The sequence below is a fragment of the Gordionus sp. m RMFG-2023 genome, chromosome 5 (assembly GCF_954871325.1).
Source record: "Gordionus sp. m RMFG-2023 chromosome 5, tfGorSpeb1-WG-v2, whole genome shotgun sequence".
NCBI lineage: Eukaryota > Metazoa > Nematomorpha > Gordioida > Chordodea > Parachordodidae > Gordionus > Gordionus sp. m RMFG-2023.
Window position 1 is genome coordinate 5,491,583 of NC_088779.1, and position 72,089 is coordinate 5,563,671.

The window sequence follows — 72,089 nt, forward strand, 5'->3', positions numbered from 1 at the left end:
CAATAATATTTTATGTCTACCTCCACAAATGCCTACTTCCTAACTCTTAATAAAATTGGAAGCCCTACCCTTAGCTCCCCCCTATCAGCATCTATGGATGGGCTAATAGTTCTAATATGCTTCAACTTTCAATATGTTATTAAATATAATTATTAGTTCTAAAATAAATTTTATATGAATGTCTGATTCAATATTATGATATATTAATATTAATTGTTTAATTCGATCTATAAAAATTTTAAATTTCAAAATAATCTTTTTGCAAATTTCATTTAATATTTAGAACATATGTTTTTTTGGAAAATTTGATAAATAATGCCTTTTATTGGGAAAGATTGGAGATCTCCTGGTCATAAATGGATTAGATTAGAAGATGGTTGGGAAGAGATTAAATTGCTCGATAGTTCTGGTCGCATAAAGTAATTTTTACTTTTTTTATTATTTTAAAAATCTTTAGATAAATATATTTCTACACATAATTTTAATTTATTTAAAGTACTATTTTTATTAACTCTAAGAATAAGTGATGAAAATACCTAACGTGTGTAAAAACTTTTATAAAATCTTTTAATCTAAATATTCTTTATTTTTTTGTAAATAATCATATTATTACTAGAATTGTAGTTTAATATTACTCTGTTATTCTTCTAATTATTTTGATTAGAATTTTGAGCCTTTAAAATGATAAACATATCTGGTATAATAATATAGTTTGTAATCTAAATTATTAATATAAAATTTTACAATTCTGAAATCCTTATATTGTATGCAGCCTTAAAAACCCTATTATGCAAATAAATTATCAACAGATAATATACACAATTATAGTTATCAGTTTCTAATTTAATATGACATGAATATGTTAATGGCAATATGTTTTTTTAGTCAATATGTTGCTTTTCAAGGATAAATTAGTCTGTTTAAATTTTAAAAAATTTGATTTTACTAGAAATTTAATACAACATCTGTAGGAAACCTACTCTGTGATTTTTAGATAATTATGCCAAGAACTTTTAACATAGTATATATATATATATATATTAATTAATAGATTTTTTTAAAATGTAAATTATAAATGACTCAAGATTTAATAAGATTGTCTGAAATTCCCAGGATATGTATTCTAAACATGTTGGAATAAATTACCAGTAAAATCAAATTTTTTAGAATTTAAAAAAATACACTCTAAATGATTGATATGAAATTAAAATAACACTTTATTTGGGAAAAACACAATGATGCTAACATACACAAAAACATATACACTACTGTTTCTAAATCAAAGATATTTGTTATTCTAAAATAGGTTTATCAAAGATCTTGTAATTATGCATTTTCCCAGGGTATGTATTCTAAACATACTGGAATTTAAATAAACAAACTCATAAAGAATGATTTGAAATTAAAAAAATCACACATTGTTTGGGAAAACACATTGATGCTAATGAATGCAAACAAATATATACTACTGATTCTAAATCAAAGATATTTGTTATTTTAACATGATTTATCGAAAATATGTTTACTAAAGATCTTGTATAATTATATATTTTTCATTAATAACTTTTCCCAAATCTAATCCCCTTTCTGAATTCTCCAAAACTTTCTGATTGAAACCTTGACTTTATTTAACCTTAATACATAATTATATAATTTAATTACTTATTTTTTGTTTTACCCATAAAACCTTTATAAACTGAACCATGTAAGCAAATTTTAATTAACCTGGGATACATAGATAATCATGATTCACTAATTTTACTGAATATAAATAGCTGATATTATAAATAATAATTTACTTGCATAAATTCAAAAAAATTTTAAGCCTCTACATTAAGCTATGAATTTATAAAATATATATTAAAAAAATCATATACAAATTTCTAAACTGATAAGAAAGAAGAAGCAATATAATTTTTTTCCCCTATATCTTTTTAATTTTTACTTTTTATTTACATATATAAATTTCATAAATTAATTCTGAATGATAAATAAAATTGGTAATATTGAAGAATTATATCTGTTTTTTTCCTACAATAAATATTAGAGACCTGCAGAGGTACCATTTGCATGGCACTGCCAGGTTTTTTTTAAAAAAAATACTGAATATGTTTTATTTATTTTATAGATAAGGGCGATTTAAAATATTCAACCCAGCCCCGTTAATTTTTAAGAAATTTTTTTAGCCCCGGCCCGGTTATATTTAAAATAATTAAATTCGGCCTCTGTACCCGCACCGGGATTAGGGTCGAGCCTACAGGCCTCTGATAAATATATTTTTACTACATTCATTATTTTGATGACTGACTTTGTTAAACGGCTGGATTAAATTTTAGCCAGGATAATATATAAGCCAGGAGATTTTGTTTATAGATGGCAGTATGGTTTGGACATCATATTTGCCAAATCTCGAGGTGCTTGCATGATATTATTTAAGGCTAAAAATCTTAATCGTGGTTAGTTTTTTAAAAATCGACCCGAATCGGGCTTTTATACCAACCTAAATGTATACAACGAATCATGATTCGTCTAATCTTCCCTTATTTACAAATTAATGTATTTGTGTACGACATTGGTGTATTATTCATTTGGCATATATGTTCAATTTCATTGTCAAGATTGTCTCTTTTTTTTGAAAACAAGCCAATAAAAAAAAATATATCTAAATTACCTATTTTTAAAAAAAAATAAAATAAGTACAAAAATGAGAGAATAAAAGGAAAGAGCATAAATAAATAAATTTTATTTTACTGAATTTTATAGTATATTTATGTTATAAATAATTTATAAATTATCCCTCTCTTTATTTTTCAAAAAAAAAATAATATAACAAAGAACAAGCACAAAATGTAAGTAGGGTATAAAAAATATTTTTTTTTTAGTGGAGTACAAATTTTTAGATAAAATTAAAAAAAAAACAATAGGGGAAAAGGAAAACCCAGAGACCTGCAGAGATACCATTTGCTTTGGCCGAACCGGATTTTTTTAAAATATAATTTATTTATTTTTAATATATGTAGTTAATAATGATGTATTAGAATATACGGACAGGCCCGCCCAGGGTATTTGTTAAAAAACAATTTTAGGTCAGGCCCGGTCCGGGTACATTTAAAAAATTAAAATACTGCCGGGTTCTCGGGCCTGCAGGTCTCTGGTAAAAACTAAATATTTCAAATTTTTTAATAAGATTTCTGAATGATCATAATATAAATTTTTTTTTTTATTCCAGGAGGATGCACCGATTAAAGGTCGGTGAAAAGATTTTCGGGCAGGGCCAGACAAATTGCTTCAAATATTTTTATGGGGCCGATCTGGGCCGAGTTTTGAAATTGTTTTTACACAGATAATTAGGCGAGAGGCAGAAAACTCCCGATAACATTTTTACGAGCCTGGCTGCGTTGACTTGCATCAAGTGCAAACCAAAGTGGCATGTCACCAGCTGAATTTTATTCAATGACATTTTCAAGCGCATTTAAATAAATTATCATAATTGGGTAATTTGAGGATTACATATTTTTTTTTATCCAAATTTCCTCTAAATTTATTTGTATAAAACTTTCCAAAAACATCAAAAAATTTAATTCGAACATTTTCAAAACTTTATCGAAAAACATGAATTAAGCCTTTTTAGTAGAAAAATAATAAAAATGACCAAACATATTTATGACATTTTCAAGCTTAAAATCTTTTGGGAAGGTTTTGTAAGCACCCTAATAAAAAAACCCGGCATATTTCTTATTTTCATCATTTTTCGTAATTATACTTTTGGCTCTATTTGAAAACATCGAAAAATTAAATTCGCAAACTTTCAAACCTTTAATGAAAATAAAAATGAATAAGCTATTTTAAATATAAATATAAAAATATGTTCAAAACATAATTCTAGGAATTTTTTTTATAAATTTAAAAAAATTTAACATACGAATTTCATTAAAATTTTATAAATTTGCTGAAGTTTTGAAACTTTTCTTTCTTTCTTTCTTTCTTTCTTTCTTTCTTTCTTTCTTTCTTTCTTTCTTTCTTTCTTTTCTTTCTTTCTTTCTTTCTTTCTTTCTTTCTTTCTTTCTTAAAAGCGTTAAACTTAGTTTTGAATGTTTTTTTTGAAGTTATAAAAAATAAATACCTTTTAATCCATCTTATTAAATAAAGAACTATGTAACATGATATTTTATATTTAAACGAGTATTTCAAAAAATTACAATTTTATGAATTAACCGCCTCGTTTTCGCGTTACCTAATTTTTACGAGGAAACAATTTTTTTTTGAAAATAAATTGATTTTTCGCGACAAAATTAAATTTGATTACCCTCTTTATACTTATTTATGACTTGCGCACCTATTGTACCATTGTTTTAATGTTTTAATCGTTAAGTAAGGAATGGAATGAAAGAAAGAACGAAAGAAAAAGAAAGAAATAAGGAGAGAAATAAAATAAATTTTAATTATCGTAAATTCATATAATTTTATGACTTTGATAATAGCGGTGAATAATCGTTCAAGGTAAGAGATGAGATGGTAAAAGTTAATTAAATCATTCATATTAATTTAATTACCCCTCTATCTATTGCAGGGTTGCCAGATATTTTTTACTTCAAAATGTGAGTTTTTTTTTAAAATTTATAGCCCCTCAATTTTCAGGCCTTCGGCCGGGTTTATCTATATAGCATACTCGTCATACTTAATATGATATATTTAATTCAACCAAATATTTTTTTAATTGATTTAAAATTAACAATTATTGGTATATTTTATATTCGCCGGCTTTTTACATATATAGTATAATATTAATTATTATATTTTATGGATGATTTTAAAAGAAGCAATAATGCATCTGCGCTATGGAGATAGGCCGAAAACTCTTTGCATGAATAATTATAATTTTACTTAATCACCCTTCCAATGGGGATAAACGTAATCTGTCACCTTCTTTTCGCCAAGCAGTAGTCAATAAGCTGAATATTCTCTCTGATGATGCATTTGAATGTTAGATTGAAAATATAAAATTGCGCATTTTCTCTATTAAAGGAGAGCGAGAGTTATCATTTAAAAGGATATCTATCCATTTTTCTTTCGCATTCACATGATTGTTTTTGGATAATTTGTCTTTGTAATATGAATAAAAATGTAAATATTTCTCAAAGAGAATATCTGAATCTATATTTGGAATTTATAATTAGTACTAATTTTTTTTGAAATTCATCAAATATCTAGAATATCATAAGCGTATTTCTAAATATTCTATAATATTTTTTACAAAAATCTTTGACTCATTTTAAATTCAAAGCCTTTTCTTCATCATTATTACGTTGTAAAATGTTTTTGATAAGAGCCCTTATTCAGATTTTAGATGTAAATTTATGTTATTTAATAAATTGCTAACGTTAAGGACATACCTAAATATGCCTCTTAAATATTGTCCAATGAATATGATTGGTTGGTTGAACTATTAACAAATACTACAATATTTTTTAAAAATATTTGAATTAAAACTTTTGTGAAAAAAAGTATGAGTAATTTTAATTTGCTCAATGATTGTGTAAAAAAATTGATATGAAATCGTGAGAATCATGGCTAAATCGTGACATTTGTCAAACCTGTTCTATTGTATAGAAAAAAATATTTTTATTGTATTTTTAGCTATGACATATAATAATACTTAGACTGAAGATGCATTCATAATAACGCATTTGAAAGCTTCGTTGAATGCAAATCAGCTGGACACTCCATTTCGGTAATCCATATAGTAATTATTCTCATGTTAAAAAACTACTATTAAATTTATAACTTGCTTCCTTGTTATCTCGATGATCAGGCCATTCTTTAATAAAGTTTGCATCAGACATAGGAATAAATTTGGGTAATGTTGTTAAAAGGCTCGATTTGAGAAGATTTTTAAAAAGGGCTAACTCAATATTTTAGCTAGTATAATATTGCTTAAACCTTGAGATTTTGCTATTAAATGTTCAAACCTTTGTGCCATCCATAAACAAAATCTTCAAGCTTGCGAAGTATTTCATTGGATAAAATATTGAGTTAGCCATTTTTAAAAATCGGCTCGAATCGAGCCGTTTAAAAACACTTGATATGGATAACCAAAATGGCGTCCCCACCTGTTTTCATTGATATACACTTTTAATGAATGCATCGTCAGTGTAGGTATTATTATATGTCATTGATTTTTAGGGGGATTCGTTAATTTTTTTAAAAAAAATATATTATATTGACTCATAATTTTAATAAATTGAACTGGGGAGGGGATAGGGAAGAAATGAAATGAAATAAAAAAGGAATTTACAAAATTAAATTATATTTCTTCCCGGGTTAGAATAAAATAAGCAATTTACTTCTATAAATTATGCCTTCACTAGGATAATATCCTTATGGTAACTTATAAAGAAATCCCCCCCCCCCATACATCCGAAGGCCGAGTTTTTTTTTTGATTATTAACTCTCGTTAAATGTCAATATAATGCGCGTCAGGCGCGCGTTTTTTTAAATTATATTTTTACGAAAACAGAAACTCATCCGTGAAAAAAATATTATGTCAGCGATAGCTTTATAGGTATATACCTAGGCTGTGGCCCTAACAGCGCGCTGGCTAGACTCACGACGGGCTAAGTTTATTTTTTTCCCCAACCTTTTTGGACGAGGTTTAGGATAAGGGTAAAAGATTAGATAGATATAGGATTTTTTTTAAAAAAAAATGGTTTGATAAAAATTTGGTCTTTAGCAAATTTGTTCTTGCATTAATCTTCCTTCCTTCTTTCTTTCCTTCCTTCCTTCTTTCTTTCCTTCCTTCTTTCTTTCTTTCTTTCTTTCTTTCTTTCTTTCTTTCTTTCTTTCTTTCTTTCTTTCTTTCTTTCTTTCTTTCTTTCTTTCTTTCTTTCTTTCTTTCTTTCTTTCTTTCTTTCTTTCTTTCTTTCTTTCTTTCTTTCTTCCTTTCTTTCTTTCTTACTTCTATCATAAATTAAATGCGGTGGTGATACTCATATGTAAATGTAAGTCGTCTATTTTTTTTAAAAAAAAGAGAATTAAAAATCGATATCTATGTCTTCTCAACTCAAGTATAAATTTTGTTTAAAAAATATGACAAGTTCGTGATTCACCTTCTTTTTCCACATGATATCGGATGATCATGGTTGGTGATGCTAATTTAATTAATGTATAAAAATGATATTTATAATGTTATCACGTGAGTGAGAATTATATTAAAATCATTTTCGAAGGATTAAAATTTACATTTTGTGCACATGTTGATTTAATTTTAATTTTTTAAACATGTTACCACAATACAACATTATAATAAAACAAAATTTGTATAACCTAATTCGTATCTTCGCTCCTCTACGTTCTTGTTTTTTAAAAAAAAAACAGTTATTAGATATTTAGTCATTTTTCGCAATTCGATGTTATAGGGTATTGGAGGGGGGGGGGATATGCGTCATTTGTGTATATCATTTCTTTAAAGGATTTTTAATAGTTTTGTTCAAATGAGATTTTAATAAAAAGTTAATCATTTTTAAAACTGTCTCTGATCTGTCATGTGATTATAAATAGACAAATTTAAATAAATCAGGCGTTGTAACGGCAATTTCCTTGAATTATACCATAATGTCATGTCTAATCAGGAGCCAGGTCTACCACATTGACTAGTAGACTACCACAATTTTTTTTTTAAAAATTCAAAATCCACCACACTCAACTACTAATAAATTAAAAAAAAAATTTGAAAATATACCACAAAATCTTTTACACACTCAAAAAAAAAGAAATTTTTAAATAAAAAATTTTCAATTTATAACCTCTTTCTATTTTGATCCCCCCCTTTTCTTAAATTTGTTGTGTTTTATGTATCTGATATTCAAAAAGAGTGGGACTGTATTTTATATAATTAGCGGCCATATCATATTTAGTAGTATAAATTTTTAAATGGTATAACAAATCATCATTAAAAACTCTTTTTTTAGCCTATCATTTTTTTACAGAAAATTTATTTGTGGTTGATCGATGGATCTCAACCGGTCTCGGGCCGCCTAATCGTGCTGATTTTTACCCCCTACCCTATTTCGTAAATTTGATTAAAAATTGTCACTTGCGACATTGAATGTAAATCGATAAAACAAATTCCAGCGTGTTAATAAGCATGTTCTAGGTGATAACTATGGTTGCTTTTTTTATCACAACCTGGCACACGAATTGTATCTTACTTTTTAGAGATAAACGCCCCCCCCCCTTTTTTTGTTGCCTGTTTGCGAAATTACAAAACAGTTTCCCTCCCCTGCCATGCCCCTTTTCCTTTTTTATAAATAAGAGATAGATAGATTCTAATTGACCCTAAATCTAAACAATCACACATGTTAAATCTCCTAATCTTGGCTAACCCCCATAACTGCTTGGCCAAGTTTTTTTTATCATAAAAAATAGAGTGTGAACCTAATGAAGGGATACAGGAAATTTTGTTAACAGAAACAATCGGAACCAATTTCCTGAGAAGGGTCAGAACCTGACTCTGATCCATATTACCCCGGTCCTGATGGATTGTCCACACATCGGTCTAATGCCAACCAAACAATTTTTAAATTTCTGAACCCTACTTGAAATGCGCCTCAATCTTCGACCCTATGCTCAACTAAAAGCTTCACTAAGCCTTATTCTTGAATGACCAAAGTGAGGAGGTTCAACAACATTCTAATTCTTTTTTTCCCATCCCTTATCCCTTACATTTTATTGCTCCTTAGTGTATTTAAGATAATTTTATTATTCATTTAAAATTTATCTAGTGGTGATATTAAAAAGAGTTGAAAACATAAATATAATTAAAACTCAATCGTTATCGATAAATGAGACTTAACACAATCCCAAATCCATAGGAATTAATAAAACGCGCCGATAAATAGAATGCCCGCATTCCCTCCGCCCGCCCTTCCCCTAAGACAACCATTATTTGGTATCCGTATTTTATAAAAATAATTATAAAATAGAAAACAAACTAAAGATGGCTCCCAGCTCGATTCCGCCGAAGAAAATTGTATTAACCAAGAAACACTCATTCCGATAAATTACGATTCCGTTGGCCTTGCCAACCAATACAACTCTCGTGCGTAAACCCATATTTATTTATTTATTTTAAAAAAAAAACGTATAAAAACCGGAAAGGGAGAAATGAAGGGGACGGATGCAATTTTTGTCAAGGAAAATAAAGGGATTTTAGGAATATTTTATTGCAATATTTAATTTTTTTTAAAAAGAAGTAAATGTTTTAAATCGGCTTATCAACTCGCTCGCTCGCTCGATTAAGTAAAGAAAAAAAGGAAGATACTTAAGTTGTTTTTCTTTAAATTTCGCGATTTAAAAAAAAACGAAACATTAAACATTTTTTTTTTCTCCATAATTAGCGAGTAGTAACCTTGAGAAGATGGTTTAAAATCAATAAAGAGGAAAAAAAATATTTTTGGTTGTATTATTAATTTATATTTACTCTTTGTCCTACTATTCTTTTCTATTCTTTTGGTTTGTTTTGTATTTTTATGAATTTGATTTTGACAGGTTGGGTATTTATTTTTTTTACGGAAACTTTAAGATTTTGCTCATATGATGGCACAAAGTGTTTGGACTTGTATTGTCGACATCCTCGAGGCTTGCATGATATTTTTTTTTGGCAATAAAAAAACCGAGCCTTTTAAGCAACACTGCCCCAAACATTTTTTGTATGAAATTTGTTATCTCGAGGGGAAGTGAAAAGAGAAGAAAAGGGAGGGGGAGGAATGGGAAGAGGCGGAAAGGGTGTGTCATTGTTTTTAAAAAAATTATTTTGTTTCCAATCAAAATAAAAATTAACAAAACAACCCTAATCCATTATAAGCACCGATTCGGTTTAATTTTAGAGTCTCTAAATTCGCTTTTTATGAACGCGTTTCGGCAGAACCTCTTTTTTTTTAAAAAAAAACGTGGCGGACCTGGGCTCGAACCGAATTCGGCGGAAATTTTATCTGGTTCAGAAACTTGATATAGATTGATTAAAAATTGGTAGATTAATTAATTTTTTTAGTGAATGATATGATTAGCCACCGTAAGTTTAACCTCGAATTCTAATTCGTTGTTAATTGACCATTCATCAATATAATTTACACGACCACTTCCATCTAAAAATACGATTTCTTTATAGACCCTATATAATTAGACTCATAGTGCATGCAACCGATGTCGAAAAAATTATTTTAGGCCACCAGAGTTTTTAGAAGATATTTTTCACATGTATCTGGATACAGATTTATCTAGACAGTGTTACAATTTTCTTATGATAGATTATTATTATAATTATTTGAAGGAAATGCAGAGTGCATATACAATTCAAATTGATGGAGATACGACATTTTTATATCTAGATATTTTAACAACCCTCTAGGTCACATTATTTGCACTCCTTTTTAAAAAAACATAACCCTAGTTCTAACCCATATGTGTTTTTTTTGGTGAAATTAAGCAGAGGAGATAATTAAATCCATTTTTAAAAAACAATATTTTGCAATTTAAATCATACATTTTTAATAAAAATCCTACCTAACATCATCAGGAATTCGCTCACATTTAATATATATATGCTCCAAACTAGCCCACGCCAAGCCTTGGCCCAAACGTTAAAACCTTTTATTTCAAAAATATAAATAACTTTTTCAATAATAAGGCTTACCGACCTCTTCAAAAAAAATAATCATTTAGATCCTATCCCTATTATTTTCAAACCCTGCCTATTCAACGGAAACAAGCGTTATTCGTCCCCTCGTGGATTCACTAGTCTAAAGGAGGCGTTTAGGAAGCTGGACTTTTTGGATGGTATAGATGATATCAAGCGGTTTAATTACATTTCCAAAGTAAAATTCATGATAAATAAACTAAATTTGAGGGAGATTTTTTTTTAAAACTAAGAATTAACATATCCCAAAATTTTTATGGGAACATAGAAACTATTAGTACATAGCGTAACCCCTCAATCGCTGTTATCGCACATTCGCGGAATGTTGTATTTTTGTTAATCTTCGCCGCGGATTCGCGTTAATTGTGAATGAGGGGTTATCGGGCTAATTCATCAGAGTTAGGCTTTGTTTATAATAATCGCGAAATTCTGCGATATCGCTCAAAAGACACGTCATTCATTGCTAAACGATAGCATAGCTGCATAAGTTACCATTATGTAATTTATAGATTACTTCTTATCTTGAACTACATTACGGTATTTCGCGATTACTATGAATGAGGTCTTACTAAGAAGCTCTATAAAATATAAAATACTTTTCTATAACATATTTCGTCCCCCGAGAATTTGATTATTCTATCTCCACTTTTTGTAATTTTAAAAATTAAGTGTAGTTAATTAACCTTATATTGGCTATAATTTAACTTATTTTATAAATATTTTGGATTATTTTATTTAAATAGAATTATATAATTATAAAGAATTGTTTTTTTTAAAAAAATAAGTCATTTTTGACAAAAAGTGAATATGGAAAAATCTAATTCTCAATCGGCGATTTATAGATGTTATGAATAAATATATTATTACATATTAATATTATTTATTATTATAACAAGCTATTTTATGGTAATATTGGCAAGTTAATTATGGATTTTTTTTTCCCACTATTTATATATAATCTTTGTTTTAATATACCTATATTTGTCGAAAGGTTCTTAGCTTGCTGATACGCGAAAGACTCCACGAACTGAGTGGCAGCGCCCAAAAATGCATTTTTGCCTTAGCTGGAAGGGTCATCGAGCGCGGCGTAGCAGAATGTCGAAATTTCAGTCTTCTGCGAACTCTCGTGCGTGAATTGAGCAAGGCATTGACAATAGGGCCACCATCTTTTGGGCTTCGCGTCGGCTGCGAGTCGTTGTGGAATGGGCATGCCAGGGATATCCAGCGGTGGAAACGTGAACTTGAGGGCGCCATTATCCTTGGAGATGATAATGTTATTGAGAGAATGAATGAGAGCGAAGCAAAGGACTGGGAGAAATATGGGATCGTTGCCAATAAAGTGAGATTCTATATAAGTATTATATATAACGAAAAGGAGGGAAAAAAGGGATAACTACTAACAAGCTCATAAGAAAGAAAGAAAGATGGATAGATAGATAGATAGGGAAGAAAGAAAAATGAAGATGGATAGGAATGAAAGGAATCCTTATTTTCCTCAAATACCATTCTTAAATTATTCAAATAATAGGATTTAACTTTCGAGAACATTCCCTCGACAATCACTATTACGAAGAGTAACCTCGGGAAACCTGAACATGGCCTAAAGCCTAAATTCAGAATGTCCGAACGCATTCGTCGAATCATAGGAGAAAATTTCAACCATCTCGCTCCAGACGATGATTCTCACAAGCCTTCCTTATATGGTGATAATAAAAACGATAAACTTCTAGATCAAAATTGTGATAAAATGTACGATTTAGCCACCCGCAACTCTCCCCCGAAGGAGACAACAACCAACACTACCACAACTATATACGACAATGGAGGGAAAGGCGCTGTCGTTATCGATATTGCGAATAACCATAAAGTAGGGAGCCTAAAAAGGAATAAGCCGATCAAATTGAGTGGTAACAGCAACAAGGTTCTGAAAGAATTGCCCAAGGAATGCGTCTTTAAAATCGTGTCCTGCCTCTCGGATCACCAAGACCTAATCAACTTGTCCAAATGTTGTGATATAGAGCTAGACGAAAAAATGAAAAGGCTTACCAAAGTTTTTGCAATTTTTTAATATGTTTAGATTTTTGGGGAGGAGGTATATGTTTACAGGTGCTTGGTTTTATCATTTTTTTGGATATGCTAAGGAACAGCTATCACTATTCCACAACAAAAACATAATAAAGTTAATATTAAAAATCGAATTGTTTACCTTAGCTCGAACCGACCTTTAAAGAGTTTTGCCCATGCGCCCCCCCCCTCCCAATAGAGAAACATTTTATGATTTATATACAGTACTAGACTTTAAAACTTGTTTTCCCCCCTATTCACAAAAATAAAAAGCAGGTGAAAAACGACTCTATAAACATTCTGAAGATAGTCTACAATAGTGCAATACAGCCTGCCGTTGACAACATTAATCACGACTATTTCAACAGTCACCCAGATGGGTCTGTTTTAGCCTATTTTTCTGAATGTTCCCAGGAGGCTTATATTTGGAAAAAACTCTGCGCTTTCCATTTCACCGAACAGCAAATAACCAAAAGGATCGCCATGACTTACAAGGATGCTACTACCGCCTCCACGACATCTGACGATAAATTGGATAAGCACGATGACATCCAGGTTGATTGGCAAATGATGTACTTCAAGCTTAAAAGGTTAGTGTGTCTTGTTTTCTTCTTCTTCCATATAGGGATACAAAATGCCGAGCCATGCTAACGGGCTCTGACAGATTTTTAAAATGGTGGCCACGTGACATAATAAATTTTTTAATTAAAGGGCCCTGTTTATAACTACCAAATAACAATGCTCTCTAATAATAATATAACCAGTCTTGCACTTCGGTAAAATAAGTTTTTTTTAAAAAGAGGTAAGAAAATCACTGATTACATTTTTTTTGTGAACCTTTTATAAAATTGGGAGGAATCTGATAATAATTTTTTCACAAGTTAAACCTTTATCCAAAATTATAATAAAATTATTTCCCAAATGTTTTGATAAGAAAATTTTAAACTTAATTTTTAACTAAACATCTGAAATTATTGACTGATCAAAATGCAGAAAAGCAAACCTAAAAAGGCTCAAATATCAAGCTCATTTATTGCAAAAATAGCTTCAAAGTATTCCATCCTGAGTAAAGATTTGAATAGCTCTAACAATTTGGAGCAGGAATTTTTATATTTTACTTGGTCAACATATTCTACCAGAACAAAACGCATTACCTTTTGAGAGGTAAAAAAAATGAATTTTCGAAACTGGAAAATAATTTTTTCAATCGCTTGATTAATACTTAAAAAGAATATCTTTACCAATCTTGATAAAATCATATTCAAGACAATTATCGAACTAAATTTGATCTTTAATTTATTTATGTTTATTACCTTATTTTGTTTGCATTCGATTATCCTAATATTATTTGTTTTAATATTATACTAATGAGCCGGTAAAATATTATGTGACTGAGTAAAAATGAATTTTTTTAAATTTATCAGAAATCTATTTTTGCAGAATGAGAAGAAAATACTAGGGTTGGACACATCAAAGATTTAAGAACTCTAATAACAATGACGAAAATATAAGAATGCTTAAATAAATTATATAAAAATATACATTAGATTATAAATTAATTTCCATTTATTAAAACTTAAAATGGTTTAGGGGGCAGCTAATTCAGAGTGCCGACACCCACCGATACCATTTATATCACGGCCTATAGGTCTAATATTAACATATCTTTTTATTCCTTCTGTTAAAAAAATTTACAACTTAGTGTTGTTAAAAAAATCCTCTATTCCTTAATTAGCCATTTCTGCTAAATCTATTTTTTGAAATGACAATATTTTAATTTAAAAAAAAATATATGTCGAAATATATAGTCTCTCATTTTTAAAGGCAGACGTCCATATTTTAGCGAGTCCAAATTTGATTAAAAGTCATTTTAAATAGTAAACCTTTGCTATTCACAACTTGTCAAATATATTTTTTTAAACGAAGGTATTACGGGGTCAAGGAAATATATGCCAACATGCTCCATTTCTGCCTCGGTTGCAAATGCATATACTGGAAAGGCTTAGGCCACCCCTGCGATCATGATCCAGATGAAACCAAACCTCACCCTTCAATACGTATTTATCCTCACGAATTTATAGAGATAATACTTTACTGAATTATTTTTAAATAAATCTTAGTTTTATAAATTTGAAAGAAGCGAGAAAAAATTTCAAAAAAAAATACAAAAATTTTAAATGTTTTATTTAAAAAATTATATTTATCAATTAAAAATCATTTTTTTTAAAATGATATAATTAAACAATCGAAATATATATATTTTTTTAAAAATATAAAATAATTCTTGCAAAAAAAATTAAAGTAAACTCAATTATTATTAGCAGCAGAGTTCTTATAATTTTGTTTTATAAATCATATAAAGATTTTTATAAAACTCATTGGAATTTAACTGTAATATGTCACGGGAACGGGACTTATGGAAATTTAAGCAAATAAGTCTAAAAATAAATCTTGGTATAATTTTGATAAATATCATTTAATATTCTTGTTAAAGAAGTAATTGATAGCACTTAATTACTCTTGTTCTATGACATATTATAACTATTAATTTTTTGAATCAATATAACTAACAAGGAACAAACTTTAAATTATCATTCGTATTTTATATTATTCAAATTTAATTTTTTTTAAAAAGAATGCAATAATATTATTCAAATTTTTTTTTTTATAAAGAATTAATATAATTTATATTATTATTATTATATTCTGTGTCCACCTATTTAATTTTTTCAATCATGTTATATATATTATCGTTTTTTTTTGTAATTTTTTGATTATATCGTGATGCGTGCTATAATTTGGATTTTATATTATTTATTTTGGTAATTTATCCATTATTATTTGTAATATATATTTTTTAGAATAAAACAATCGATTATCCCGCGTATTTTTGGGGGGAAATTTATATTAATCACAGTTGTTCTTTTTGAAAGTAAAAAAATGGAAGAGAGAATGGATTTGTTTATGTCCAAGAAGTAAGAATGGGATTAGCATCATCAATATAACTATGTCTCATTTTTGGGAACCCAACTAAAAAATAGCTGGCCAAGATATTTTATTAAGATTTTTATGTTATTAAATGTTTGATCTTTGTTTTTAAAACCTTTTAACTAATGCAATGTATAATGTAATTAAGAATAATAAAAATGATAAATGAAATGCTACTTATTAATTGAAGGGGGACGGATTATATTGTTTAAACAAAAAATTAACTAAAGTAACATAAATAAGTGTTTTTTTATAAATAAATATAATAATGTCTTGAGCATATTACAAATTGTCCTAAAAATCTGATTTAAAATATTTTTCTAAGATATAAACGGCATTTTTAAAAACGTGAGAATTTCTTTTCAAAAAAAATATTCGCAATTATTCGATTGCTGCATAGTATAAAAGTGACTTAAGAACCGAATAAATTTCGTTATATTTTACAAATAACTGCAATTTATTCAAGAAAGTTTTATGATTTTCTTTAATCTTGATTGCTCTTAATGCCTTGAAGCAGAGAATCGCAAGTTTTCTTGGCGTCCCCTAATAGCATGCTAGTATTCGGAATGTAAAAGAGTGGATTTTCCACGGCCGCATAGCCCACACCTAAGCTTCTCTTCATAACTATCACCTTTAAAAAAAATTAATAGAAGAATGAAAAAAATATTTATGACAAAAGACAGGAGTGCGGATCTTCTCTAATAAATTTTAGTTTCCCAATACATTGAAGGGGTAGGGCAGGTTGGGTATTATTTTATTTATTTATATTTAAAATTTACTTGATTAGCCTTCCAGACTTTAAGAACGGGCATTCCGGCTATAGGAGAATTTGGATCTGTCTCTGCCCCTATATTAACCGTGTCATTGGCACCTTTATTTTTTTTAAAAATAATAATAATTAAGGTTACCAATTTTTGAACAAAAAAATCCATGTTTTACCCCTTGATTAAATTAAGTCATAATTTTGTTTTTATTAAATTTTTACGAAAGATATTTTTTTAGGAATTAAATGAGTAAGATAATTCAATTTTTTTATTATTAAGTTATAAGCGTCAAAAATAAGATTTTGAAAATTTAACGAAAAATTAATTTTTTGTGAGGATGGTTTAAAATAAATAAACATAGATTGAATACGAAAGATAGTTAAAAATGTAACGGTAATAAATTTAAGTAACGGTAACGTGTTTAATTTAAAAGTAATATTCACAGCACGGGTAAATATTAAAAAAAGGGACATGGGTGTACTACTACCTTGTTTTTTAAAAAAAGTAAAGATTAAGAGGATGTTGAGAAAAAGAAAGTTATATAAATATTTAGAATTAGGCTAACTAACCTATGACCAATACCAAATCAGTTTTCGTGAAATCATCATTGATTTCTTCCATTTCCAATACCTTATCATAAGGAACGCCCGCTTCGGCCAGAAGCACATTCAACTGACCAGGCATCCTACCTTTTGGGGGGAGAAAAAAAAATACCGAAATTTACTTTTTGATAAATAAATATTTTTATTTAAAAAAAATAATTGTTTACTAAATTTCTTCAAAATCATTAATAAAAATTAAGAAAATTAAATTTAGCATTCCGTTATTATCTGATAAATCCTTGAATAATTTTATTTTGTCCAACATTATGTGCCGATGTCATCGGATGGGTTTTGAAATTTGTGGATAAGCATAGCTTTAGAAATTAATTCAAAATTTCTTTTTTTACAAAACAAAAAGGATAAAATATATATACCAGCGACGGGGTGTATAGCGAATCGAACGTTTTTGCCCTTCTCTGTCAGAATTTTGACCATATCAGCTATGGGGTATTGGGCTTTGGCAACACACATGCCATAACCGGGGGTTATAACAATATTTTGAGCGGACTGAATCATATCTACCACGCTATCAACGCTGGCCTCCGTGTGCTTAAGACCAGATTTGGAGGCGTCTAAGGCGAGGTTAGAAGAACCCGTTTCGCCAAATCCACCCAATATAACGTTGGGTAATGAACGATTCATCGCCTTAGGAAAATACAAAAAAAAATGAAATTAATATAATAAAGTAAAGTAAAAATAGAAAATTAAAAACGCTAAAAGATTATATAACCCCGAAAGTTATAATTAGGAATAATGATAAGCCCAGCTTTCAAATGTATGTATTCGGCGTATTCAAATTATTAGTCATTTATTTAACTCATAAAAGATATATTTTTTTGTCAGCGCCTTATATTCTCCAAAATGTTGTTATTTCCTACTTTTGTAGGGTTAAGTTAAATATTGGATTAAATATAATTATTTACTGCAAAAAAATATCATACAAGACTAACCCTAGTAGAAATTAGGCCCTTAAGAGATCTAATTGAAATAAAGAATGGGAATAAACTAATAAAAATATGGTCATTTCCAGGTAGAAAGTTTTTGCAAAGCGGTTTTCTAGGCACGTTTATTGCTAATTTTTGATTTACTTACAAACAGGGTAGATTAAATTAATTTGTTTTTCATACTATAAATTTTCTATTTTATTATGCAAAAAAAATATATTTCTTTGTTTAGAAATAAATAAAAAAATTAGCTGGAAACACATCTTAAAAATTTCCTTGAAAAAACATTGTCTGGAAATTGTCTAAGGTATCTTTTTTTTAAACATTAGTTGACGCTACATTAAATAATATTCTAATTTATTACCTTGCACATAATGTAAGAGAGAATGGCACCGGAGGAGCCTATCAAAGCTCCTACCACAGTCATGAGGTTATTGTTAAGCATAAATCCTTCCGCGCACAGAGCCCAACCTGAGTAACTGTTTAAAACAGTAATGACTACCGGCATATCGGCTCCTAAAATATATGAAACAAATAAATAATAATTGTGTTCATAATATGATAAAAAGTAGCAATTTTTTAAATAAAAAAATAATGATAAAAGATTATAATAGATGGAAATCACAAATATTGGTCAAATTTATTACACATTTTCCATAAAACAGTATATTTTTATTAGCTACGATTTAAAATAACCTGGGAGGGGGGAGGGTGGAGTGGTGAGTGAGAGCAGACTCCTCTAAAATGGGGGTAAGATGCAATTACGCCATTGAAATTTTAAGGGGAGGGAGGGTACTCTCTTAGTCAAATAAAGCATACATAATCGGTACCCATATTTTAGTCTTCGTGTGAAGTGGGGCAACCTCCTGAGCATGGGGAGTGGGGCTAAAGGACTCTAAAGGAGAGGTAGGGGGTAAAGTGCTTAAATCTTTATCAAAAAACTAAAAAATTATCATATATCTTTCAAAATATTCTTATAAAATAATATATTTTAAAATATTAAGAATCAGCAAAAATGTATTATATAACCTCCAATTGCGACCGTCAAGGTGACTCCAAGGGCGGATGAGAGACCGGATGTAGCTAAAAGACAGCTCAAGCCCGTGTTAAAATCTTGAGTGTTTTTCATGTAAATCACTACCGCGGCAACACTAGCTGCTGCCATGGCCGAGTTGATAATGTGCCGGGCGGGCAATAAAGTGGGGGCCGATTTCATCAATCCTTTTTTAAAATTTTGTTTAAAATTAGATAATTAAAAATTTAAGCTTTCCAATTCCTTATTAAAATTTTTTTATAATCGACAATTAGAAAAAGCTATAAACTAGGAAAAAAATTGTTTTCGTTAAATTCGTTTATAGGAATTATTATTCAGAATATTAGATATGTAAAAAAAGTAAGATAATTTGATAGGAATCGGATATATTAATCATAACCTTAAAAATACTACGCTATATGCAAAAATATAGTGACGGAATTTCAAAAAAGTAAAATAAAACCTTGCAATTTGGCGAATGCCACCAAAGAACCGGTGCAAGTTATGCCGCCAATAAAAGTTCCCATTACCAAAGCCATATTTTCCACGGAATCCATGGAGTTTACTTGATTCGCCACGTGACTCACCACTTGATGACCAACGTGCTCGGAGTCGAAGATAGCTAACGATTTGGCGTTGACGTTGTGGTAAAAATTGGAAAGGCAGGTCAACACGGCCGCCATACCTACGAAGCTGTGAAATAGGGCCACTAGCTGGGGCAGATCTGTTATGGGGATACGCTTGGCAATAAGGGTGCCGGTCAGAGCGCCGATAGAGAGAAGCGATAAGGATTGGACGGTGGCAGGGTTTTGGGAGAGGTATTGGAGGAAGAGAGATGTGGAATGATCCTCCGCCGGTATACTTATTTAGAAGGGAAAATAAAATTTTTTTTTAAAATAATGGATCTGATTCAGACCGCTCTAAAAATTCCCCAAAATAATAGTAGTTATCTCCATCATTCAGGTCGAGTTTAGAAACCAAATGGAATAGTCATATTATTAGCTAACTCGGTCCAGTTCAGGCAACAAAATAACCAATTCCCTCTGGTTTCTAAACTTGATCATAAATGTTATCGCCTCCTCATTTTGATTTTTTTTTAGCGAAAACAAAAATTGTGCATCGTATTAGCTTCGTTTTCTCCTTATTATCAAACTCTATTTTTTTTTAAATATCTTTTTATAAAGGTATCATTATATAACATAGATTGTAAGTTAAACTAAAAACTAGTGTTGATATAAACGACTAGATTTTTAAAAAAAGGGCTTATCCAATATCCAAAAAATATTATGCAAGCCTAGAGATCTCATAGATATCAGAAAGGCTTAAATTAGTGATCTGCATCCTGCCCAGCACGAATTTTTTTATGAAAAAATATTAGGACCTTGTTTCTCGCAAGAATTTTAAAATATATCATTTAAAAAAATGCAATAGCATATTTAAAAATTTAAACCCGACATGGCCCGGTTCAAATTTAAAAAAAATAAATTAGGCCCGACCCAGCCCTGACCTAAATTATAATTTTTTTAAACCCTAGGCCGGGTAAGGGCCGTGATTTGCGATCTTTAGGGATATTTATTAACAAAATCTAGGCTTATGTAATATTTTTATGGCTAAAATACTAATTTAAACTTCGCTAAATCGTACCTTTTAGCGACACTAAATTTTGCCCTTTTTTAAAATTCTGTTTTCCTTTCTTAGCATGAGTAGAAGGGGAGGTGGGAGGGGAAGAGGGATCAAATATTCCGAAAACCTAAGAGCAAGATGAGGTTTGTTAAAGGAAGTAAGCGTGACGGTTAGACCACCCAACACACCTGTGAGTCCTAGAGCGTTTCCCAATCGACAAGTTTTTTGAGATGCCAAACCGGCCAAGGCGCCCACACAGCATAAGGCGGATGCTTTTATTTATGTTTTTTCAAAATATAATAATCTCATATTTATAAAACCTTCCTTAAATTTCGATGTTATTAGATTATTTTCAGACAAAATCCATCCAATACATCCATTTATTTGTCATCAAAAAAACATTTGAGATATATATATCTCGCAAAATCATTTATACTACACCAAGTGTTGGAAGTGTTAAAGAGAAAAACGTGTATAAAAAAATGTATTTTAATTAGGGCTTATTTATTTAGTCAACGAGGAATCACGTATAGGGGGGGGGGGGAGTGAGCGAAAATAAACGATTGTGTTATCAGGGCCGACTATTTTCGCGAAAAAATATCTCTACCTTCCTATTTATCCAATTTACTATAAAATATTAATTAAGAGTTTTTTTATAAATATCTTAAAAGTATCCAGGTACATTCAAAAATCCCAAAAGGAAATAAGGTAAGATGAATGGAATTGCGTTATAAAATATAAAATAATTTAAAAATTTTATTTGTAATGGAACCGTCAGAAAAAACTCAAAAAAGGATTGATCGAATCAGCCTCCCCCCCCCCACCCCTTAAACATCTACCCGCACTTTAACAACTCTACCATTAATCTCGAAATATATAATTTAAAAAAAATCAAAAAGTTAATTTTACTGGTAACCAATTTTACTATTTTTTTTTCAACAGAAAAATAATTTTAAAAAAAAACCTAATTCGGCTATTTCATGAACGTGAGGATACTTATAATAATACGCAGCGGCGAGGTATGAACTCAAGAATGCGGCGGTGGGAAGCGCGTACAGGTAATTGTATTCCGGTGGGTCGGCTTTTTTCAAAAAAAAATACATAGTTTGGATTAAGATATCATACACAATCCTAAGTTGACCCCCCCCCCAACAGAGTCTATTTCACTGAAATTGAGTGGGTATAAGATAAGGGGATTATACACCCATTAGCTAGGGTGGCTGCATAGTTGGGCTGGAAAACGGGGTTTCTAAGGGAGCAGGGAAATATCTATAATCTAAGAAGAGGATAGAATAAATCCTTCATTTTTTAAAAAAAATGAAAATTAACGTATTCCAAACAAGCCGTTTTTTTCAAAATGAGAAAAAATAAACAAAGCTTAATAAACGGAATTTTGGAAGAATATAAGTTGTGCATTTATTCTAAAGAGGTCTTGTTTGGAAATAGTCTAAGCCTAAAATTATAACTAGATAAAAGTTTAATTCGACGCATAAATAATTAATCCTACCCCTCCCCTCATTCAGACCAAAGTTAATCAATCTCTCCCCGCTAAAAAATCTCGTGTGACCTGATTAGCTAGAGGGCCTTCAGTACCTGCATTTCTCCAATTATCTAAAAAAAAACAATTTTGGGGGTAAAACATAGAACAAAATCTATCTGTTTTGAAAGTCCAAAGGGATCGCGCTTAATTTAAACTTTTTGTGCCAAGAGAGAAAGAACTAGAAAGAAACAAAGAAAGAATGAATTTAAAAATGAATGAGAAAAAGCTGAGATATTAAAATATGAATCATAAACTGGAAAAGATGGCTTATATTATTAAAAAGTTACTAATATTTCTTCACTGTATGTGCAAATAAATTTTAACATATAGTAATGGTTTAATTGTCAAACCTCCTAAATATTCTTTTTAAAAATTTTATAGAAGATGGGGTGACAAAATAATGACTATCTCAATATTAATTGATAAAAGTTAAAATTTTGATAAGATAATAAAAGCTATTAATATTATACCAAGAGCGATTGAAGAAGGGAATATAAAATTTAGAATAGAGGTTTACAAGATTAACCATGTTAAAAATAAGGCATTTCCGCTAGAGGTTAATGAAGTTAAGATTTTGATGATGATAGAAAAAAAGCGTATTCATTAAACAAGATAAATGGGGGTAAATTGTATTTTGGAAAGAAAAAAATTTGCTATTTATTAAGACTTTAATAATATTTTCTTAATATTTCAGAAAGAGACATTAATTTTTTTGGTGAAAGGAGGGGAGTGGGATGGGAGGTGGGCATCTTATTATTTAACCCGAATTAAAAAAAACAGATGTAAGAAAGAAATTTATAATAAAATCAGTTTTGGACATAGGATAAAATGGCATCATTTCCCCCCAAATGAATGAGCATCCATCAAACTTGGTCTTTTAAACATATCCAGCATGCGTTTGGTTATCAAAAATCCTCCTCCTATATTGACCGCGGAGAGGAGCACACCAAGAGCGGCCAAATGTTGCGACGTTTCGTAGTTGGCGAATTGGGTAGCCACTTCTGTCAGTTTCAAATTAGATAATTTGACGGAGGAGTTAATCTCTGAGAGGTTTTGAGTGTTCAACATGAGAAGAGCTCCTATGGCCGTTAGGCCCGATATGGCGTTGGTGACTGACATGAGGGGCGAATGTAGGGCAGGTTTGACACCCCAGACCGTGTGATAACCTTTTTCCGAAATTGATTTAATAATTAAATATCCATTTCAAGCCCAAAATAATATAATTGGTCAATTATTTTTGCTACTATCTGATTTAAAAATGAATAAAATATTAGGGTGATAAATTCATGTAGGGTTTTATCTTATTTATTCACCCGCTTAGTATTTTTTTTTGAATATCATAATAAGGTTAATTAAGATATCTATATTTAAATAAGAAAAAAAATGGAACGTGGTTAAAAAAATACTCCTCGAAAAATATAGATTTAAAAAAAATAAAATACCAACGATTGAGGATAGGGCAAATGTGGTACACATAGAATTGAAAGCGTGTCCAGGGGATAAAGTTCCCAATCCAACCATCGATGTCAAGCCTATAATAAAATTTTAATTGTAAAAAAATTGTGAGATAGAACATGATGTCTTTTAAACAAGTATTGTTATAAGTTACTTTTGAAATATAACTAGTTATCGCTACATTCTTAAAGAGGTAACTGGTTAATTATAAAATTAATAATTAGTTATATTTTAGTCACGTGATTTATTTGATCCACCAATCGAAAATGGATTAAAAACTAAGCTTTTAAGAGGGGTGACTAAAAATGGATCAATTTTAAAATATTATAAGTCTCTTCTAATAGAAAAGCCGAAATAACAAGTTATTTAACAAAAGAGTTAGACTACACATCGATTATATAAACTACCTCCTGTGTATAGCATGATGTTATTGAGCGCTTTTTTGAAGGGTGAGATTTGGGAAGTTTTGAGTTGAGTGGATGGCTGCTTCTCGGAAGATCGATCGGGCAGAGGAAGGGGTGAGGAAGGTTGAGGAGCCTTAACGGGTGGGGGCCACATGAGTTGCCCATGGAAAGTTATCACGCTACCCCTTATAACCTCGTCTTCTAGATTTACGAAAAACTTGCCGTTTTTGTCTTTAAAATTAGATCATTTTATTTACCCCAAGTGGGGTGTGTATATTTAGTTAAAATCATTAATAAATGGATTATTCGAAAACGAAATCTATTTTCACGATGTGTCTTAATTTAACCTTCCAATGATCACCTGAGCGCTTAAACAGTTAATAACTTGTCTAATTTGAATCACAAAAGACAGATACAGTGTATTTAAGCAGATATTGTTATAGATGGATGGGGAAGGGGGGGGGGATTAAATAATATAACATAAGGTTTTAAATCTAAAGATAGTTAGCAGAAAAACTTCTTTTCTGGATAATCTTTCCAGGTTGTCAATTTAGCAATCAATGTATTCGGGATTTTGAAGTAAATCCTTTTATTTACCTTATTTTTCACCGAAGTAGGGGGTGAGGGATACGTGTAACTTCATAAATTATAAATATAATTTTATTTACCCATATGATATTTATTTGAGTGACACTGATAAATGATGGGATAGATGTTATTTAATTTTAAAAAAAAGCGTAATACTTTTTTGTTATGTTTGGATTATACTCACTCATGGAAAGTAGATATTTAGCGATATTGTTCGAGAATAGGTTGGAGGCCTGGGTAGGTAAACGGCTAGGGAAATCCGTGTAGCCTATATGGGTGACATCCTTGTAAGTCGTGAGTTGACCTGGTGTGATAGTTTCAACGTTTCCACCGGCTTCTGAAGCTAAATCCACCACCACAGATCCCGGTTTCATGCATTCTATCATTTCCTTTTTTCATTTAAATCAGACTGATGATAGTTAATAATATATATATATATATATCAAAATTGTATATAAAATATCAAAAATTTTAATATAGTCTGATTTGTTTTTTTACCATTTGTCAAATATCATCCATTCATAACATAATGTTCAATTATTTAATATCACTATACAATCCAGTTATACTACGTAAAACCTAATATGAAATATTTCGGGTCACACTGATAATATACCTTCGTGAATAGAATTGGTGCTTTCTTGCCAAATATGAGGGCCGTGGTGATCAAGATATCAATATCTTTACACTGATCAAAGAACAACTGTTTCTCTGCCTTCAGAAATTCGGGAGACATCTCCTTCCCGTACCCACCTACACCTTCGCCCGATTCCTATTATTTTAAAAGGATATTATTTAAAAAAAATTATTATTAGGGAAGGAAGGAAGCAAATGAAAGATTTTAAAAAAAATAACCTTGAGATGAATCTCTAGAAATTCTGCTCCCAAGGATTGGACTTGCTCTTTTACCGAAGGACGGGTGTCGAAAGCCCGTACTATGGCCCCCATGTTTTTTGCGGTCCCAATGGCGGAAAGTCCGGCAACGCCCGCTCCCACTACCAAAACTTTGGCTGGTGGAATTTTACCAGCGGCCGTTATTTGACCTGGAGAAATTTTTTATATATTTTTTTCGTATAATTGATTTTTATATTGTATAATATTTACACTTAACGCTACTAAATTTAAATTTCTTTTATTGAATATGCAAATTTTTTTTTTATTAGTCACCTACTAAAATATTAAATTCAATCGATTTTATAAGTTCCTATTTAATTCCATTTTAAATTTAATTTGTAATATGACAGTTATAAATTTTACCAATTTAATATTTAAAAAAAAAATGCTTTTAAATTTATAACAATTTCCAAAAGTTGCCAAATGGCAACCTTACAAACTTAATTAGTAAATTTAAGGCATGTCAAACAGGCCTGCCAGAATGGTGTGGGAAGGGAAGGGGGTTATGATGCATAACTGAATTATTTTATAATTTACTCATCTTAGGGGGTGTCTAGAGGGCTCAGCGCATTAATACTAACCTAGTAAAAATTAAGATAATATACTACAATAGATTAGAAATATATGTTTTAAGAACGAGTTCCCGAAAGTTCCGAAATTGGCCGATACGAGAATGGAACAGGGAAATAAAATCCTTTAATCCGGGTCATAAAATTTCTCCATTAATTCTCATAGTTTCAGGTGCTACAGATATTTATAATATTCGCTAATTTTCTTTTAAAACTTTATTCCTAGGCGAAGATCATTTTGTTGGCTCAAGCATTCGTGATCCTCAAGCAATTCGGCATTGGAACCTTCATTTAAAAGCTAGGACCAGAAAGGGCCATAAAATGGTATTAAAAATTTTATAAAACCCGAGCCCCAAAAAATTGATACAACTCTGGCCGGGCCAAATTTTATTTCAAATAAATCTAGATGACGTTAAGACAATCATAATAAAGGATCATGTGACACATTCATTTGATTCATATTTTAAATTTTCTTTTGAAACATTTGTTTTTAAAAAAAAAACAGCTAAAATCATTTAAAAATTAAAGCATTTTTAAAAATATCTAAGCCGAACTAAAAAAAAGAATTTAAAATCCGTTCCGGGACACATGGAAATTTTATATCCGGTCCGTGTAAAATTTTATATCCGGTCCGTGTAAAATTTTATATCCGGTCCGTGTAAAATTTAATATCCGAGTCGAGACATGCATAAAAATTGAGACTACGGTCCAAATAAAGTTTAAAATTTACTAATCAGGTCGAGACATGTATAAAAATGAGAATCCGGTTGGTTATGTTAGAAAATTGGGTCCGGGTCATTGAAAATCCGGGTCGAACCTAAAAATTTTACCACTGATTCGTGATTCAAAAAAAATTTAATATCTACGTCACAAACAAAATGTAGAAACTATTATTATATTTTTAAAAATGATTACAAAAGGAAAAGAAAACAAGGAAGAATTATTATGTCAATATTGTCATTATCGTTGCAGAATCAATATTAAAAAAAATAAATAGGTCAAAACAAAATAAAATCTTTTTATATCTATTTATAATATAAAATATAATGTTTCACATGAATCCTCTAGGTTAAGATGAGCTTAAACATCAATAGAAGTCTTTTAGCTCCCTTTTTCAGAAATAAATAAATATCGCTTATTTTTTTAGACTTTGCATTGAAAATATCTGTCGATGTCATTAATACTCTATAGAAGATAAATAATCAAAATAATGTTTATATATTTTTTTAAGAGCATTCAAAGTGCGTCTTTAACGCGCCCCGTCCAACGTTTGTCTTTGGAAACGCGTTCCATCCTTATCTAACGTTTGTTCTTGGGACGCGACAGGTTTTAAAAATCCCGAAAAAGACAAAAAAAAATTTTTTTTACAATTTATATTTTTTTATAAATTTCAAATTTTATGATAAAAGTAAGTTACAACATACTAAAATTAATAATAACGTATAAATAAAAATATATTTTGTGAATTCATTTTCATTTAAAGAAAATTTGGGATGGTAAATTTAGGCACAGGGATGGACGTGGATGTGCTATCCAAGGTAAGCATTTGGGACATGTCTCATCTTAAAAATAAGATGTGATGGGATTTGATCATCACTAGTTCCCAGTCTAAACAGTTGATGTTCATAGGAAAGATTGTACTCTCGATATTTATGTTTGGATGGGCAAAATTAAAAGAATAAATATCAATTATCATATAGCAATCAAAAAAAAATATTATTTAATTTTTTTTCACAATATTAGTAAAATTATGTGTAAATTTTACTAATATTTTTATCAATGTTGTTGAACAGCTCATTTTGAGCCAAGTTTTTCCATAGATAGTATAAAGTTTGGACATCTATTAGCGAAATCTTGAGACTGGGGCATTCATTTTCTGGCTAAAATAGTTAGCCGTTTTTAAAAATAGGCTCAAATCAAGCTGTTTAATATTATTTCTATTCAGTAATAGTTAAAAATTGTCATTATTTGTGTGGGAGGAGGGGGAATAAGTTTTTGTTGCTGTTAGACCAATGTATTTGCTACAATGGGTAGAGGGGGTTCGATTATTAAGACCACAATGAATAATCACGAAGAATGGGCATGACTAAAATACGCGCCCCCTATCAAAGAAGCTTAATTTAAATTATATTATTACAGAATCATATTTAGCTTCATAAGATTAGTTAGAAAATGTTTTATTTATTTATAAAAAAAATGGCAACATAGTAAAATTTTTAAAAAATTATTTTTTTTACATGACTAAACTACGTGCCCCCCTATCAAAGAAGCTTAATATATATATAATGAACACAGAATCATATATAACTTATTAAAAGGAATCAAAAAATGTTAATACTAAGTTTATATATTATTGAGATTTTGAAAAAACACTTAATTTCTTCTTTTTTGATTAAATTTTTTTATACTATGTTGTCATTTTTTTTAAATAAAAAAAAAACATTTTCTAACTCATCTTATGAAGCTAAATATGATTCTGTATTAATAAAATATAAATTAAGCTTCTATGATAGGGGGCATGTAGTTTTTGGGGGCACATATTTTAGTCATGCCCCAAAGAATGATTAATATACTATTTTGCAATCTCTATCCAAAATAAACTAAGCAAAGCACATTAAAAATTATAATACTTTAGTAAACAAACCTTATATGACTTAGGTGAAATAATTTTGTTTTTATTAATTAGAAAAAGAAAGTGATGAAGGCAAATACGTGATTTAAAATGAGCTATTGTATTTAAATTAATATTTGAAAGAATGAAGAATCAAATTGTAAGTGTTAACTAGTTTGTTACCAAAAGAAAAAAAATATACTTTGATATTAAAGAGCCCCTATAATTATGTTTATATGAAGAATAACCTGTAAAGAATCTGCCAAAATTGTTAGCTGCTTCAATCACAGCTTTATAACCAGCAATGTTTGCCATTGAACTTAGAACATCAAATTCTTGTGCCCGTGTTATTCTTGGTATACAATCCATTGCAAATGAATTTATGTTTTTTTGCAATAAACTTTCAATCAGCTTTTTATTTTGATTTGGATACAATAAACTTATCAAATATTGGTTTTGTTTCATCAATTTAACATCATTGTCATTTGGAGGTCTAATTTTAAGAATAATGTCTGAATTTTGGTAAAGGTCATTTTTGCTAATAACAATGTGAATTTTGTTTTTTAAATTACCAACAGATTTAACATAATCCTGGTTTAAAAACTTGGAAAATATCCCAGCATCAGATTCTATATTAATATTGAAGCCTTTTTTAGACAACAAAGCTGCAGATGTAGGACTAATGGCAACTCTTCTCTCCCCTATTGTTATATCCTCTTTAGGAATGCCCAAGGTCAATTTTTCGTATGATATTTCATGGCTAGTTTTGGTCGCCTCTATTTCATTGAGATTTAAAACCCTAGAAGCAGCTGTTGTAGCATAGGTGGTAATTCCATAAGAATATTCATTGTTTAAATTAAGAATAAACCCTTGGCATTTTGTAATGTTGTATTTAGAGCTACGAAATTTTAAAATTAGATTAAATGTCATTAATTATTAGTATAAAATTATCGATTTTAGTTGAAAACACCAATAAAACACATGATTTAGAAGTTTGAAATACACAATTTACTCACACACGTTTTAATCATATGATTTTCAATAACCGCGGGTAAGGTTAATTAATGCTATTTAATTTAACAAGGAAAAGCGTAATTTAGTTAATAATAAACTATTTTTTCTTAAAAATATATACCCACACACAGGGGCAGACTAAACATAATATCAAGTGAGCCATCTGCTAATGAAGCCGCGAGAAAATTTCTATTTATAAGGTCGATAATTAAAAAAATTGAAAAAAAAAGAGGCTGATCAGCAAAAATACGTTTATTTTACATTCACATATTTTATACATTAGAATTTCCCATATTAAGCATTTAGAATATCCTATTAATACATTTTTGAGGTGTTCATTTAGATATTGTTATTTAATAGGTTTTTTTCAAAAAATAATGCATGCCTTCAGTTTCAATGAAAGTCAAGTTTTAATATTATTTTATAATTTCTTATTGAAATAGAATTCAATTTGCTTTGAAATAATAAATTAAATAATATCTATGTAACAATATGCATATTTGGGATAATACAGTTGTTAAGTAAACAAATCCTACAGAAAATAATTACTGCTGAATATTCTAAAAATAAATAAAACATGATAACGGTAAGTAATATTTTCAAAATTCTATTCTAATTTCTTAACTTATATTTAATAAAAAAATTTTATATTATTTGCAAAGCAAAGCTTCCAAAAATGAATTTAGTGATTACTTGTTATAAGAGGAAGATATATTTGAAGACGAAAAAATAGGAAAAGAACAGTTTGAACTAGTAATTATAATCAATTAATTGAATAAAATGTATGCATGCAACAATTATTTAGCAAAGCTAAGATCTGTCTTGACTCAAATTATTGAGAAAATTATCACCAGTCAAAACTTCCTTATGCCTAGATGTTTGAAAATTATCATTTCCCCTAAAATCTTTTAATTTTTAAAAATTAGAGCTCATAAAAGACTGTTTTTAACTGAAAGCCAATCATGTGGAATTTGGCAAGGTAGAACCAATTATCCTTTGTTCTAAGAAAATGTAGCAAAATTTTAAAAATGACAATGTTTTTGATCTGAAAACGGATAATAGTATTAATACACTATTAATTTTGAAATAAACCTAACTTGTTTCAACCATTATTAATATAGGATCTGATAAATTTTATAAGCATTATTGGTTGCCAAATCAAATGTGTATATATAATAAATATTGTCAGGATACTGATGTATAGATACTTCAAATTGATGCTAAAGGTTCCCTGGTTACAAAAATCAATAGGTCATATAATAAAAAATCAGGCCATATTTTTTTATATGCGGGAGTAATCACAATAAATTTAAATGTGGTCAAATACCTATGGTGCAAATACTTTCTGCGGGACACGATATTAATCATATTTCACTTGGTTAAATATATAGAAACAAAGTGGAAAAGGAATTCTCAAAATTGTTGTTATCAATTTCTTTAATTTTGCTAGGCAGGGTAGCTTGATCGTTAGAAAATTTTATAGATCTGAAGGCTTATATTGAATATTCATTTAATATAGTAATGGGATAAAAATTAAACATGCCCAAGATTTTTATTAGAGTTTGCACTGTATTAAATTAATATGCAGATGACAGGGTTTATATAAAAATCCTCTTTGTTTAGAGAGTTTTATATTCTCACAATGACTATAGTAATTAAATGTGGATCCCTGCAACAAGCAGAAAAGATAATTGAGTCCTTAATAATTATATGTATACTAGCGGGACTGAAATATGTCCCGATAATTGTGGGAATGCTAAAAAATACTTAAAAATTATTATATCTGAACTTGAGAAAATGGAAACTGATATTTATGATGAATTCGATGATTTTGAGATAATTGATTTAAATATAACCATTAACCTCTATTATTGGATAGAAAATTTGAGCTAAATTTAAATATGTAATGTTTGTAAAAGAAAAAAATTATTTATTGCCCAGATACTATAATACATTTATGCAATAATTTGAGAACATACCCCTTATGGTCCAAATGCAAACACATTATAAATATGGGCCATGCCTTGTTATATACAATATAAAGAATAAAAATTTTCGATAAAGTATTAAAATATTTGATGAGTGAATCAGAAATGTATTTTTATATTGATTAGCTATGATTACTTTTTAATTAAAAATTTGATGAATGAATTGGAATTTTTACATTGATATGATTTCTCAATTTAATTAAAAATTTGGTGATTGAATCAGAAATGTATCTGTTTTTTGATACGATATGATTACTGAATTTAAACAAAAATTTGATGTGTGAATCAGCAATGTGCTTTTGTTTTGATGCGTTTCTATGTGATTTGGCATCTCAATGCCTACCAATGGGCCTACAAATGTGAGTAGCTTGAAAATATATAACCATCAATTCGTAAATAAAAAACAATTATTAATTTTTTAAAGTTCCCCTTTCATATTTTTATCTCTTTTTTTAATTTCTTCCTTATTTAGTCAATTTTTTTCCTATCTTTCCCCATAATTTCCAAATCCCACCTTCACGAGGTGGGGAGTAAACAGCAATGCTGAATAGCGGGGGCTCTGGTATTCAGATAATATGAGTGGTTAATGTGGTAAATATTAAATAAGGTATGAAAAACCTCACCTAACAATAATAATTTATTTTGGCATTAAATTATAAATAAAAAGGATAAAAAATGTTGGCAAAAAGTCAATTCGCCCGTCATTTTTGAAGGGTTAGCTACTTGTGCTGCTATAATTTTTCATTAAAAATAAAGTTTGACAATTAATATTCTTCTATATTTCGCTACATAGCTTCTACAATTTAGTCCTCGACACTCCTATCTAAAAGTGTATTTAAATTAAATTAAAAAATATATTATGCTAGAGTTTTGAAAGAATTTCATTTATTGTGGAAGTTCAATGTTGTATTGGAATTATTAGGAAATATTTATATGCATAATTTTTTCGAATAAAATTAAACTATGTAAAAGGAACAATTTAAATCAGAATAAAAAATCAGAGAATGTTTTTAACTATATCATTTAATGACACTTCAGAATTAGATGTTAAAGAAAAAATGAAGTTGTTACAATAAAATAATAAAAAATGATAAAAATTATAAAAATAATACACCTATTAGAATAGGGTTCAATGGAGGCAATAGTGAAAATAATATTTTGTGACTATGTTATACCTATTCACTGATGTATTTTGGCACCTATCTAAGCTTCTGAACCATTTTATAGTACTCAAATATGGTGGATAATTTTTGGAAACAATTTATAGGCTAAATGAAAAAATACAATATGCATTTTTTAATTATTTGTAACTTTAATACGGGTTTTAACTAAAATAATTCGGAATCTAAATTTTACTAATTTAGCACTAAATAATGGTGAAAATAAGATGTTTGTCGCTGATATATCTTTTATTTATTTTGTTAATAGCCTTTTTATTTTAAATTCGGCTTCTCAACTAATGGAAGCACTAATTTTTACTATTGAAGCACTAAAGACTGATGTAAGTTTTATCTTTAGTGCTTCCAATCGTTCAGCCAACTTCACGCCCAAATCGTAAAGTCATAGCTTATATTTAGCTCATAACTTGTTTTCTATTAAGCGGTTAGCCAAATTAGTTACAAAATTTTAAATTACTAATTAACCACTAAATAATGGCGCAAACGGGGTGTTCATTACTACCATAGTATTTGTCTTGGTGTGCTACTGGTTGTTTATTTTTGTTTTTTTCTTTAATAAATACTTTTTTATTCTAATTGGGGCAACTAAACTGATTTAAGCACTAATAACTAATTACGAAGCTCTAAAGAATTATATGAGTTTCATCATTAGTGCTTTCATAATTTTGCTGACCAACCTCGAAATATTTTTTTAGCGCATAACTATTTTTTATTTGGGGGTTAACCAAATTAATTATGGAATTTGAATTTATTAATTAAACAGTAAATAATGGCAAAAACCGGATGTTACTATAGTTTTTTTAGTAGGCCGCCATTTTGTTTATTAACTTTGTAAAAAATAAATTTTTATTTTTATTTGGTGCTACTAAACTGAATAAGGGACTAATCTCTACTAAAGCACCTAAGATTAATAAATGTTTCCTCGTTAGTGTTTTCATAATTTCGTTGGTCAAAATTTGACCTTAAAACGTTTATTTAGCTTATAATTTTTTTTTATAAGGCGGTTAACTAAATTTATTATGGAATTTTAATTTACTAATTATTCAATAGATAATGGTAAAAATAAGATATTAGTCTCTTCTATTTTTGTTTTGGTGTAGCCATTTTTTCGTTTATTTCTTTAATAACCTTTTTATTTTAACAGAGGCTATTAAACTGACACTAACCTCTGCTAATGAATTATAAAGAATGGTATATATTTTATCGTTAACACTTTCAATCGATTTTTAAATGTGAAGTTGGACAAATTTTTTGTTTTTACTTATAACATTTTTCCTTAACTTAGGCTGCACTTTGAAGTACTAACAAACACTAACGAAGCACTAAAAAAAAGGCATATTAATTATTGTTAGTTCTTCCAATCGTTCGCCCAACTTCACGGAGATAGGATTTCGAGATTTTTGATATGAAGGTATAAATTATAATCAATCACTATGAAATCATATTTTTCAAATTAATCTAAAATTTATAAGTTTATGATATTGTTTTATTTTATAATATTAAATAACAATAAACGCTACCTTGCCACCCCCTTCTCTCCCCCTTTCCGTGGAAAATTCGTGCCTGCGCTCTTAACACGTTTTAATTGAGAGGTATTATTGCAATTTTATAATACACTATAATTATAACTATAAAAGAAATTTTTCGTTCTACATCTTAATTTAAAAGAGCGTAGTAGGTTGTGCCGTATAAGTCCGAGTAAAAGAATATAATAATTGTATTTCAATCCCAGCAAAACTCCGAATAATTTTATTTCAATTCAAAATTTATATATACTATTACAACCCAAAAAAAAACATAATAATAAATCGAAAAAAATTAATTGTTAAAAAAAAAATTAATTAATTTTAAAAAAAAAGAATTCAAAAAAAGAAATGAATTGGTAATTTACAATTTTCGCTTCCCTTTTATAGGGAAGCAATAATCATCACAAATAAATAATTAAATCCTATCATCATAATGACTTTACAATAATTAACTTTTATAAATCTAAAAATAAAATGTTAACGCGATTAAACTAAAACATAAAATTATACAAATAACAATGACTCACCAATTTAACTAAAACATAAAATTATAAAAATAAAAGTGACTCATCAAACGCAATACATACTGACCTTACTAAAAATCAAATTTTACAAATCAAAGTCTCCCAATTATGACAGAGCGTATATAACAATTAAAACCTTAACCAATTTTGCAATAATATAAATTTAAAATAAAATAATTTTGTATTAAATCTCAATAAATCTGTATTGACTATCTCATTACTAATGTGGAAGTTTTTATTATTGGTAAACTCTTATATTATATTTAACTTTAAAAATTCCATCATAATTGACATCTGATTTAATAGGCTGACCCCAAAATTTTATTTAAAAAATTGACAATATTTAAATCACATTATAAAAAATAAGAAAATATGACCATATAAATAAATAATTTAAATTAATTCAATTGTAAATTTTTCCATTGAGGCTTTTGGATCATTACCTGAATACATAAATAATAGTTTGAATATAAAATAGAAAATAATAATAAATATCTTTCTCTAAATTTATTCTGTGAATTATGCAGTTCTGACTCTCTAGGTGAGGGCTCAATTACCATAACTAATAGATCGGAACCTACCCACATTCAATTACCATTCATAAAATTAATACAATATCAAGTCTTATATAAATGTATAGAGACAATAGAATTTAAAACCCTTACTTCTATGGTTCCTCCCCTTTGTCACCATTCTTTTTTTCTTACCAAATATTTACTATATATGTCCAAAATCTTACAGCCTTATATTATCCACAATCATCAACCATTTCGAACCTATCTAGACAGAAGACTATAATAACCAAAATTATATTAAATATAGTCTCCTTATCATGGGTGCAAACAATACTCCCTAATTTTAAGGATATTAGCAATCAATTCTCAAATTCCTTATCACATGTAGCTTTTACTTTACAACATCTTGATTCTGAAAACATAACTAAAATAGCACAATCATGACTTGAATTTTCGCGATCGTAAGGATTATAAATGGTTAAAAGCTAATTCTAGTCTGAACCTTAGGATTTAAATTAGCAACTTAATACAGGTAGGTCATCTCATATATCTGCAGCTATGCAAGATCCAAGTGGATAGTGTAGATAATCAGAAGGCAGATATTTGCGCCATCGTGCAATAAATTTTCTCATACATAAGACCTGTTTAGAGCTCTTATTTTCTCAACACTCGAACCGGTAGGACTCAATATTTTAGACAATAGTGCACAGATGAAATAACATTCACTCTCTGGATAAAAAATAATAAAGCAACCTCTAAGTTAAGGATAGACCTAGACTTATTTACCAAACTGAATTAAATATCTCTTTTATAACTACTGTCAAAACTACGAAAAGTCTTATATTCTTTCTGGAAAATGGCATATCTACCATTTGTCACCTCTACAGATAAACTTTAGCAATGAAGCTTCCCTTTTCCTAAAAACATTTAGAAAAAAATCACCACTTCTGGTGATCCTAAGGAAAAATATAATATCAGGCAGAAAATAAATATATAGATCATAGTTATCTATCTATGAATTTATTGTTCTCATAATCGTTACATTGTAATATGTTTGAAATTATTTAGAAATGTTTTTTTAGATTATATTTTTTTTAACATAAATTTTTAACCTGCTAATTTAAATCTAAATCATATTATATTAATTTCTAATGAAAGATTAGTTATAAAAATATTTTGAAAAAGTAAAAATTAATATAATTTAATTTTATAATATTTTCACAAATATATTGCTCCAAAATAATTCAATTAATGATCATATTGTTAAAAATTTAGTAAAATATTGGGAGAGGGAGATATAAATAAAATGCTCTAGTAAATGGGATAGGAGATCAGACAAGAATAGAAACTTAATTTAAAAAAAATTAACATTGGAAATAAGGAAACTTATAATTGAAATTAAATCATGCCTTTATGTTATAAAAAAATGGACATAAATAGTCGCAGGGTTTGATCGATTTTTAAATCAGACATTGCAATAGAGTTTCTCAGTAGAATACTCTTTTACAGAAAGATTGATAAAGAAACAGTTTATAGATCATAGAATTATTTTCTTAAACTATTTTTTTCTCATCAAAGCTAAATAAATATTTTCTTTTTAAATTTAACAACAAACACTATGCCTTAATTACAAATTTTGATTGTCTGAATTTCAAGCCATGGATTACATTTTTACTCTATGTTATCTAAAAGAGAACTGCTCACTTATGCTATAATATTATATTAGGTAATAATCTACGCCTACCAATGGTGCCTACAAAATATCTAAAATTTATTATTAGGTCTAGACCTAGGAGAAAGAAAGAAAAATTACAATGATGATTAAATTTTGGTTGATGTCTATGTTGATTCGATTCGATTATTAAAGTTTGACTGCGGATGGATTAATCAAGATAAAAATATGATAAGGGGGGAGGTTTTAAATAAATATTCTCATTGGTTATGCAGTCATGGGTATAAAATTTTTCACAGAAAAATATATTATTTTTAAATAAAAAATTTTATAAAAATATTTTTTGAATAAAATTTTCCTAATCTTTAGATGCAAAGAACATAGTTTTAAACATGAAATACAGATCAGAATAATTTTAGAAACTAATGTTAACTTAAAATCTTTGGTTAAATTTTTGCTCCATCTTCCGTTCCTGCCTTCTATTTCAAAATTAATATAGAAGTTAATTTCATGATTGCGACCTACAAGATTTTTTTTATAGTGAGCAAAAATTGTCAATCAATTATATTAATAGCAGATAAATAGTCATCTTTATATGTAAATTCTAGGAAAGATTCACACATTAAAAACATCGCTTATTTTCAAAAACTATAAAGTGAATATTCTAAATAAATTATGTTCGAACAACCTGATGAAATAATTCTTACATCCCTTTGTCCTCCTAAATTAGGATTGTAATGTTTATTTTAATTTTTCAGCTATCTAATTTCGACAATCAGTTCAGCAGTATTCTTAAGAAAACAAATATGTAAATAAACCAAGCCCACCCAAAAGTCAACAATATACATGGAGTCTTTTGAGACGACTTCTTAAAACCTATTAAAGTACTTAGTCGCAACGTAAACAATTTCGTTTTACCTCAAAGACGTAAATTGCAACCTACCAAAACATTTGGTAGGAAATATCGAAATATTATCCATAAAAAATGAAATTTCATATCAAATTTAGAAATAATAAATTAAGAAAGGGTTAATGTTATAAGATTCATTATTCCAGTTAAATATTTCCAATCTACTCTAAATTAAAATTAATTATAAGAAGAGCATAGAACGAGTTTCCATATTGTAAATAATTTCTAATGAATATAAATAGTAAAAAAAAATCAAAATTCTAAAAGATAAAATTAGAATCTCAAATATTCTTGAATCTATTTTATAAAAAGAATAATTTTACTATAATCATTGTAAAATTAATTACACAAAATTTATGATTATTTTAATCCAGACTTAGAAAGTCGGACAAATGACTGAAAGAGTATTTGATTTGCCACAAATACGGCAAAATACTCTAAAACATCTGAAGAAAAAACAAATAAAGATATGTTTTAAAAAAATGACCTGAATTTATATGTCTTTACAATGATGTTTAATTATTCGGATCCCCGATATCAGAGGGAGAATTTTACTATTTAAAAGTTTAATGAAGGAGGTAATATAATACAAGGTGGTGATAATCAGAATATTTAAAGTGATATCGTTTCAGAAGTAAAAGCGGCATATTTAACGGCAAATTACGTGGAAAGCAGTAACTTATAAGAAATGGTGGAACGGCCTTTGCTCACTTTGTCCATTAATAGAAGTGACTAATATTCTACTTTAAATTTTTTTCAAAAAGAAATTGAACGGTTTGGGGTAATATTCATACGAAAAACAGAAATGGAAAAATATGAATACAAATTATGTTTAAATAAACTATCAAATATTATACATAAACAAGAGGCTTACTAGAATCATGTATAACAAATTGCTACAAGGTTTTGAATATATATGTTTTTAAAAATATATTTTACAATATACAATGTGAAAATATAATCATTCTTATATCAACTTAAGAGCAGCGTCTAAATGACAGAAAATTTTAACTTAAAAGAATTAATCCAGCCACGATATTCATTTCAATTATTTTTTCCATAGCTCTCGCCCGTTCGTTTGGTAAACTCCTTAAGTATTTTTTTCCATTCTATGTTATTCATATAATCAGTCCTATGTAATTTAGTTTCAGACCTACTCATGGTATGCTGATTGGATCTTAATTTATATACGATGACATTTGGTTTTTATGGGTATTTACTTTCTAATATTATTTTTTTTTTTTGTATTTTATCCTTTTTGGTTTATCAAGTTTTCACTCTCATAATCTCTATTATCTGTAATAGATATACGATGAATTTGGTTTTTATGGGTATTTACTTTTCAAATATATTTATATTTTTGTATCTTAACCTTTTTGATTTAACCAGCTTGGCCGTTTTAACTCTAAGGGTTAGTTGCATTACTATGAATATATCTTCCACCTATTATTCATTGTAAAATTTTTTTTGTCAAAGAGCACTGCTGATATTGTTTCTCCAACTCAATCATTATTGATTTATTTTATTCCTTATCTATTTATTTATCGTTCCTGCAATTGGTTTGTAACAATGTTGCTAACTAATTAAGGTCGATTTTTAAAAAGGAACGATTAAGATTTAGCCTAAATAATATATTGTAAGCCTGGAGATTTTACTCCTAGCTGACTGAAAGGTTTGAACCTCTATTTGCAAAATCTCTTGACTTACATAATAATATTTTAGCTAAAATCAATCGGGCCATTTAAAAACACTAGTTTCTTATGATTTTTCAGGTTACTTATTCAACTTGTTAGTACTTTTGTAAATCGAGGATATTTTTCTTAGAATATTTTTTATAAATATTATCCCTAATTGAGCCACTATTTATGACCTCAACTTAATAATATCTTGATCAAAATTATTTCAGGTATCATAATTTAGGGATAACAAATATAGTTGGTGACACACCTATTGATATTTAAACTTTATAAAAAGCCCCGAGCCCCGTATAAGTCAAACTGTTTTAAAATTTTGTCTGTGAAATATGATTTTAAAATGTATATCTAATTTGCATTTAATCTATAAATATGGTTAATTTTTTACCCAAACTTATAGCCTATACTTTAAATGCCCATTCTTTAACCCCCCCCCCCCCTCCCTTTATAAAAATTTGAGGCAGGCCCATATACCTTTCCTTTCAAATTGTATACATTGTGGGAAAGGTTTGGAGGGGGGATTTTTTTATTAGCTTAAAGTGATTTCACAAGAACAGATAAATTTCAGTATGAAAAAGATTTCCCCTTATCCTCTCCTCCTACTTGGCTACTCCTATGAATTGACATGATGACAGATGGCTTAAATGAATAAGGTGACAAATAAATAAAGGTTCTGTGTAAAATGAGGCAAAAATTTTAAAAACTATACAAATCTTAAAATCTAAATCGAATATATAATTAATTTAAAATATGCTAAATTCGATTTGAACCCAGTTTCAATTAAATCTCTGGGGTTGGTTTTGATGGGCTAAGGATAGTTAAGAACAATTTCGGAGAATCAAGGTTCGCTCTCCCGGGTTCTGGTTTGGATTTAAAATCCTGATCAAGAGAACTCATTAGGGTTTTAATTTTTCATGTGTATTATTTAGGATCAAATTAGCCGAGAAGTACATCAAGGTGACGCTGTGAATTTGCTTTATAAATAGGTTTTAATAAATTTATTCAGAATAGAAAAATAAATTATTCGTTAAAGTCTGATTATAAGTTATAACATAAAATGATTTTTATTTTGAAAACAAAAAAAAATGGTAAAAATCTTGTACAAATGGTTCAATTCTAATTATATGTTTAGTACCATTAACAATTATATAGGCTTACATTTCAATTGGCTAGCTGTTTATATAATTAAAAAATTCAATAAAATATATTTCCTCATCTATATCCCTTTGATTTAAACAAATTAAAGCCATAGATCATATTTAGTATATTTTTATTTAAAAATTTGTGATTTTATCATGAAAGATTTTTTATGTATAAAAATCACAAAAGATTTACTATAAAAAAAAAATTTTTTCACAAAAAAAAAGATTTGGAATTTTAAAATTTTGCTCAAAAATCTTGCTTGAGCATTTTCAAAATAATCTTCAGAGATATAAATTCCTGTTCACTTTGAAGAGCATTTCAAACTCTGCTATTCAAAATCTATGTGTTTCGTAAAAAGCAAATAAATTATTATTTTAATTTTCAATCGATTCATGTAACCAACATTTATTCTTGTGGGCTCAAATCAGAATGCAATTTAATACATTAAATATCTTAATAAAGAAAAATGTTTAAGCATATAGTTTTCTAAGATGAAATTGATTGTAATATTTCAATAAATAAAAATCAAAACTAGCTACAATTAAATAAAATAGCATGACTAACATCATTTATTTAAAAGATATATATATATCAACAAATAAAAACTTAGAAACCATGCTTAAAAATTGCCTTATGTTCAAAATTACTATGGTCAATAGAATATTAATAAATAGATAATAAAATTGATAATATGGCTAAACAAGTACCGGGCAAATAAAAAATTGTCAATCAAAATTGTATGAGTCCTCACATAGAAAAAATTTATAATCATAATGAGGTATTGTATTCAAGCGTTAGCTAAGATAAATTGCAGACTACTGGTAACTGTATTAAATAAGGAAAAATATATGCTTATTCGATGCAGATTCTTGATAGGAAAAATTAATAATCTGTTAAACGCTTTGTCCATTCCCTTTCCGAAGATTTTATAAAGTAATACATTTTTCCATATAGGAATAATTAATGTATATTTAATAACATTAATTGCTAGTACATTAGACAAAAATCACAAGAAGACGGTATATAATGTAATTGTCATTTCAACTGGACGAAGTTATTAACAAGAGAAGATTCATGATAGAAATATCTATTATGATTTTTACCCTTGGAAAAATACAAGCTTATAATATGCGCATATGAGATAAAAATATAGTTATACTTGGGGTTTTTGTCCGTTTAACTAATAATAAATTTAAAAAATAATCAAATACTAAAGATAGCTAATATATATAAGCTAAATAAAAGCCACTACATCAGGATCTATTAATTGTTTTTTTATCAAAACGAAATAAAAAGCATAATCTAATTTTTAAATATAGCTGTGATTATTTTTAAATCTTTCCGTTAGAGCTCATTCATAAATTGACTAATTAATTTTGGTTTAAGATAGATGGCTAAAATAATAAGGAAATTATAAATTTACCCCTTTTTTTGTCTTACTAAACTATTTCTAGAGTTTAACAAATATAAATGGCATTTTAATTTATAAATAATTATGCACTTAGTTAATTAAACCAAATTGGTCAACTATAATAATTATTTGTAACAAAAGACATTAGTTAGACTGTTTTTTTTTAAAGTTTTAATCACAATATTTATTGTATTAGGATATGGAATCCATAAATATAAATCTCCGAAATTTAAATTAATTATGGATCAATTTAACTGGTGCCAATTTAAAGGGAAGGTATTCCAACATGTATAGAATGCCCGCAATATAGATTTGCCGAATTTTGGACTTACTAATTTATATAAAAAATTATATAGATTTATTTTTAGACATATTGAAATAATATAAGGGTTCATACGAAAATCGCCTGAAATTTATAGAATAGGTAACACTTTAATCTCCTACACCGTGCTGGAATACATTTTCAGTCAAATTAAATTTTTTTGAAAATAATATATTAGTCTAAATGATTCAAAAACTTAGAGATTCCTAATCTACATGGATTCTAGGACATAAAAATAATGAAAAGTAAAAATTTGGACCTAGCCCTAAAAATAAAACTTTTATTTAAAAAAACATATATTTGTTCCTAATTATAAGGATTTACTTGCATCTTTAACTATTTTATCTTATAAATATATATATAATAATAATAATAATAATATACTTAAGTAAGTATAATAAGTTTTTTAAAAAAAACTTTTTAATCAATTAATTTAAATCTTGATGGAACTATTATTTTGTTTGTTTCCTTCTTTTTTTTTTCTTTCTTTTTTCTTTCTTTCTTTCAGTCATTTCTTTCTTTCAGTCATTTCTTTCTTTCAGTCATTTCTTTCTTTTTTTTCTATCTTTTTTTTTCTATCTTTTTTTCTTAATAAGAATTTACTTGCATTTTTAGCCATTTTATCTTTTAAATAATATTAATATAATTAAGAAAGTAAAAATTAGTATTAAAAAGGAAGGATGGGCTATAACCATTATAATGTATGTTATTAGAATTTAATTGTATAAACTTTTTAATAAATAATAGTGACATAATTATGATTGTATAAATTAAGATGTTCGAATCTAATAAAAGTTAAATATTTTTTAAATTAGAAATTTTCCTGTATGCATTTACAACGCTTTTTTACAAATTTTAAAAAATAATTGGCTATTAATTATATTCTTTCATAATTTTTATTTATTGCAACAGATTGTATACATCTTATAGATAGAGGGGATTGAGGAGAATATGTGTGGGGGGGGGGGGTGAATTTATTAGCTTAAAGATAATTACAAAAATAAAATTTTTTTTGATTGTTAGACAAACCTAGGATTACATATTTAGAGTAGTAGGAATAATTAGAGGTCCCCGACAGGTCCAGATCTGTTATAATTTAGTTTTTATCAGCCCGGACGGTCTAAATGGTACCCGATCTGGCTAGGTTCCAACTTTTACTAAGGTCCCCCGGCCGTACAAAGCTAGAGTTTTTTTTAATTTAAAATTATACTATGAAATATCAATAATGACGAGGATATAGGTTTCACGATTTTCTCATAGTAATAAACACAAATTTAGGAAAAGGGAAAAATGGATGAATGATCATAGTAGCAAGTCATTTAGTCCTAAAAATTATTGGCAAAATAAAAAATATTATTTTAACAAAAATAAGGCTTTAGAATCCTTTTCTTTTATAATCTCTACTTTTGGCCAATACTTAGCCCGTTAATTTCTTTGCCAGCCTTGCCCAAATAAATTGCTTTCAGGCTGAGCATAACAGATCTCTACCAGGAATATATTTGCTTTTATAAATCGAAATTTATTCATCATTCCATCTGAAATTATAAATTTCTCATTCAATTATATCAAAAATAAATCTTTAATCATCAAAATTATAAAATGTTAATATTTTTTAAAGTTATCATAGGAACTATTATAGAAAAATTAAATCTGAACTGGTAGGCTGAATCATTCCTTGATTATTTTCCCAAAATTAAGCATATTATTTTTCATTTCTATTTAAAATGTAAAGGTAGTTAATAACATTAATATTGAAAAAAGGTATAAGAATGATGAGTAAAAAGAATATTAAATATGGTAATTGTCATTTCAACGAAACGAAGGTACTAACCAGGGAAGATGTTTAGTAGAAATATCCCATGATTTTTCTCAACATAAAGAATAAATACAAGCTTATCTTTTGCCTATGGATACTTTTTCTTCTTAGGGGACGGCGCGCTATGTTTCTATATCTTTGTTAAATTTATTTTAACTCTACTTTGAAAGTTGATTACTTTAGGAAATTAACAGTGTATTAAGATTCAAATCTTCATATATTATTGCTAACGAAAAGTTTGACATAGACCTATATAAGTAACACTTTTATTTTAAAAAAAATATATTTGAATGTCTATTATAAAGATTTACTTTCATCTGTAGCTATTTTATCTTTTAATAATAATAATAATAATATAATAAAGAAAGTATAAATTAGTTATAAAAAAACTTATTAATTAATTAATTTAAATATTTCATTCTAATAGATGTGCTGGAAGATTATAATGTTTTTTCTTTCTTTCTTTATAAGAGTTTACTTTCAATTTTAGCCATTTCATCTTTTAAAAATTAATAATATTAATATAATTATAAAAGTAAAAATAAGTTTTTAAAAAGCATCTTTTTCTTTAAAAACAATTCAATTATTTTATTAAATGGATTGGCTTGAACCATTATAATGTCTATTATATGAATATACTTGAATTTATCGTCATTTTATCTTTTGAATAAATAATAATGATATATTTAAATGTCTATTACAAGGATTTACGTTCATCTTCAATAATTTTATCTTTTAAATATTTTATTCAATCTTTCTTTCTTTACAAGAATTTACCTGCAATTATAGCCATTTTATCTTTTAAATAAATAATATTAATATAATTAAGAAAGAAAAAGTTTTAAAAAGCGCCTTTAACTTTAATAAATAAATTCAATTATTTAATTTAATGGATTTGTTGGAACAATTATAATGTCTGTTATACGAATTTACTTGCATTTTTTGCTATTTTATCTTTTGAATAAATAATAACTGTTATATTTAAATGTCTATTATAAGGATTTACTTGCGTCTTTAACCATTTTATCTTTTAGATATATAATAAAATTAATATAATTTAAGAAACTATATATTAGTATAAAATACACTTTTTAATCAATTAATTTAAATATTCTATTCAAATAGATATGCTAAAAACATTATATTGTTTCTTTCTTTCTTTTTTTGATTCTTTTCTTTCCTTTTTTATTTCTTTCATTCTTTCTTTCATTCTTTCTTTCTTTATAAGAATTTACTTGAAATTTTAGCCATTTCACCTTTTATATAAATAATATTAATATAATTAAGAATATAAAATCCGTTTTAAAAAGCATCATTTCTTTAATTAATCAATACAATTATTTAATTAAATGGATTGCTGGAACCATTATAATGTCTGTTTTACGAATTTACTTGCATATTTAGCCATTTCATCTTTTGAATTAATAATGATGATAATTAATAAGTATGTATAAATTAAAATGTTCTAGTCTAATAAAAATTAAATATCATTTAAATTAAAAATTTTCCTATATGCAATTACAACGCTTTTCCTTAAAATAATAATAAATATCGTAATATCCTAATGTTTTTAGAAAATATTTAATCTAGATAAATATTGAAGCATCGTTAGTGAGGAGTACTGTGGCTCAAGTCCTCGAAAAACTTAGTGACCCTCTTAAAAATTTGATATTTTATTTTTGAAAATCTAGCTCCTACATAAATTCGAAAATTTTTAAAAAGTGAACTTTATAAAGTTGAAAAAGTTACCAGTGAACAAATATATTTTAATATTTTCTCAAGCAAACAACGTTATATTATTAAGATAAATAATTAAATATTATAACGGTAGAAGTTTTATACGTAATCCTTTTATTTATTTTAAACATATTGACACCGGAATGTATATTCTAATTTAGTGATTCACATTTTTAAAAGAATAAATTATTTCTGATTATTAATGTTGTGAATCAAAAAATATATAAATTTAGTCATTTTTATAATCAATGTAACTGTATATACAATAAAAATCTCAAGCGAATAAATCGCCAGGGAAAAAATTGCCATATAATTACACAGAAAATAATTCTCCTGCAAAAAAAAAATTCCCTGAAAAAATAAATCCCAAAGGAAAAAATTCCCTAAGAAAATAATTCCCCGAAAAAAATTTCCTTTTTATAGATCTTATAAAACATAAATTTTTTAAAATTAACAAAATAGGAAAAAAAATCGACAGAAAAAAAAATCCATAAATAAAATATTTAAAATTTTTGAGAAAATCAACAATATAAAGAAAAATTCCTGTAAAATTTTTCCAAATAAAAATTTATCAAATAAAATTGTAACAGATAATTATTTATTATGACGAGTGATTAATATAAAACCTAACCAAATTTTTTAAATTATTATTAATTAACCCCAACCAATAAAATGTATAATCTTATCCCTAACTTAGGCTTGGTGAAATTTAAGCAAAATAATATTTATAAAATAAAAGAATTGGATACCTAGTCTCGGATACCTATTCTCTGTGATATTAAACAAAATATTATAATAACCTAAGTAATGATAATGGTCAGCCCAGATTGTTTTATTTTGGTCTGCATTTATTAATTCATACCATTTTTTAACCTTCACTATTTTAATTAAATCTATATATTTTTTAAATTCAAATTCCCTAGATGATTTTAGGTTTTAAATAATAACATCGAAAGTTAAATAAATCTAGTTCACCTTTAGCACATTTTCATCATACCTTTAGATATTTATTGAAAATCAAATTTTATTAAAAAAAAATATTTATTAAGATACAAAAGCTCTGTATATCTTCATATATTATTGTTAACGAAAAGTAAATTATAAACATAGCCCTAATTATAACACTATCTATTTTTAAAAAATATATTTGTTTCTATTATTATTATAATGTCTAGATTTACTTTCATCATGTAGCTATTTTAACTTTTAATTATATAATAATAATAATATTATTATTAAGAAAGTATAAAAAGTTTAAAAAAAAACAATTATTAATTAATTTAAATGTTTAATTCTAATAGATGTGGTGGAGCATTATAGGGTTTTTTTCATTTTTTTTTTAAAAGAATTTACTTTTAATTTTAGCCATTTCATCTTTTAAATAATAAATAATATAAAAATATAATTAAAAAAGTAAAAGGATTTGCTGGAACCCTTATTATGACTATAATAACAATTTACATGCATATTTCGTCATTTTATCATTTGAATAAATAATAATGATATATTTAAATGTCTATTATAAGGATTTACTTGCTTCTTTAACCATTTTATCTTTTAAATGTATAATAATAATATAATTTAAGAAACTATATATTAGTTAAAATAAAACACTTTTTAATCAATTAATTTAAATATTTTATTCAAATAGATATGCTGGAAACATTATAGGGTTTCTTTCATTCATTTTTTTTTATTCCTTTCTTTCTTTATAAGAATTTACGTGCAATTTTAGCCATTCTCCCTTTTAAATAAATAATATTAATATAATAAAAATAGAAAAAATAATCTTTAAAAGGCGCCTCTTTCTTTCATAAATCAATTGAATGGATTTGTTGGAACCATTATAATGAAAGTTAAACGTATTTACTTGCATATTTAGCCTTTTTATCTTTTGAATAAATAATAATAATAATATAAGTAAGAATGTATAAATTAAAATGTTCTAGTCAAATAAAAATTAAATATCTTTTAAATTAAAAATTTTCCTTCATGCATTTACAACGCTTTTCCTTAAAAAAATAATAAGTATTATCCTAATGTTCTCATAAATTATTTTTTAGAGAAAATGTTTATTCTAGATAAATACAGTAACATCGTTTGTGAAACACAGTGGTTTAAAGCCTCGGAAAACCTTAGTGACCCTCTTAAAAGAATTTAAATTTTATTTATGCAAATTTAGCTCCTACTGAACTTGAAGATTTTATGGACATATAACATAATAAAGGCAGATAACTAGAGGTCCTCAAATTGCTATTTTAAGCCAGGCCCGGATCAGGCTATACCAAACTCGAGATTTTTTAATTTAAAATTATCTTATGAAATATCAATAATGATCAAGATTTCGGTTTAACGATTTTCTTATATTAGCAATAAACATAAATGTAGGAAAAGGAAAAAGAAATCGTATTTATGGATGAATGATCTTAGTAATGTGGTTTAATCGTAAATATTATTGGCAAAATAAAAAATATTATATTATCAAAAATAAGGCTTACGAATTCTTTTCTTTTATTATCTCTCTACCTTTGGTCAATACTCGGCTGATTAATTTCTTTGCCCAGCCTTGCCCAAATATATTGTTTTCAGGGTGAACATTACAGATCTCTACCAGAAATATATTAGCTTTTAGAAATCCAATTCTATTTAAAAATAGTGCAAAATATAATTGTAGTAATAACATTAATATTGAAAAAAGGTATGAGAGTGATGAGTTAAAAAGATTATTATATATGGTAATTGTCATTCAACGAGACGAAGGTACTGACCAGGGAAGAAGTTTGATAGAACATCCCATGATAATTCTCAACCTAAAGATAAATACAAGCTTATCTTTTACCTATTGAAACTCTTTATGATCTGGCGGGGCTCTATGTTTCTATATCTTTATATAATTTATTCTAATCCTACAGTTTATTACTTTCTGAAATCAACAGTGTATTAAGATGCAATCTCTGTTTCATATATTATTGTCAACGAACTAAAAGTAACCCTTTTATTTAAAAAATATATTTGTTCCTATTATTATTATAATGCCTATTATATAAAGATTTACTTTCATCTTTAACTATTTCATCTTTTAAATATATAATAATAATATTAATATAATTAAGAAAGTATAAATAAGTTTAAAAAAAATACTTATTAATTAATTGTTTTAATATATAATTATAATAGAATTGCTGGACCAATTATACGGTTTTTTTCTTCTTTCTTTATAAGAATTTACTTTCAATCCTTGCAATTTCATCTTTTAAATAAATAATATTAATATAATTAAAAAAGTATAAATATTAATCAATTCAATTATTTTATTAAATGAATTGGCATGGAACCATTATAATGTCTATTATATGAATTTACCTGCATATTTCGCCATTTTATCTTTTGAATAAACAATTATGATATATTTAAATATCTATTATAAGGATTTACTTGCATCTTTAACCATTTTATCTTTTAAATATATAATAATAATAATAATATTATAATTTAAGAAACTAAATATTAGTTAAAATAAAACACTTTTTAATCAATTAAAGTATTTTATTCAAATAGATATGGAAACATTATAGTGTTTCTTTCTTTCTTTCATTCTTTTTTATTTATTTCATTCATTCTCTTTTTATTTCTTTCATTATAAGAAATTACTTGCAATTTTAGCCATTTTTTCTTTTGAATAAATAATATTAATATAATTAAGAAAGTAAAAATCAGCTTTAAAAAGCGCCTTCTTTAATTAATCAATCAATTCAATTATTTAATTCCATGGATTTGCTGGAACCATTATAATGTCTGTTTTACGAATTTACTTGCATATTTAGCTATTTTATCTTTTGAATAAATAATAATGATATAATTAAGAATGTATAAATTAAAATGTTTTAGTCTAATAAAAATTAAATATCTTTTAAATTAAAATTTTTTCATATATGCATTTATAACGCTTTTCCTTAAAATAAAAAGTATCGTAATATCCCAATGTTCTTATAAATTATTTCTTAGAGAAAATATTTATTCTGGATAAATACAGTAACATCATTAGTGTGGAGCATAGAGACTTAAGCTCTCGGAAAACTTATTGACCCTCTTTAAAAATTTGAAATTTTATTTTTGCAAATTTAGATCCTACCAAATTCGAAAATTTTTAAAAAGTGTGAAAAGCTACCAGTGGGCTAATATATCGTAATATTTTCTCAAGCAAACATGTTTATCTGATAAATATTTAAATATTATAACAGTTGAAGTATGCTAATCCTTTTATTGATATAAAACACATTTGCACCGGAGTGTATATCCTAATTTAGTGATTTTCATATTTTAAAGAAAAAAAATTATGTTGAATATTAAAGTTGTAAATCAAAAAATTATAAATTTATTTATTTCCTTAAGCAGTGTAACTGTATATAAATATTTATTTTAAAAAAAATGTAATTAAGAAAAATTAAGAACGGAAATATTAAATAATATTATAGGACCTCGTTTATATTAAAAATAGTATGATGTCTCATCGCGTTTAAATTACAAAAATATGCATAACACTAAGTAGGACCATGCAATCGATTCATCATGAACATCAGATATTATAATCGCTGTGGCTAAGCCTTAAGAGCAGAGGAGTTTTAAAAATGTCAAACAAATAATAAAAATGTCAAACAAATAATAAAAATATGTCATATCAAGACCTTAAAAGGAAATATTTCCTAAACTTGGTGAATGTAGTAAATTTTATATTATATGGGTCATTTTGATTAAAATTAGTTTATGACTATAAATAATTTTTAAAAATGTTTTTAGATTTAAATAAACCTGATGGTTGAATTTTGCCGATATTTACTAAAATTATTTACAATTTTTATAATATGTGTTATAGGAATTATTTAAATTTCAGCATTTTTGCTAAAAATGGTATCACATCAATTCGGCGCGCTAAACTTGGCCCACGATAATTTGACACGTGCATCATTTCGGCGAGTATCTACTACAGTAGCATTTTATTTTAAATTTGTTAGTATAAAAAAAGGATGATTAAATAGATATCATGTTGAATGTTAGTCCCATTAATTACTTTTCATATTTTTTTTTACAAAAATCTCAATTTTATTTATTAAATGTGTTTAATATCAATAAAAAATTTAATAATATCAAAAAAATTTAACAACCAATATTTTTACATTTTATTAGTGAACCAATTTACCACATTATAAGATATATATATTATTTTGGCTAAAATCTTAATCGACAGGTTTTAAAATTAGACCCAACTGCCGTTTAACACTACTAATGTTGATTCAAAAAAAATCAAATTTAGATTAACTCATTTTTCAGATTTATTAAAAATCCTTAAGTAATTCAATTAATTATTTTAAAAAATATACAATATATTATGTTTAAGCTACTAATTTTAAAATAATCAAAAACGTATTACCTCACAATTATTTTATTTATTTATAAAATGACTATAAAAAATATACCATATAACATGCAAAAAATATGTTTATAAGAACATTTAAAAAAAATAGATAACATTAATAAGTTTGTAAATTAAAATTATAAGCGATCCCCCTTATATAATTACTAATCGGGCTATCAGTCAGATACAATTAATATAATATTTTCAGCTGTTTTCCGATACACCTTTCTAGATCTCAGTGGTTGCGTACCAATAATATATAGTTCAATTTTTACTTCGGTTAACGATTGCTCTAAGCGTAGAGCATCTAAAAATTTCCAAATAGGGGGATGGTGCGATGATAGCAGAGATGAGAATGATATGTGAAAGGGATTTAAGATTAGACATAATTTTTATTCATATAGTATTTATCAGAAGGGTAGGGGGATTGTTTTTTAAAACTTTTATAATTTTATTTTCAATTAGTATATTTATAATTTTAATACCTATAATATAAATAAATAAAAAAATTGCGCATTAACTCGTCGGGCCGATTTGGGTCTATTTTTAAAAGCGGTTACGATTTTAGCCAAATAATAAGTAAAATTCGAGATAGAGGTCTAAACCTTTTTTTCTCTTTCTCTCTTTCTTCTATGCGCAAAATCTCAGGGCTTACATAATATTGGCTACTAATCAATAGACCTCATAATATGGTAAATTGGTCCATCAAAGAAATCGGTATTTGTTAATTTTTCTTGATATCATTAAAATTTTTCTTGATATTACACATTTAGTAAATAAAATTGAGATTTTTATATAAAAAATATGAAAAAATAATTAATAGGGACTAACATTTAAATTGACTTCTATTTAAATCCTTTTTTTACACTAATAAATTTATTAAACTGCAGTTGTATTAGATGCGCCAAATTGACGTGACACCTCAGTAAGAATATAGTAAAATTTATATTATATCGATCATTTTTATTAAGTTTAATTTATGACTCCAAATAATTCTCAAAAACATTATGATATATTTAATAATAAATATAAAAAAACCCGGTAGTTGAATTGTGTTTGCTAAAAATTTAGTTTACGATTGATTATCGTTTACTTTAATATATAAATAATTTTTAAATAAATATTTCTGATCTACAATAGTAAAAAAGTATAAAAAGTAGTAATATTATATATAAATGACTTTGTTTAAATTTATTTTATAACTCTAAATATTTTAAGAATATTTTCAAATATAAATACTTGGTTGCTGAGTTTCTCTGATTGTAGTGTTTACTAAAATTTTAATTTACGAATTAATAGAGTGATTCTTTAAATAGTAAAAATAATATTATATGATTATCAATAAATATAATTTAAAAACTAGATAAATTTTATTAATATGTTTAAATAAAAATTAACCTGGTGCTTGAGTTATGGTGATTGTAGCGTTTAGTAAAATTTTAGTTTATAATTTTTATAGTGATTATTGTATTTTAGGAATAATTTATATATCATTATTGATCTAACATTTGAGAATGAATTTATATTACATGGACCATATTTATTAAATTTAATTGATGACTCCAAATAATTCTCAAAAATATGACATTTAATAATATATATAAAAAAACCTGATTGTTGTGTTTTACTGATTGTTTTATTTACTAAAATTATATATTACGATTCATTATAGTTTATATTATTATAGAAATTAATTAAATATCAACATTACTGATCTAACAATAATAAAAATATATTAAAAGTAATATTATATGGATGACTTTGTTTAAATTTATTTTATAATTCTAAATATTTTTTAAGAAATTTTTAAATATAAATAAACCTGGTGGCTGAGTTTCCCTCATTGGAGTGCTTGCTAAAATTTATTTTACGATTGATTATAGTGATTACATTATTATTTAAATATAAACATTTTGGATCTGTAAATTAAGAGTAAAATTAATATTATATACATCTATTTGTATAAATGTAGTTTATGACTATAAATAATTTTTAAAAATGATTTTAGATTTATCAATATATATAAATAAACTTATAATTTTTATAGTGTTTGTTTATTGTATTTTAGGAATAATTTATATATCAGCATTATTGATCTAACAATATTGAGAATGAATTTATATTATATACCATTTTAATTAAGTTTAATTACTCCATATAATTCTCAAATATTATTATATTTTATAATAAATATATAAATGGAGGATAATTTTGGCTGATTTTAGTATTTTCTAAAATTTTAGTTTGCGATTTATTATAGTGATTATATTATTATAGAAATTATTTAAATATCAACATTTCTATCTAACAATAGTAAAAAAAACTAAATGTAATATTATATGGATCACTCTGTTTTAGCTTAATTTGTAAATCAAAATATTTTTAAATATAAATAAACCTGGTGGTTGAGTTTCTCTGATTGTAGTGTTTACTAAAATTTATTTTACGTTTGATTATAGTGATTACATTATTATAGAAATAATTTATAATAGTTATCTGCATCGGGCCTTATTTTTCAAGCCAGGCCCGACCCGATTTTTATTAAAAAAAGTTTTGCGGCCCGGCCTAAATCCGATATTTTTTTAAGAGAATTTACCGGCCTGGCCCGATTTTATATAAATATAGAAATTAATTTTTATAAATACTCAAAATAAAAGACATATGTTATATGGCGTATAGTTCTATAAATAAAATCAAATATTTTTATTTTACATAAAAAATTCAATAAAAAAATTGATAAATTTAAAAATATTTCCAAGGCCCAACCCGACGCGGTTCGAATTTAGTTTAAAAATATTATGCCCCACCCGACTCGAACATAATTTATTTTAAAAAAAATTAAGCCCGAGCCTACTTTTCAGATCTCTAATTTATATATATCTACATTTTTGATCTGTAAAAATGTAGTAAAATTTATATTATATAGAACTATTTGATTAAATTTAGTTTATGTCTACAAATAATTTTTAAAAATGTTTTTAGATTTATCAATAAATATAAATAGACCTGATGGTTGAATTTGGCTGATTTAAAATTTTAGTTTCCGAATTAGTGATTAAATTATTATATAAATTATAATAATACTAAAAAAATATTATTTAGATGATTTTAATTAAATATAATTTAACACTATAAATAGATTTTTAAAATATGTTTAAATAAATTAACCTGGTTCTTGAGATTCTATGATTGTTATTTTTACTAAAATTTAGTTAACAATTTTTATATTGATTATAGTATTATAGGAATAATTTAAATAATAACATTTTTGATCTAACAATTAAGAATAATATTAAAATTTATATTATATGGATCATATTGATTAAATTTAATTTATGACTCCAAATAATTCTCAAAAATATTATGATATTTAATCATAAATATAAAAAGGTAGAGGATAATTTTCGCTGATTGTAGTATCTAAAATTTTAGTTTACGATTTATTATAATGATTATATTATTATAAAAATTATATAATATCAACATTTCTGATCTTACAATAGTTAAAAGTACAAAAAGTAATATTATATGGATGAATTTGTTTAAATTTATTTTATAACTCTAAATATTCTTTAAAAAAATATTTAAATATATATAAACCTGGTGGTTGAGTTTCTCTGATTATAGTGATTGCTAAATTTTTATTTACAATTGATTATAAAATTTGTAAAAATATAGTAAAATTATATATAGATCATTTGATTAAATATAATTTAAAACTATAAATAATTTTTAAAATTAATAAATTTAAATAAACTTGATGGTTGAGTTTCGCTGATTGTAGTGTTTACTAAAATTTTAGTTAACGAAATAATATAGTTATTCCTTTATTATAAATTATTTAAATAGTTAAAATAATATTATATGAATGATTTTGAATATATATAATTTAAAACTCTAAAAAATTTTTAGAAATATGTGTAAATATAAATTAACCTTTTTGTAGTATTTACTAAAATTTTATTTTACAATTATTTTTAGTGAGTATTGTATTTTCGGATTAATTTAAATATGAACATTTTTTATCTAACAATGGTAGGAATATAATAAAATTTGTATTATATGGATCATTTTGATTAAATTTAATTTATGACTCCAAACAATTTTTAAAAATATTATGATATTTAATAATAAATATAATAAAACCTAATGGTTGAGTTTCGCTGTTTGTAGTATTTACTTAAATTTTATTTGACGATTAATTATAATAATTACATTATTATAAAAATTATTTAAATATCATCATTTCTGATCTAGCAATAGTAAAAAGAACTATAATATTATATGGATCACTTTGTATAAATTTATTTTATAACTCTTAAAAAAATTTTTAAATATAAATAAACCTGGTGGTTGAGTGTCTCTGATTGTAGTGTTTACTAAAATTTTAGTTTACGATTTAATATTGTGATTACAATATTATAGGAATTTTTTAAATATAAACATTTTTGCTCTGAATGTAGTTAAATTTATATAATATGGATCTTTCTGATTAAATTTAGTTTATGACTACAAATAATTTTCAAAAATATTTTTCGATTTATTAATAAATATAAATATACTTGATAGTTGAGTTTCACTGATTGTAGTGTAAACTAAAATTATAGTTTACGAATTAATATAGTAATTACTTTATTATATAAATTATTAAAAAAGTAAAGATAATTAATATATGAGTGATTTAGTATATATAATTTAATACCCTACATAAATTTTAAAAATGTTTAAATATAAATTAACCTGGTTGAGTTACGATGATTGTAGTGTTTACTAAAATTGAGTTTACTATTTTTATAGTGATTATAGTATTTTAGGAATAATAAATATCAGCATTTTTGATCTAACAATACTAAGAATAATAGTAAAATTTATATTATATTGATCCTTTTGATAATATTTAATTTGACTCCAAAAAATTTTTAAATATATTATGATATTTAATAATAAATGTAAAAATACCTAGAGGATGATTTATTTCAGTATTTTCTAAAATTTTAGTTTACGATTTATTATAGTGATTATATTATTATAGAAATTAATTAAATATCAACATTTCTAATCTAGCAATAGTAAAAAAGTACTAAAATTAATATTATATGGATATTATTGTTTAAATTAATTTAATTATAAATATTTTTTAATGTTTTTAAATATATATAAACCTGGTGATTGAGTTTCACTGATTGAAGTGTTTACTAAAATTTTAGTTTTCGATTGAATATAATGATAACATTAATATAGAAATTATTTAAATATCAACATTTTTGATCTGCATGTATGTAATAAAATTTATATTATAGGATCATTTTTATAAATTTAATTTATGATTCCAAATAATTCTCAAAAATATTATGATATTTAATCATAAATATATAAATACTTGGTGATTGTGTTTCGCTGATTGTAATATTTACTAAAATTTTAATTTACGATTTATTATAGTTATACATTAATATATAAATTAATTAAATATCAACATATCTAATCTAATAATAGTAAAAAAGTACTAAAATTAATATTATGGATAATATTGTTTAAATATTATATATTTTTTAATAATGTTTTCAAATATATATAAACCTGGTGGTTGAGCTTCATTGATTGTAGTGTTTACTGAAATTTTAGTTTACGATTGAATATGATTAAAAACCATTTAAATATCTACATTTTTGATCTGCATGTATATAGTAAAATTTATATTATATGGATCATTTTTATTAAATTTAATATATGATTCCAAAGTTTGGAGTAAATGAAAGACGCCAGATGTGTATTTATATTTCGTATATTATTGGTCATATATTATCAATCACCCCTATCACTTGGATTTAGTAATGGGTGGCGTGTTGTAATGTACACTTTTTTAATGTATATTTTATTTGATAAAGTGATTTATTTTAACAGATGTATTAATTTTTATGTAAATGACTGATGATATTACATTAACGAAATTGTAAAAATCTCTTTTTCATATTATAAAAACTTTTGATTCAATTTAATTTTATAATAATAAAAAAAATATAAAGAGAAAGTTAACAAAATTTATCTCAGAGTATCGCCATCAGAGGCGATACTCTTATTCCAATAAAAAATATACGTTAATTTAAATTAAATTTCAATAATTATATCTGAATCCCCGTTAATTATAAAATCATGTAGATTCTTTTATTCAATTTATGAAGATTTATTCTTTTTAATTGGGGAAATATAAAAATATTATTATAGAAATTAATTGAATATCAACATTTCAGATCTAACAATAGTAAAAGAGTACTAAAAGTTATAATATATGGATAATATTGTTTAAATATAATTTAACTATAAATATTTTTTAATAATGTTTTCAAATATATATAAACCTGGTGATTGAGTTTCACTGATTGAAATGTTTACTAATATTTAGTTTTCGATTGAATATAATGATTACATTATTATATAAATTATTTAAATATCAACATTTTTGATCTGCATGTATATAATAAAATTTATATTATATGGATCACTTTTATTAAATTTAATTTATGATTCCAAATAATTCTCAAAAATATTATATATTTAATAATAAATATATAAAAACCTGGTGGTTGTGTTTCGCTGATTGTTGTATTTACTAAAATTTGAATTTACGATTTATTATTGATTATATTATATAGGAATTAATTAAATATCAGCATTTGTGATCTAACAATAGTAAAAGAGTACTTAAAGTATATGGTTAATATTGTATAAATATAATTTAACTATAAATATTTGTTAATAATGTTTTTAAATATAAATAAACCTGATGATTCAGTTTCACTGATTGAAGTGTTTACTAAAATTTTAGTTTTCGATTGAATATAAAGATTACATTATTATAGAAATTAATTAAATATCAATATTTTTGATCTGCATGTATGTAATAAAATTTTTTTATATGGATCATTTTTATAAATTTAATTTATGATTCCAAATAATTCTCAAAAATATTATGATATTTAATCATAAATATATAAATACTTGGTGATTGTGTTTCGCTGATTGTAATATTTACTAAAATTTTAAATTACGATTTATTATAGTGATATAATATTATATAAATTAATTAAATATCAACATATCTATCTAATAATAGTAAAAAAGTATTAAAATCAATATTATATGGATAATAGTTTAAATACTAAATATTTTTTAATAATGTTTTCAAATATATATAAACCTGGTGATTGAGTTTCACTGATTGAAATGTTTACTAAAATTTTAGTTTTCGATTGAATATAATGATTACATTATTATAGAAATTATTTAAATATCAACATTTTTGATCTGCATGTATATAATAAAATTTATATTATATGGATCATTTTTATTAAATTTAATTTATGATTCCAAATAATTCTCAAAAATATTATGATATTTAATAATAAATATATAAAAACCTGGTTGTTGTGTTTCGCTGATTGTTGTATTTACTAAAATTTGAATTTACGATTTATTATAGTGATTATATTATTATAGAAATTATATCAACATTTTTGATCTAACAAAATTAATAAAGGTAATATTGATTACATTATTTAAATATAATTTAAATATAAATATTTTTTAAGTGTTTTCAAATATAAACCTGGTGGTTGAGTAGTGTTTACTAAAATTTTAGTTTACTATTGATTATAATGATTACATTATTATAAAAATTATTTAAATATCAATATTATTGATCTGTATGTAGTAAAATTTATATTTTATGGATTATTTTTAATAAATTTAATTTATGATTTCAAATAATTCTCAATACTATTATGATATTTAATAATAAATATAAAACAAATCTGGATTTTGACTTTCGCTGATTGTAATATTTACTAAAATTTTAATTTACGATTTATTATAGGGATTACATTATATAAATTAAATATCAATATTTCCGATCTAACAAGTAAAATATATTAAAGGTAATATTATATTGATGATTATATTTAAATTTATTTTATAACTCTAAAATATTTCTAAATATATATATGGTGGTTTAGTTTCTCTGTTTGTAGTGTTTCCTAATTTTAGTTTATGATTTATTTTAGTCATACATTATTATATAAATTATTTAAATATCAACATTCTTGATCTGTAAGTATGTAGTCAAATTTATATTATATTGATTTATTTGATTAAAGTTAGTTTATGACTAGAAATAATTTATGATTTATCAATAAATATAAATATAAATAAACCTGATGGTTGAATTTGGATGATTGTATTTTTTACTAAAATTTAGGTTCACGAATTAATATAGTTACATTTTTAAAGAAATTATGAATATAAAATTACGTCATATAAAATTAAATAAAATTATTATTTAAAATATATGATTATCTGATAAAATTATTATATAATATTAAAATGTAATTTTTTTAATCTTGACTTTGACTTGTAGTTCCTAGATATATAAATGTTAAAGGTTAGAAATATTAATTAATTTATTATATATTATATTATATTAAATATCTCTAAATTAAGTAGGTAAATGTTCAGGAAATTAAATATCGAGATTAATAATAAATATTATTAAAAATATAGCAAATTCAGAAAACATTTATAAATTTATTAAGCCCGATTTTTAATAATCGCTATGATGATTATCAGACCAAGAGCTGGCTGAATCTCTACTCAAACAAACCAGTCGTATGATCCATAAAATAATAATTTGAATTTTTATTTTGATCAAACATATAATTAGATTTAAATTTGATAAATTTCCTGGTTCATCATATTTAGATGACATTATCATAATATGAGTTGGCTGAATCCTTATTCAACATACGATCCACAAATTATCGATTTTAGAATTACTAATATGATCATACAAATGATTAGCCTTAAAGTTTTCACTCTTTTAAGTTATTAAAATTTCCTGATTCATTTGTCATATTTAGATGACTCTTTTAACTACTTTTTATTATTATTGTTTTTTTTAAAAAATGATTTAACAACAAATATCAACAATATGTTTTCTATTATATACATTTATATTTTTTTAATATATAGTTTATAAGTTATTTATATAATATCAAAAAATCTTTTTTAATTTAAACATTCCCATTGAAAGTAATGTTGATTTAACTTTGGAGAATTCATGAAATAAAAAAATTTGATCAAGCTTTTAATATACTATAGAAATTATAAACATATGAGCTATAGATATCTTAAGTTTATTTAATTTTTAATGGATGTAATAGTAAAATCTTTCAATTCTAAAATAGGGTTTAGAATATAGATCAACTGAATATGAAAGTTTTGCGATAATATTGGATACTTGAATTTTATTAACAAATGTATGAACATAAGAGGGTGATTTGTTTTCTAAGTGAGATATAGGTAAAAATATGTTATTTTTATTTTCGATTAAATTACGTCATATATTATGAGATAAAATTATTCATAAAAATATAATATTAAGAAAATTTATTTTTTTTAACCTTGGGTTTTACTGACTAAATATATAATCGCTATGATGATTATCATAATATGAGCACGCTGAATTCCTATTCAAAAGAACCAGTCATACGTTCCACAAAATTACTACTTTGATCATACAAATATTTAGCTTTAAAGTTTTTAATATTTTAATATTTAAATTTGCTGGTTAGTTATGACTCTTCTAATTATTTTTTTTATTATTGTATTTTTTCAAAATTATTTATCAAATATCAACAATATATTTTCTAAATTATAGTTATTATATTTTTTATAATATATTAGTTATTTTTAGTTAACTAATTTCAAAATAAATCTTTTTTTTAATTGAAAAAATTATTATTGAGAAAAAAGTAATGTTGATTTAACTTTAGAGGATTTATGGAAAAAATTTGATCAAGCTTTCAAATATACTATTGAAATTATAGACATGATATAGATATCTTCAATTCGAAATGGATATAATAATATAATCTTTCAATTCTAAAATAGGGTTTTAAATATAGATATGTAAAAATGGTGGATATGATAGTTTTACGAATATGAAATTATAAACATATGAGATATAAATATCTCTAGTTTATAAATTTTTGATCGATCTTTCAATTCTAAAATAATTCTTTGAATATATTTGTATTCCATATCAAATCAACTGAAGATTTAACCCGACCCTCTTCGATTTTTTTTAAAATTTGCATGATGGTAGTATATACACTAACTAGCAATAATATAAAATTTTAATTCTCAACTCAGCTTACTTTATGAGATATGGCCATCTTTAGAAAGCGAAAAGTTCAAAATACACCATATTTAATTTTAAATATCTCAAAAAGTAATTAAGCTAAAGGTATAATTTAAACTTTATTAAATAACTCTAGAATAGCCCTTTAATATGATATAAAATTTATTATATTAAAAATAATTTTATTACCAAAAACCGGAAATAGAAAACCGGAAATGGTTATAAAATAAAAATTGCCCTTTTTTTTCTTTCAAAATTTTTTAACAAATAGAAATTATTTATCTTAATATTTGTACAAAATCCTAGATTGGAACCATTACTGGGCCAATATTATTACGCTTTAAATATAAATAGTATGGCTTAAATTCTATATTATACGAAATGAGTAATTATTTTTTTAACAAAAGTGATAATATTTGTGAATAATAGTATTATAACTGAAATCCGAACCCCATCTTAAGATTTATATTCCCCCCCCCCCTCCCAAAAAAAATTTCTTCTTAAATTCGAGATTTTTGACCTGGCTATTTCTATGAGTGAATTATGTAGATTATTTTCTTTGCCGGATAAAAAATTATCTTTGTGATCGTCAGAAATATATTTTCATAAAGATTATTTTCTACTTATAATTAATTATCAAATAAAATAATTATCATAAAAATCAAATTCAATTCCAACAGCAACAGCAACAGCCGTCATTTTTATTGATTAATTTTATTAAGCCATTTTTCTAAGAAAATAAATTATCGGTATTCATTATCCAATTTATTTTTAATTTAAAATAATTATATAAAATTAATAGCTATCTTTTATTCCTTACCAAAAAAATTTAGATGTCTAGAAAAGTTATTTCTAATCCAGTAAAGTGCTGTAATCCCTTTAGAATAAAATCTCATTCAGTACGTTACGATCTTAGAAATGTTTTACAATGGATGATAGAAGTGAATTCTAGCTTATCAATTAATCAAAAAATTTGTAGCTCTTGCCTGAAATTAAAAAAATATTCAACAAATCTGATCTCACCTTTTACTTCTACGATCCCGATCACATTACCTTCTATTTCTAACTTACCTTCTACCTCAACTATTAATGAAGCATTTAGCGATTCTGAACCTGATCAACCATGCAATAATCGCGACTCTTATACAGATTTTAATACTTCAATTTCAACTTTAAATGAAACTGCCATTTTTAGGGGAGACACCTATTAAAAAGAAAAGGTTAAATGAAAAAAAATATCCTGTAAATAAATTTTTGAAAATTCAGGAAAAAATTAAAAAAGTTTTTAAAATAAATTTAGAGGATCAAGCAAAAAAAGATAAAGCCGAAATCATAAATCAACTGAAAGAAAAATTTGCTACAAGTTCTTACAATGAAAATACAAATTTTAACAGTTTTACCAAAATCTTCGACTCTTGATAAAATTGAAAAGGAATTTTCAACCACAAATTTTATGGCCCGGACAGCTAAACAATTAGTTGAAGAAAAGGGTGTTTTGTCAAACCCAAATATCATAAATTATATATCTTAATTCCTCATGCATTTATTTCTTCGGAACAATCTTCATTTTTTAAGTCATTAAAATCGAATTTGAAGGATGGGGAATATCTAATAATATCCGATTTTCAGAGAACCACGCTTTTGTAGTTCAAGATCACGCTCAAGGCTTCCATTGGACTAATAATCAGGCAACACTTCATTCATTTATGATTTATTACTGCGAAAGCGGTACCATCAAACATATAAGTTACGTAGTTATATCAGATTGTCTAAAACACAATATTTGTTCCTTTTATTTATTTCAAATAAATTTAATTCAATTCTTGAAAGAAAGATTTGATAAGATTTCAATAGTTTATTATTTTTCTGATGGAGCCGTTACCCAGTATAAGAACAAAAAAAACTTTGTAAACCTCTACCATTATAATGATTTTGGGATCAAGGCAGAATGGCATTTTTTTGCAACTGCACATGACAAAACTCCTTGCGATAGTTTAGGGGGAATTACAAAGAAGTTGGCTGCTAAAGCAAGCCTGCAACGTCCTTATGAAAATCATATATTAACTCCTATGGATTTATATAATTATGCGAGAATTAATATCCCGGGTATTAATTATACATTTGTCAGCAACGTTGAATATTTAAGAATGGAATTTAATCTCGAAAATAGATTTTTAACGGCCAAACTAATTCCCGGGACACAAAAATATCATTTATTTATTCCAATGGAAGGAAAAATGAAAGTCAAACGTTATTCTAATACATTAAATAATTTAAACTATGATAACATTTATAAAAAAATATAATCGGCCCGATCATAAAGTAATTTTCTTTTTATTTGTTTCGTAAATTACTATATATTTGGTATAATTTAGGATTTAAGCCATACTATTTATATTTAAAGCGTAATAACTATTGGCCCAGTAATGGTCCTAATCTAAAATTTTGTACAAATATTAAGAAATATAATGTCTATTTGTAAAAAAAATTTGAAAGAAAAAAAAGAGCAATTTTTATTTTATAGCTATTTCCGGTTTTCTATTTCCGGTTTTTGGTAATAGACTTTTTATTAATAAAATAATTTTTATATCTTATTAAAGGGCTATTCTAGAGCTATTTAATAAAATTTAAATCATGCTTCAGCTTAATTACTTTTTGAGATATTTAAAATTAAAAATACAGTATTTTGGAATTTTCGCGTTTCTAAAGATGGCCATATCTCATGAAGTAAGCCAATTTGAAAAGTAAAATTTTACATTTTTATTAGTTAGTGTATATACTACCAACATACAAATTTTTAAAAAATCGAAGGGGGTCGGGTTGATAATCGACTTTTTTTGGTTGATTTAATATGGAATACAACATTATATATATGTAAAAATAGTGAATATGATATATTTGTCATAAATCATTGGATAATAAAAGTTTATATAATAGGATGACATGATAGAGATACATATAAAAATATGTTATTTTAGTTATCGATATTTAAAAAATACTAAGGATATAAAATTACGTCATATATAATGGATAAAATAATTAAAATATATGATAATCTGATAAAATTATTATATATTAAGAAAATGTATTTTTTTTACTTTGGGTTGTAGTGGCTAAATAAATGTTTAAGATTATAAAATATTAATTAATTTATTATATTTTATATAAATATCTCTAAATTAAGTAGGTAAATACAGAGAATCACTTAGATCGTTAAGCCGTGAATGTTTTACTGATATTAAATAACTAGATTTAATAATAAATATTACATCAATACAACACAGAAAGGCAACTAGGAATATATTAACTGGGATGTTAATAATCGCTATGATGTTTATCATAATATGAGTAGGTTGAATCCATATTCAAAAGAAAAGTCAAACGACCAACAAAATAACTATTTTGATAAAACAAATATTTCGCTTTAAAGATTTTATTATTTTAAATTATTTAAATTTTAATTCGTTTGTCATATTTAGATGACTCTTTTAAATTCTTTTTTTTTTTTATTGTTTTTTTTTAATCAACAATATTTTTTCTATTTTATAGTTATTATATTTTTATTAATACATAGTTTATAAGTTATTTTTAATTATTTATTTAATATATTATAAATCTTATTTTTTAATTGAAAACATTAGCATTGAGAAAAAAGTAATGTTGATTTAACTTTATAGGATTCATGAAATAAAATATTTGAACAAGTATTTATATATATTTGAAATATAGATATATGAGATGAGATATCTTCATTTTATAAATTTTTGGTGGATGTAATGGTGTAATCTTTCAATTCTAAAATAATTCTTGGAATATAGATATGTAAAAATGGTGAATATGATTGTTTTGCCATAAATTATTGGATAATAAAAATTTCATATATAAAGTATGAATATAATAGGGTGATATGTTTTCTATAGAGGTATATCTAAATAAATATTATTTTTATTTTGGATTTTTTTAAAAAAAATTTGGAATATGAAATTACGTCATATATAATAGGATAAAAAATGATTAACATATTAAGGAAACGTATTTTTTTAACCTTGGGTTGTAGTGGCTAAATATATAAATGTTTAAAATTAAAAAAAATATATTAATTTATTATATATATTAAATATCTATAAATTATATAGGTAAATACAGAGAATCACTCAAATTGTTAAGCCGTGAATGTTATCAGGATATAAAATAACGAGATATAATAATAAATATTACATCAATAAAGACAGACAACATTTAGGAATTTATTAACTCGGGTTTTAATAATCGCTATGATGATTATCATAATATGAGCAGGCTGAATCCCTATTCAAAAGAATAAGTCAAACGATCCACAAAATAACGATTTTGATTAGTATTTTGATCATACAAATAATTAGCTTTAAAGTTATTATTATTTTAAATTTTTTAAATTCCCTGGTGCGTTTATCATATTTCAATGACTTTTTTCACTACTTTTTTTGATTTTTTTTTAAAAATGATTTTACCAAAAATATCAACAATATATGTTCTATTTTAAGTTATATATTTATTTTTTAACCTTGGGTTGTAGTGACTAAATATATAAAGGTTTAAGATTAAAAAATATTATAAATACAGAGAATCACTCATATCATATAAGCCGTGAATGTTTTCAGGATATACGAGATTTAATTATTAATATTACACCAATATAACAAAGATAGAAAACATTTAGGAATTTATTATCCAGGGTTTTAATAATCGTTGTGATGATTATCATAATATGAGCAGGCTGAATCCCTATACATAAGAATAAGTCATACGATCCATATGATAAAATTTTGATCAAACAAATACTCAGCTTTAGATATTTTATTATTTTAAATTATTTAAATTTCCTGGTTCGTTTGTCATATTTAGATGACTCTTTTCACTATTCTTTTTTATTGTTTTTTTTAAAATGATTTCATCAACAATATATGTGTTCTATATTAGTATTAAAAATAAAATTAAAAATATGAAATTACATCATATATAATGAGATAAGATGATTAATAAAAATATATGATATATTAAAAATTATTATATATTAAGAAAATGTATTTTTTTTAACCTTGGGTTTTAGTGGCTAAATATATAAATGTTTAAGATTAAAAAATATTCATTAATTTATTATATTTTATATTAAATATCTTTAAATTATGTAAGTAAATACAGAGAATCACTCAAATCGTTAAGCTAAGAATGTTTTCAGAATAAATAACGAGATTTAATAATAAATATTACATCAATATAATAAAGACAGGCAAGATTTCGGATTTAATAACCCAAATTTTAATCATCGCTATGATGATTATCATAATATTAGCAGGTAAATCCCTTTAAAAAATATCAGTCATACGATCCATTATTATTATGATTACTATTTTTATCATATAAATAATTAGATTTAAAGTTTTTATTATTTTAAATTATTTAAATTTTTTGGTTCGTTTGTCATATTTTGATGACCATTTCATTACTTTTTTTTATTGTTTTTTTTTAAAATGATTTTATCTAAAAATATCAACAATATGTTTTCCATATTGTGGTTATTATATTTTTTTTAATACATAATTTATAAGTTTTTTTTAGTTATTTATAATCTTTTTTTATTTGAATACATTCCCATTGAGAAAAAAGTAATGTTGATTTGACTTTGGAGGATTCATGAAAAAAAATTTGATCAAGCTTTTAATTATACTTTAGAAATTATAGACATACGAGCTGTAGATATGTTCAGTTTATGAATTTTTAATCGATGTAATAATATAATCTATCAATTATAAAATAGTGTTTTGAATACAGATATGTAAAAACAGTGATTATGATAGTTTTACGATAAATTATTGGATAATTGAATTTCATTAACAAATGTATGAACATTAAAAGGTGAAGTGTTTTCTAAGGGAGATATATATATATATATAAATATGTTATTTTTATTTTCGATTTTTTAAAAAATATTAGGAATATGAATATGTCATATATAATAGGATAAAATGATTCTATTATATATTAAGAAAATCTATATTTTATTAACCTTGCTTTGTAGTGGCTAAATATAAAAATGTTTTAAAAAATATTAATTAATTTATTATATTTTATATTTAATATCCCTAAATCAAATAGGTAAATTCAGAAAATCACTCAAATCATTAAACGTGCCCTTAATGTTTCAGGTTATATAACGAGATTTAATAATAAATACATCAATATACAAAATCAGACAATATTTATGAATTTACTGACTTGGTTTTTAATGTTCACTATGATGATTATTATACCTAGAACCGCCTAAATCCCTACTCAATTGAATCGATTCATAAAATAACAATTTTGATGCCCATTTCGATCAAAAAACAAATCAGCTTAAAAATTTTTATAATTTCAATTATTTAATTTTCCTAGTCGTCTTGATATTTAGGTGACTTTTTTAACTACTTATTTTCATTATTCTACTTTTTCAAATATTTTAATATCAGCAATATGCTTTATATATTAAATTTCTTATATGTTTTTAATACATAGTATATAAGTTTCTTATTTAATTATTAATTAATATTAAGTTTTATAGGAGGATATTTTGAGTTAGGATAATGAAATTTTATCGAAACATCCATAATAACATAATTTATTAGCTTTAAGACAATATCTAAAAATTAAATAAAAACAAAACGACTCTTTTATTTTTGATTGTTAATGAAATATATGTAACAAAAAAATGCAGAACTCAAAAGCCATCAATGAGTCTTAACCGATAGGATAACAGTATTCGAGCTAGTTATAAATATAATGTCCATTCAAAATCTCTCAAAAGTTAGAGACTATCTTAATTCTGGCTATCTGATAGTAGTGCGGTATTATCTTTATTTTTCGACATATCAATATATTAGAATAATATATATGAAATGCATGTATAGAAATTTTATCTATAAACACCATCCACCATTATTACCTATATTCGATAACTGATAATGATGACTAATTTTGATATTACTCAAATATTTTTAGATTTTTTTGATAGCCTTTATTGAGATATTTTTAGAAATGGTTCCTTTCCATTATATCCAAAAAGATAAATAATTGATAAATCATAATAGCACTTAAATCATTTATTATATTTTAATTAATAACCTTGTTGAGATATTTGTTAGAAATTTTATTAAACTTACCATAAAAATTAGATTTAAAATAATTTCAATAGGTTTCAAAAAATATTTTTATTAGCACTTATTTGATACCTATGTCTAGATATTTTCGTTGAAAAATTATTACTCCCTATTGTCAACCCTTATTCTTCTTTGATCCAGAGTTAAGGACCTTGAGAGATTAGAAATAATGTAAGTTAAATAAAAAAATAAAAAAACTATCAATATATAAGCGAATTTATTATATTATATGAGAAATTTAAAGGAAATCTGAGAAAATGAAAATTATATTTTTATTCTGAGTAAATATTATATAATTATACCTGCTATAATTCTAACTAAATATTCAAAATGAATCCAAAAATATAATTTTAAATTTTACTAAATTTTATGTGGCCTATTATATAGATTAAAAACAAGTAGTGCAAATAATTTCAATAGTTTTAAAAAATATTTTTGGTAACTTTTATTTAATACCTTTATCATACTCCCTATTCCCACCCCCTACTATTCTTTGATCTAGAATCAAGGACCTTGAGAGATTAGAAATAATGTAAGTTAAATAAAAAAAATTAACTAGTTACGTTTTAAAATATAAATAATATTAAAATATTTTTAATATCTGCGATATATTATAATATATGAGAAATTCAAAGGAAATCCGAGAAGATGAATATTATTTTTTTATTCTAAGTAAAATAATAAATTTTAGTATTATACCTGCTTCGCCTTCAACTAAATATTCAAAAGAAATTTAAAAATATAATTTTTAACTAAATTTCATGCTTGCTCATTATAATATGTACATCTTTCAGGCTAATTTAATTTTTTACTAACCTCAATCATGGACTGACCTTAGGTCACGCCAGGCTGATCTCCTTATTAAACCTTTTTATAGCATTATTTAATACCCTAATCAGTCTGTTCCTCTAGAAAAAATTAATAATCAACCCCCGTCATTACCATTCGAGAGCTTAGAATGATGATTAATTTTAATATTACTCAATTATTTTTAGATTTTTTTGAAGTCCTCGGAATTTTAGAAATCGTTCCTTTCCCTCAGACCCGAAAACATAAATAATAGATTAATTTCAATGCCACTTAAAAATAATTTACTATCTTTCAATTTATACCCTTAAGGAGATATTTTTTAGAAATTTTCTTAATCTCGCCGACCTAATGTAGATTTAAAAATTTTAAGCTAAAATAATTTCAATATTTTAAAAAAAATATTTTTGTTAGCTTTTATATTATACCTTTGTCGAAATATTTTCTTCTAAAATGTTATTATTCCCTATTCCCACCCCCCTACTCTTCTTTGATCTAGAATCAAGGACCTGAGATGAGAAATAATATAAGTATAATTTAAAAAAATAATCTAGATACGCTTTAAAATATAAAAATATTTTTAATATCTGACCAATCCTTCATGACCTATATTCGATAGCTTAGATTGATGACTTATTTTAATATTACTCAAATATTTTTCTATTTTTTCGATAGCTCTCTTCGGAATATTTTTAGAAATGACTCCGTTTCCTCAGACACGAAGACATAAATAATTGATTATGAGAAATTAAAAAGAAATCTGAGAAAATGGAAATTATTTTATTATTTTGAATGAAATAATAATATATAATATTATACTGGCTGCCAATCCAGCTAAATATTAAAAAAAAAAATTAAAAATATAATTTTTCTTTACTAAATTTTATGTATCCTCAATCACGGTCTGTCACTCCATGCCGATCAATAAACCTTTATATAGCATTTATTTAATATCCTAATTCGGATGTTCCTCTAGAAAAAATTAATAATCAACCCTCGTCATAATTTATATACGATAGCTTAGAATGATGACTAATTTTAATATTAATCAAATATTTTTATATTTTTTTGATAGCCCTTTATTAGAATATTTTTAAATATAGTCACTTTCCCTCATACTCGAGACATAAATAATTGATTAATTTTTATTCTACTTGAAAATCATTTATTATCTTTCAGTTTATACACTTGTACAGATATTTGTTAGAAATTTCTTTAATCTCATCCCCCTAATCTAGATATAAAAACTTAGAGTGTAAATAATTTCAATAGTTTTAAAAAAATATTTTTGTTAGCTTTTATTTAATACCTGTCATAATATTTTTTTTGAAAATTTTAACACTCATTATTCCCACCCTCTACTCTTCAGAATAATCAACCTTGAGAGATAAGAAATAATGTAAGTTAAATAAAAAAATTCGCTTTAAAGTAACAATATTAAAATATTTTTAATATCTGAGCGATTTATTTTAATATATGAGAAATTCCAGAAAAGAAAAATTATTTTTTTATTCTAAAAATAATAAATTTTAGTATTATACCTGCTGCGCCCACAACTAAATATTCAAAATAAATTTAAAATATAATTTAAATTTTTTTTACTAAATATCATGTTGGCCAATTATAATATTTTCAGGCTAATTAAATTTTTTATTAACCTCACACACTGACTCACCTTAGACTACTCCAGGACGATTTCCCTTAATAAATCTTTTTATAGCATTTATTTTATACCCTAATCTATTTGTTTCTCTATAAAAAAATTAATAACCACCCCCTTGATGACTTACATTCGATAGCTTAGAATGATGACTAATTTTAATATTAATCAAATATTTTTCGAATTTTTTGAGCCCTTATCGGAATATTTTTAAAAATGACTCCGTTTCCTCATACCCGAAGACATAAATAATTGATTATGAGAAAATAAATGGAAATCTGAGAAATGAAAATTATTTTTTTATTCTGAATGAAATGATAATTATATAATATTTTACATGCTGCGCCTCCAACTTAATATTCAAAATAAATTTGAAAATATAATTTTATTTTTTTAAAATAAATTTCATGTTAGCACATTAAAATATGTACATTTTTAAGGCTAACTAAATTTTTTATTAACCTCAGTACATACTTACCTTAGGGCACGCTAGGCCTATCTCTTTTGATAAGTCTTTTTATAGCCTTTATTTTATAACCTAATCGAGTTGTTCCTCTAGAAAAAAATAATAACCACTCCCCATCATATCCTATATTTGATAGTTTAGAAGGATGACT

At 25.5% G+C, this 72,089-nt stretch overlaps 2 protein-coding genes across 4 annotated transcripts; one reads left to right on the top strand and one right to left on the bottom strand.

Annotated features, from left to right (window-relative positions):
* The first annotated feature begins 265 nt into the window (after window positions 1-265).
* Window positions 266-15,559, top strand: LOC135930367 (F-box only protein 25-like). Of its 2 annotated transcripts, none has more exons than XM_065467153.1 (7): window positions 266-419; window positions 8,982-9,097; window positions 10,720-10,871; window positions 11,685-12,032; window positions 12,222-12,743; window positions 13,034-13,347; window positions 14,684-15,559. In XM_065467153.1, exons 1-7 carry the CDS (start codon window positions 316-318, stop codon window positions 14,853-14,855), a joined length of 1,728 nt encoding a protein of 575 aa, XP_065323225.1. In that variant the 5' UTR covers window positions 266-315; the 3' UTR covers window positions 14,856-15,559. The 2 variants fall into 2 exon arrangements, with proteins under 2 accessions (XP_065323225.1, XP_065323224.1); XM_065467152.1 differs by having other exon boundaries at window positions 13,031-13,347; window positions 14,684-15,557.
* LOC135930366 (NAD(P) transhydrogenase, mitochondrial-like) lies at window positions 15,472-29,753 on the bottom strand. Of its 2 annotated transcripts, XM_065467150.1 has the most exons (16): window positions 29,021-29,751; window positions 25,554-25,741; window positions 25,315-25,470; window positions 24,883-25,087; window positions 24,114-24,341; window positions 23,694-23,783; window positions 23,121-23,417; window positions 21,676-21,792; window positions 20,839-20,983; window positions 19,552-19,949; window positions 19,085-19,276; window positions 18,420-18,571; window positions 17,486-17,756; window positions 17,079-17,198; window positions 16,525-16,616; window positions 15,472-16,376 (listed from the first exon to the last, which is right to left on the bottom strand). In XM_065467150.1, the coding sequence occupies exons 1-16, from the start codon at window positions 29,700-29,702 to the stop codon at window positions 16,230-16,232; spliced, it is 3,480 nt and encodes a 1,159-aa protein (XP_065323222.1). In that variant the 5' UTR covers window positions 29,703-29,751; the 3' UTR covers window positions 15,472-16,229. The 2 variants fall into 2 exon arrangements, with proteins under 2 accessions (XP_065323222.1, XP_065323223.1); XM_065467151.1 differs by lacking the exons at window positions 15,472-16,376; window positions 16,525-16,616; window positions 17,079-17,198 and adding an exon at window positions 17,331-17,425 and having other exon boundaries at window positions 29,021-29,753.
* Between the last annotated feature and the right edge of the window lie 42,336 nt (window positions 29,754-72,089).

Excerpts from the sequence above, each read along its gene's own strand:
- LOC135930366 (XM_065467150.1), bottom strand. The coding sequence starts at position 29,702 with ATGACATTTAATCTAATTTTAAAATTTCGTAGCTCTAAATACAACATT. Across the intron at positions 25,088-25,314 it reads CACCAATTCTATTCACGAAG|GAAATGATAGAATGCATGAA; the intron begins GTATATTATCAG and ends AAATGAAAAAAG. Across the intron at positions 17,199-17,485 it reads CGCTATACACCCCGTCGCTG|GTAGGATGCCTGGTCAGTTG; the intron begins GTATATATATTT and ends TCCCCCCAAAAG.
- LOC135930367 (XM_065467152.1), top strand. The coding sequence starts at position 316 with ATGCCTTTTATTGGGAAAGATTGGAGATCTCCTGGTCATAAATGGATT. Across the intron at positions 9,098-10,719 it reads TGCCAACCAATACAACTCTC|ATCCTATCCCTATTATTTTC; the intron begins GTGCGTAAACCC and ends ATAATCATTTAG. Across the intron at positions 12,744-13,030 it reads AAATGAAAAGGCTTACCAAA|CAGGTGAAAAACGACTCTAT; the intron begins GTTTTTGCAATT and ends AAAAATAAAAAG.